This window comes from Echiichthys vipera (assembly GCF_963691815.1).
Source record: "Echiichthys vipera genome assembly, chromosome: 22".
Taxonomy (NCBI): domain Eukaryota; kingdom Metazoa; phylum Chordata; class Actinopteri; order Perciformes; family Trachinidae; genus Echiichthys; species Echiichthys vipera.
In genome coordinates this window covers 20,231,851-20,303,628 of record NC_139847.1, presented here as the reverse complement: position 1 = coordinate 20,303,628, position 71,778 = coordinate 20,231,851, and the positions used below count along the sequence as shown (strand labels likewise).

The 71,778-nt window shown below is 42.5% G+C and overlaps 3 protein-coding genes across 5 annotated transcripts; all 3 read right to left on the bottom strand.

The window, feature by feature from the left end:
• Nucleotides 1-14,606: 14,606 nt before the first annotated feature.
• LOC310964234 (protein c-ets-2-A-like) lies at nucleotides 14,607-26,086 on the bottom strand (the record flags this gene model as incomplete). The annotated part of the gene is made up of 8 exons (XM_083937292.1): nucleotides 14,607-14,822; nucleotides 16,498-16,616; nucleotides 16,707-16,931; nucleotides 19,211-19,405; nucleotides 22,335-22,538; nucleotides 22,630-22,749; nucleotides 24,491-24,546; nucleotides 26,073-26,086. The coding sequence occupies 8 exons, from the start codon at nucleotides 26,084-26,086 to the stop codon at nucleotides 14,607-14,609; spliced, it is 1,149 nt and encodes a 382-aa protein (XP_083793418.1).
• A 4,058-nt stretch (nucleotides 26,087-30,144) lies between these two features.
• On the bottom strand, nucleotides 30,145-51,690 carry LOC310964314 (glycogen phosphorylase, muscle form). The gene is made up of 20 exons (XM_083937396.1): nucleotides 51,368-51,690; nucleotides 47,824-47,925; nucleotides 45,285-45,363; nucleotides 45,080-45,183; nucleotides 44,306-44,437; nucleotides 43,741-43,852; nucleotides 42,529-42,611; nucleotides 42,198-42,341; nucleotides 41,873-41,965; nucleotides 40,948-41,094; nucleotides 40,162-40,325; nucleotides 39,867-39,981; nucleotides 38,651-38,752; nucleotides 38,419-38,566; nucleotides 37,869-37,927; nucleotides 35,884-36,025; nucleotides 35,499-35,706; nucleotides 34,611-34,745; nucleotides 32,993-33,059; nucleotides 30,145-31,400 (listed from the first exon to the last, which is right to left on the bottom strand). Exons 1-20 carry the CDS (start codon nucleotides 51,608-51,610, stop codon nucleotides 31,251-31,253), a joined length of 2,529 nt encoding a protein of 842 aa, XP_083793522.1. The 5' UTR covers nucleotides 51,611-51,690; the 3' UTR covers nucleotides 30,145-31,250.
• A 1,613-nt stretch (nucleotides 51,691-53,303) lies between these two features.
• Nucleotides 53,304-70,247, bottom strand: sf1 (splicing factor 1). Of its 3 annotated transcripts, XM_083937453.1 has the most exons (13): nucleotides 70,102-70,247; nucleotides 68,840-69,263; nucleotides 62,697-62,828; nucleotides 60,901-60,976; nucleotides 58,187-58,339; nucleotides 57,329-57,418; nucleotides 57,018-57,201; nucleotides 56,734-56,849; nucleotides 56,452-56,559; nucleotides 56,155-56,350; nucleotides 55,864-56,077; nucleotides 55,550-55,714; nucleotides 53,304-54,586 (listed from the first exon to the last, which is right to left on the bottom strand). In XM_083937453.1, the coding sequence occupies exons 2-13, from the start codon at nucleotides 69,243-69,245 to the stop codon at nucleotides 54,255-54,257; spliced, it is 2,172 nt and encodes a 723-aa protein (XP_083793579.1). In that variant the 5' UTR covers nucleotides 69,246-69,263; nucleotides 70,102-70,247; the 3' UTR covers nucleotides 53,304-54,254. The 3 variants fall into 3 exon arrangements, with proteins under 3 accessions (XP_083793579.1, XP_083793577.1, XP_083793578.1); XM_083937451.1 differs by lacking the exons at nucleotides 68,840-69,263; nucleotides 70,102-70,247 and adding an exon at nucleotides 63,389-63,761; XM_083937452.1 differs by lacking the exons at nucleotides 53,304-54,586; nucleotides 55,550-55,714; nucleotides 55,864-56,077; ... (6 more) ...; nucleotides 60,901-60,976; nucleotides 62,697-62,828 and adding an exon at nucleotides 65,158-66,895.
• Between the last annotated feature and the right edge of the window lie 1,531 nt (nucleotides 70,248-71,778).

Below are 71,778 nucleotides of genomic sequence, written 5' to 3'. Positions count from 1 at the left end.
GATATCTGGAGCTCAGAAATGTATCTACATCAAAAAGAATGATGCACAAACTTACCTGGTATCCACAGTCTGGTTTGAACCGCACTTCCTTAGATTTGTTTAGTTTAGTTGGGCTTGAATCAGCACTTTGTTGTCCGTTCAGTTGAGTGTGTCTCAGTGAAATGATCAGAGTTCCTTTGGTTCTCTTTGTGGCATCAGCTCTAGAACATCTCTATGAGATCCATTCTAAAATTCTATTTTAAGAATTCCTTTAGAACAAACACCTCACAACATCCCTTCAAACAAAAACAGCATGCAGTGAATCCTTTATGAAATATAATCAGCAATGAAAAAGGTTTATAGAAGTTTGAAAAAAGCACACATTTGGGGGGGCTGGGGCTGCACTGGGTCAACATGCAGAAACAATAGTGAGGTCCTTGCACACCAGCTAGATGTGGCTAAGTTTAAGTGTATTCATTTATGTAACTGTGAGAAGGGTGAGAAGTTCAGCCATCCGTGAGGAACTCGGAGTAGAGCCGCTGCTGAAAGGAGCCAGTTGAGGTGGTTCGGGCATCTAGTAAGGATGCCCCCTGGGCGCCTCCCTAGGGAGGTGTTCCAGGCACGTCCAGCTGGGAGGAGGCCTCGGGGAAGACCCAGGACTAGGTGGAGAGATCATATCTCCACACTGGCCTGGGAACGCCTCAGGATCCCCCAGTTAGAGCTGGTTAATGTGGCCCGGGAAAGGGAAGTTTGGGGTCCCCTGCTGGAGCTGCTGCCCCCGCGACCCGACCCCGGATAAGAGGCTGAAGATGAGATGAGATGAGATGAGATTTATGTAACTGCACACTGACTATCCAATAAAGTGACTCTTGATATCCAATTACTGATTATAAACACCATCCATTTCTCTACTAACATTTCTAATTGGAGAATCAAAAGTCCTGCTGCTGACTGGGCGTGCTGTGGTGAGCGTAGTGCGTAACTTCCAGTGCTTCTGTGTGTTGGTCACTCTTGGTTCTTTCTCTGTTTGCAGCTCGGGCTAAATTCAGCTGTTTTTGCTATAATGTTCCCCACAGCGGCTAACTACCGCTATACATTTATACATCCACTAGCTCTTCTCAAGCACTCACAGCTCTTCTTCTTTCAGCCACTTTCTTGCTATATCCTACACTTTTTTCGCTATCTGTTAGCCACTTCAACTTAGCAGTTAGCTTCACAGCTGGTGATGGCTTCCCTCGCTCTTTCTCCTGCTCTCTCTTGCCTGTAGGGGCTTATGTTTAGCCACTTCTTTAGTGTTAATGGTAAATGTAATAAGTGTAATTAATTTGTAGCGCTGGAGGCGAGTCTTGAGTTAGAGTTAAGCCCAGTTCAGACCAAAGATAGGCAAAGCAACAAGTTGAAACTTGCAACATGCAGGTCTGCAACGTTCTGAAACCTGCCCGTTCAGACCAATGAGATGAGACGAGACGATGTATATTTTCCATAGCATTCGATACTTCAGTTCTGACCTCTGACATTTCAGGCTTTTTTTCGTAGCTGGATATAATTTGTAGCATTATAAAATATACATGAGGACAGAGAAAGTGAGATACTGGCTACAGCTGCATTTCTATAGAGATGAACCAGAGAAAATACTTTTTATTTCCTTGATTCACTGCTTTGTTCTGGATTACTGCACTCACTCTCCTTATTCATTGTATTGCTCGCTCCACCATCTCTCTCTCTCTCTCTCTCTCTCTCTCTCTCTCTCTCACACACACACACACACACACACACACACACACACGTTGAGCCTCTATCCATAACAGCCTTTTCAACCAGCAGACAGTTTGTCAGTGACTTGACCAGCGGACTTTGCTCAAACTTGATTGGCTGTTGAAACAGGTGACGTGTGTTACGTTCTAAAACCTCTAGAGATTTGACAGATTTCGCTGGTGACGACATCAGCAGTAGATTCAATTCAAGATTCAAGAAGCTTTATTTATCCCGAGGGAAATTATTGTGCAACAGTTTCAATACAAAGATGGGAAAGGATCAGAGTGACAATAAGCTAACATTTTCAAATCAAATAAAGCTAATATAAAATAAATCAAACAATAACTAGATGTGACAGAGTGCAACAGACATTGTGGTTAAGCGTAGGTTTACACAATACAAAACAATATGCAGCGTGCAGTTGCAGCAGATTGAAATAAAATAAGTACAAACTAAATAAGTGAGAAGGAGCGAAAATTGAAACAGTGTTAAAAAATGTAGCAGCATTTCCTACAGAACTAAGTTACAGTAAAGTGCAGTGAAGTGTAGCAGCATTTCTGACTGAAGTAAGTTAGTTACAGTAAAGTACAGTAAAGTGTAGCAGCATTACTGACTGAAATTAGTAACAGTAAAGTACAGTAAAGTGTAGCAGCATTTCTTACTGAAGTAAGTTAGTTACAGTAAAGTACAGTGAAGTGTAGCAGCCTTTCTAACTGAAGTAAGTTACAGTAAAGTACAGTGAAGTGTAGCAGCCTTTCTTACTGGCGTAATTACAGTAAAGTACAGTGAAGGTAGCAGCCTTCCTTACTAAAGTAAGTTAGTTCTCCTCTCCTTCAGTTCCCTCTGGACCCGCCTCATCTGCTCTCTGTCCCCTTCTCTGTGATGTGGTTCACAGAGACGGGTCAATTCACACCGCTGCAACTTTCACCTGCGACGTTGGAAAACAGTTGTGTTGCGAATCTTTGACTTTAGAGGCACGGCTCCGCACCATGGAAGCTCACTCTTTGCTACTGTAGCTAGCTGGCCACCTATAACTATAGCCGGTGCGGAGCCACATAGTGTAGCGTTAGCTTCTGCGGTCCCTCCCCCGGCAACCCCTGAGCAGCCAGGGCACTCTGTAACTGTTGGCCAAGGAAAGTATTGTTCCAAATCAAAGCCCATGGTTAACCATTCACCCGTTCACGTTTCAAACAAGTTTTCTCCACTCAGTGACACAGGATGAGGAAAAAACACTGGTTATTGGCAGCTACATTTTGAGAAACATGAACTTAGCGACACCAGGAACCATAGTCAAATGCCTCCCAGGGGCCAGAGCAGGCGGCATTGAGTCCTATTTGAAACTGCTGGCTAAGGATAAACGTAAATATGGTTATTCACGTCGGAGGTAATAAAACCTGGTTACGTCAATCAGAAGTCACTCATCTGAAATCACTAAAGTTAAAGCATCCAACTTTGGATGGGGCTGCCCTCATATCTAAGAACCTGGCAGAGTTTGTTAGCGGTCTTAAACCATGACAGCAACCCAGTGTTGGGATCAGTAAGCAGAGTCGAAGTCTGAACACCTCTCTACGCTTCCCCTGGAGCATTCTCCCACTCAGCACCCTATATAAACGCTCTCTGCCACCTGATCATTGAAATGAATTAAATCAAGGAGCAGCTCATCGGGGCTTTAGAGAACCAGATGGTTGGAGACCGCGCAACTTTGAATGACTTGACCAGAGAAGTGGACTCGCTGAAAAATAGATAAACAAACTTGGAAGCTCACAGTAAAAGAAACAACATAGTTTTGGTGGGCCTTGAAGAAGGGGTAGAAGCAGTTGATTCAAAGAAGATGATCGAAGTTGAAAGACATCATCTGAGTTTCCGTCCCCGCCCTGGACCAGCCGAACCTCCTGCTCCTTATCTCATGCAGATACTCAGGTGGAATGACAGGGCTGCAGAGCTTGGGAATACAAAAGGCTTATTATTTGTTTTCGGGTTGTGAACGCCGTGACCATTCCTGTGTTTAACTATAGTTAGGACGCACCGACCTGGTTATTTAGAGCTGTCATTACTACTTTACTACTACTTGACTTTACTTTACTTTATTACATTACTACTTTCAAATAAGGTTAGGTCTGATCACTTGTTAGCTTGTTAGGTCTGATCACTTGTTAGGTCTTTCCACTTTGTGGAACCAACTCCCAAGTGTTATTCGGAATACAGACACTGTCCCCATATTTAAGCGTAAACTTTCCTTTTTGATAAAGCTTACAGCTAGGGCTTACGAGCCCTTAGCAATGTTGTTATTTTTAAGCTGATTTTGTTCTGCTTCATGATGCTGCTATAGGCCTAGTCTGCCGGGGGACAATACTTTTCCTGATACTCTGAGCTTCTCTCCTCTCTGTCTGTATCATTCATGTCTCATAAATGCATGTTACTAATTCAGCTTCTTCCCCGGAGTTGTTTGTGCTTTGTCGTCTCGCAGGTCTCTGCTGATCGTGGTGGTGCCTGCTGCCGTGGTCCTGCATGACGCTTCCTGCTGCTATTATAATCTATATCCTTAGCTGTGCTTGTTTCTACTATACTGCTGTATTAACTGCCATAACATAAAAGTCATATTCACATTACTATAGATATTATTATAGTTACTGGAAGTATGTCTGTCTCTGTCTTTGTTTCTGTCTTTGTCTCTCTCTCTGTCCATCTGTCCGTCTTGTCTCTCTTTCTCTCTCCTTTTCTTCATCCCCAACCGGTGCAGACAGATGTCCGTCCTCTACAGAGCTGGGTCTGTCCAGCGTTCCTGTCTGTTAAAGGGAAGGTTTTCGTTGCCACCGTGCTCTACGGGAGAATTGTTGGGTCTATGTAAATCATAAATAATAAAGTCATAGAGTGTGGTCTCTGAGATAATTTTTGTTATGATTTGGCACTATGAATAAAATTGAATTGAATTGAATCACTTTCACTGCAGCGGGGACATCTGTGCCTACATGTTTGTTCAAGGACAGGGGATGAACTTTGTCTCGATCTTCTTTTTGTTGTGTCTGTATTTGTGTGTACTTTTGGCAGTTTTGACGTTGTCTTTTACGTGTTATGCGTTTATTTCTCCTTTAAGTTAACGCAGATCCTTTATAGTTCCTTTATAGTTAGGCTTGCTAACGTTACTTCAGGGCGGTCTACTACGTGGCTCTGCCTAGATAAAGCAGACTCACCACGAGGCTATGTCTCTGCAGTCACAGCAGATTGTCTGCGGAAAAATGGGTTGCACTACCGAAATCTACACGAGTGTCAATGCATAAAATAGATCCATAATGTAGTAAACGCTGTAAAAACGAAATGGCGAGTAGCGTTGAGGTCAAGTGGAACGATACCGTAGATTAATTAACTAAATTTCATCAATGAACCTAATGTAGCCCTGTATAAAAATCATAAGTTATAGAGCATAAAAAATAATTCACAGTATAACAAATAAATAAAATTGGTTAAAATGTGCGCTAGTTAAAAGGATAAATACAATATGTACAGTTTGATAAATAAGACTCTTTATCATTAAATGTTAAAGTCATATAAAGGCCTTTAAGTTCATTAGGTCTGTAAAATATCCGTGTTCTGAGAGAAAAGGAGAGAGTGGAAGAAGCCGTGTTTACACGTGTAACCTAACCTATATCTGTCACATGTCAATCATTTCATTCTTGTTTTGCCTTTGGTTGCGTTAAGACCTCACGAACCAATCAGAGTAAGGTTACTGTGTAAAGGGGTGGGACGAGTGGACGAGAGTTGGTGCGAGAGTAGGCGCATGAGAAAAAGAGACGCTATCTCCTCAGATAAAACTTCTGTGTGACCTGCAAGAGGTGAATGTGATATGCAGGCCTGTGTTTTGGGCTCTATCTGTTCTAGTGAAGAGACTGGATGTGTAACATGTTAGCGACGTGCTAGCTAGCGGTTGCGTTCGGTGCTAATATATAGCTAATATATCCTAGCTTTAGCGCTGTGGTATTTCTGAAGCTAAAGCAAAGCTAATTCGACATGAGATAGCATTTGGTACTGTGGCTCAATTCTGATAATATGCTTTAAGGAGACGGACGTTGGAGAGAAAGAGACGGGTTTCCAACCGACGGCCCTGCTGTTCTGCCGTGTCCTGTTCTGCTGTGCTGGGTTTCTTCCCTAGGACTTCGCTACCGCGCCATTGCCCGCGCGTGTTTGGATTTGGACTGCCAACGCCATTGTCATTATCATCGCGAGACTCTGTCCCCTCCCCCTTCTGTCCCTACTAACAAAACCTCGGATTCGTGAGTACTAACCTACACATGCACGGGCTTTTCTTGTGTGCTCGGCTCTCAGTGAAACGGCCATTAGAGTTTTCAGGCCCCGCCGCACACAAGCTTCATTAAATGGGTTACCATCTCATTTAAGGTGATTTTTCATATGAATGTGTGTGGGCCCACAGGTAAACTGAGTTTTTTGCGTGTTGTAAGACCAATAATACGGTTTTGAAGGTAACTCAAAGGTACAGAAGGTATTTTAATTTAAAACTGAAGTTTATTTTTGAAAACTCTTTTTTTCCTACCCTGAACAATTGTGTATTTTATTTTATTCCAAAATACATTCAACTCTTTCAACTTTGTGTTAATAAACCCCTGTGAAGGGATTTCTGCATTGAAAGTACAGTTGTGGTGGTCATTATGAAAATAGTAAACCTTATTAAGGGTACACATTATAAAAACAACATAGAAAAAAAGCTGTATTTTCCTACAACGAGCCCAGGCCCAGTCTCATTGTATTAACCACTCTAGCTTTATTTTTTAACTACATGGGACCTGGGTTACACTAACACCTGCATGTCTTTGGACTGTGGGTGGAAGCCAGAGAACCCACGCAGACACGGGAAGAACATGCAAACTCCACACAGAAGGGCCCCAGCTGGGATTTGAACCAGGAACCCTCTTGCTTTGAGGAGACAGTGCTAAACCCCCTGCAAGTCGAGTTGTGTTAATATATTGGACCATTCGGCCCATTTGGAAAATCTAGAAGAGCTTCATCATTTAATAATTTAATTCCCATTCAAGTTGATAGGAGCACTAAAATGGAAGTAGCCAGCAGAAGCTTGTAGTGCACCTGATCTGTGGGCCTGAAGTAGTGGCGACCGTCCTGGTATTTTTAGACCCAACAGTTGAACTTTCATGAGAATGAACGCCCTCCACTTCTGTTGCTGTGTCCAGTTCTCTTTATACATCTGTGTGCAGCCCCTACACACTGTTTATGGTTCCAAAGTCAAGCAATAGCCATATGTATCTAGACAATCTGCCTAGCGAATCTGTCCATTGTGCTTGCATGGTTGGGATGCTGTCAATCTGAGAAAAACCCCACATGATAAAGTGATTCCTCATGTTTTCATAACATGATCTACATAGCATTATGCGCGCAGCTGAGCGTGAGTGTTGACTGTGTTTACCAGCTGAAATGAATTTGATTAGTGTATGTGAGTAAATGTATTCCAACTAAAATTGGCTATGAAAGTGGAAACCTTTCAGTGGGATTTTTCCGCTATGTTACGATGGGTATTCTTTGGAGAAGAAAATATAAGCTGTTGGTCCACTGAAAAGTGTTTTCAGGAGCTTTCAACCAAAACTCACAGTCTTAATCAATTTAAGAAGTTTGCTCAGTTTTCAAGGTGTATGGAGATTATGGAACTCAAGTGATAAGAGGTGGGCGTATGTGGGGAGATAACCCTTGTCTCTGACCAAGGATGGTCTCTGGTGTTGGATGTGAACTGTAGGAGAAAACATGTTTCACTTGTTTTACCTTTAAGTGGGTCACGTTGTACATAATGTTGTATGTTCTTGTGTATGGCACGATCAGGTGTCAACATATCATTTACATCCCCAGATTTACAGCTTGGCTGAATGCTGATTTGATTTTATCCTCCAGTGAACAGGAGACAGAAACGGAGCGAGGGCATCAAGTGTGTGAAGATTACTTCCACCACTTACCCTCCCAAGGCCAGCTAATGGAAGAGCCGACATGGGGCAGTGTGTGCCTCTATGTCTGAGTGTGTTGGGAATGAGTTTATTCTCCAGTCAGGTCAGCTTTAGTCTTTTTGCAGGGTCGGAGAATATATTACCCTTGTAATTTATACCATAGCAGTTTTCCCTTGAGACCCGTGAGTAACAAAAGGAGAAATAAAACAGAATCATGGAAAATAATCAAGGCACCTCATTCTGTTTTGTAAAGCCTGAATAAATAAATTGCAGTTGCGTGTACCATCTACAAAATACATTTAAATATCTATATATGACTTTTTGTTATAGTAAAATGTATTAAATAAATCAAAGTAATTTGAACACAGGCAAATTTAAATTCAGTGGGAACTAGAACATTTTAAGTAAACATTTGAATATTTACACATTTTATTCATGTAATGAATTCACTGAATAGGAAGAGTACATTTTATTATATTTTTACAAAAGGCTCCCATGATGCATTGAGGGATATAGTTTAGTAATAAAATTGCATTTTTCTCACCAATAACGCATCACTGTGTTGGTCTTTATATCATTCATCAGAATCATATATATATATCAATTAATTAATTAAAAAGTCCCCGCCGCGACAGATAAGTGTTGTTGTCGAGGCTGTATGAGATTGGAAGGATACAAGGCACATGTTTCTTTGTAGCATTAAAATGTGCTCCTTGGTTAAAAATACTTATCTTAAGCATCATTGCATTGGAAAAACGGGTGTGTTAGGATTAATACTAAAGTAACTGTTAATGTCAAAATTTCAATCTACTTATTAACAACAATTTCCTTTCTATGAAAAAAGTTTTAGACTTTACTTAATTTAGATCAATATAACTTCTAAGTTACATGTTACTTAACATTTACTTAATTTATTCACAAATGTTACGCTTAAAGGCGAGAACATTACACCTGATAATGTTGAGTGACTTGTACTTGATATTCAGCCGTAAAATTTACTTGAAAAAATTGAGTGCAAATTGTCACAAGGATTTTATAAATTAAATCCTTACTTTACATTATTAAGTCAAGTTATTTTTTTCGTATGCCTGCCCCCAGGTCTGAATACCTGTGAAAGACAAATTAGATTCACTGCAAGCAGAAAAGAAGAGCCTAAGTTTATATGTTCTCCAAGTTTCACAGTGAGTAGTAGGTCAGCAGGTGGAGTTTTGTCTTCAGCGAAAAGAAAAAGAATTGATCGCAGAACAAAAGGAAGCTAAAAGGGACAAGAGATCATGGGCGAAAACACAAGTCAACCTCAGTCCCTCGTTCAACAGATGGAGACAATGGAGGGATTTGAAAGAATTCAAAACCGATCCTGAAAATGTAATGTCTATTATTTATAAAGTAGACACATAGCAACAAATGGATACATTTTGAGACATCATGTCTGATTGCTATGCAACAAAAATAGTGTTTAAATTAAGTTGTGCTTGCTTTTGTCCACAGGGACTACCACAAAATGAAGGTTACGTTAACATGTAGTGTTATCAGCTAAGCTAAAATAACTATTTCATTCTCGCTCAGACACCAGATAGATATGTAAATAAATAATATATTTTTAATTTGGCTGTATTAAAACACAGTATAGGTGAATCCAGAGAGCCAGAGGGGACTGAACGGAGGCGTAACAGGCTTGCACTCGGCAGGTGGCCCAGCCACAGGCGACTGCGTGGCATTGATGCGTCTCCTGCTAAACTTTTTCAGGTTTCAGTCATTAAGACATACAGTCAATGTAGTTTTTGGGGTTTGTCCATTTACTAGGACTAGGATGCGTTTACAAAAAAAAAAGAACCATAGTATAAGAAGATAAAAAGCTTTCTTGCTACATGTCTGTTTTCTAAAAAAATGAAATCACTCTAAATTCTATCCCTGTATAACCTCAATAAACACATTTCTTCAGCACTTGTGTGTACTATTTACATGAGTATATGTTGTACACCAGCTGTGGAGGGTCAGACTGAAAGGAGTCATTCTAAAATCCACAGGAGCTGAAATAAATCCCCTGCTGTATTAGGAATTAGATGGCTATAAATCAATAAACAAGCCTTGTGTGGTCTGACATGTAAAATTAGACCACTTGACTTCTCTGCAGGAGCTGACTATTCCAGTCACCCACACACAGCCTACTTCACATATGTAGTGACGTGAAAGGCAGAAGGAGTTGGCTGAGCCACAGTGAATACATCAATTAGGTTCCATTAGTCCAACCACCAGCTGATCTCTGTTAAAACCCCTCCTGGCAGGGATTCTCTCAGACGGGGTCTCAGTCTAGTAGACAAATGTCTATTCTCTGTTTAGTTTCTCACTGGAAGGAATTATTTGGACTACACTGAAAAGCAGTGCAGTGACGCTGTGGCTTATGCAGCTGAGAGCAAAGCTACTCTCTCCATTGGAAATCATGGCCTTGCTGTGAGCAATGCCCATGACAATGCTTGTTGCTTAACATGTTAATTTTAATCAGGTATTGTTTACCAGGGAGACCATGTTAGTTAAGCATGTAATTTGCTAATTAGCACAACACAAATACAGATAAGGCTGATGGTTTTGCAGGTATTTGCTCAGAAATGTAAAGTCCACTTAACTTAGGGACTCTTCTCATGCTGCTGCAGAGGTTTGCTGTTATTTTGATCAGTATTAGTGGTTAAAAAAGACGCTTGAATGCCTTCACTGTGCTGCCCCGAGCTAATCACTGTTAGCCACGTCCGACTGTTAGCGACTGTCTTTGATATATCTGCTAGTAGTTCATACATGATGTCTTGATGGCTTATTTGACGTATGTAAGTGCTGAAAAAGACAATGGGATGATTTAGCTCCGGAATTACAATTTAAAGGGTCTATGGACTTGTACAGCTCCTTTCTAGTCTTCTGACTAAGGCACCTCCACAAGGCAAGGCAAATTTATTCATATAGCACCATTCGTACAAGCAGCAATTCATAGTGCTTTACAGAGAAAAGAAAAGAATAACATCATAAAAAGACAACGGAATGATCATACAATACAGGACAGGGAAATGGCTAATAATTAAGAATGATTGAATAAGCAATAAGACAAATGCATGAATAGTATTTTTGTTAAAAGCACATAAAGGGTTAAGATTAGAAAGTAAAGATCATCTGCATGTTGGGTTATGAGAAGGCTGCAGTAAACGGTAAAGTGTTTTTAGGCCTGATTTAAAAGAGCTGACAGTCTGTGCACACCTCAGGTGTTCAGGGACCTCATTCCACAGGCGTGGAGCATAGAAACTGAACGCTGCTTCAACTTTTTTAGTTCTGACCCTGGGAACACAGAGTTAACCTGTCCTTGAAGACCTGAGGAGTCTGGGAGCTTCAGATCAAACAAGCAGCTATTAGACTATTCAGTGCCTTGTAGGCCAGTAACAAAATTTTAAAGACTATCCTTTTACATACAGGGAGCCAGTGCAGAGATTTAAGGACAGGTGTGATGTGGTCCATTTTCTTGGTGTTGATCAGGACTCTTGCAGCAGCATTCTGGCTAAGCTGCAGCTGTCTGATTGAGGTTTTGCTAAGACCTGGAAAGATACCATTACAATAATCTAACCTACTGAAAATATATGCATAAACAAGTTTTTCTGTGACTTGTTTGCAGGATCAAGGGATTTCTGTCCAATGTTTTTTAGATGGTTGTAGGCAGATTTAGTAATGTTTTTTATATGGCTGTTAAAATTCAGATCCGAGTCCATAACTACACCAAGGGTTCTGGTTTTCTCAGTGGTTTTTAGTGCGATTGAGTCTAGTTGAGCACTAATTTCTAACCTTGTATTTTTGTGACGAAAGACAATAATATTTCTTATTTGCGTTGAGCTGGAGGAAGTTCTGGTTCATCCACTTATTGATTTGTTTGACACACTGACTTAGTGAGTGTAGGGGACTATGGTCATGTGGTGACACAGAGATATAAAGTTGTGTGTCGTCGGCATAATTTTGGTAGCATATGTTAAAATATTCCATGATCTGAGCTAAAGGGAGCATGTACATATTGAACAAAATGGGTCCAAGAATGGAGCCCTGAGGAACCCCACATGTTAGTTTTGTATGTTCTGATTTATAGTTACCAAGGGAAACAAAGTAATCTCCATCTTTCAAGTAGGATTTGAACCAGTCCAGCACAAAACCAGAGTCCAACCCACTTCTCCAGTCTGTCAAGCAGTATGTTATGGTCAACTGTATCAAAAGCAGCACTGAGATCGAGCAGTACCAAGACTGATGCTTTTGATGCATCACTGTTTCGATGTATGTCGTTTAGGACTAGTAAGTGCAGTCTCTGTGCTGTGATGTGGCCAAAATCCCGACTGGAAAACATTAAAGTAAGATTGTTTTAAATCATAAAGGAGTGTAGTTGATGGTAAACTACCCTTTCAATGATCTTTGCCAGAAATGCTAAATTTGAAATGGGCCTATAGCTGCTCATGGCATCTTGATTAGGCTTCTTCAGTAGGGGCTTGATCACTGCAGTTTTCGTCAGAGATGCACAGTCTAAAGGTTCAAAGTGTTGTAGGGTCATTAGTGAATCTGGAGGCATAAGTGACAAAGCCATGTTCCCTGAGGTGGAGCTACACATTGTTTGTCTTATCTTTAGAATTTTATCGGTGAAGAAATCTGCAAAGTCATTGCGCGACTTGCTGGACAGGAGCTCAGGAGGGACCGATGACGAGGGGTTTGCTTGTCAACAACGGTAAATAAAGTGCGGGAATTATTATTTTTGTTGATAACCTCTGAGAAAACGAACTTCCTTGCCCCTTTCAATTCCTGATTGTAGATACGGAGAGTGTCTTTGTAGATGTCGTAGTGGACTTGTAGTTTAGTTTTCCGCCACCTACGTTCGGCCTTCCTGCTCTTTGTTCTTTGAGATCTCACTGCTGTGGCATTTTTCCATGGTGACTTTTTCCTTCCAGATAAAACTTTGGTCTTTAGTGGTGCAATGGCATTCATAAGAGTCATAACATTGGAACTGAAACTATCCACAAGGTCATCGACAGAGGCTAAGGGGCAGGATTGGTGATGGTGCTAAGGCCTGCATGAACAGTATGACAGTATTTTCACTGTTACAGTGCCTTCTGATCGACTCTGGTTCTGTTCTGCTACTGCTGGCAGAGGTGGTCGTTTTAACATATATGCAGTGGTGATCGTAAAGAGCATCATACTGCTTGTCACCCATTCAAACAGACATTCTCACTGAGGGCAGTGGACATCTACATACCATCTAATCTGATCTAACCATTCACACTACATTCACATACCCGACGGGGAGCAATTCAGGGTTTAGTGTTTTACCCAAAGAACTTCGACATGCGGACCAGAGGAGCTTGGGATCGAACCACCAAACTCACAAATGGAGGGAGACCTGCTCTACCTCTGACCCACAGCCTTCTTGCGGAGCTGAAAGTATTTCCACTGCTAGGTGACACATAGACTCAGTTAAGACCCCAGCTTAAGAACGGACATTAAACATCATTTTTTTCAGTCTGCCACAGTGGCCGTGTTTATACTGTGGTGACATGACTTGAACCCAGTTTCAAGCTCAAATGTAGGAAAATGCATTTACCCCTCTATGAAGGAAGGGATGAATGTAGACAGCCCCGAGTCTGATTGCCCGCCGGTTCAGTAAACGGGGTCCCCCCTCTATTTTCCCCCAGTCTTAAGTTCCCAGGTTGCATAAGCCTCTGCCTTCGCTGATTTAATTCAGCATTTTGTGAGGGTTAGGGGTTACTTTTAGGGTCAGGAGGTAGTGTTAGGGTCTATGTAGGCCTATTTGCAGGGGAATTCAGCACTGATCAAACAAAGGGAACAAAGGACCCTTTCTGTGAAAAGCAGGGAACATCGGCCCTTTTCTTAAAAAAGGATCTGATGTTCCCCGGTCACATACAAAGTGGAGAACATAGGACCCAGGGAACATAGGTACGCTCCCCAGTAAACTAGTTGCTTTCATTCATTACAGGACAGCCACCAACTTTAGGTCCATCTCAGGGCTACCGCTGCAGAATGTATAATGGAAAAAATAGCATGCATGGACTTTGTTGGTCATTTGTTGATGTTAGCAGACTCCATTTCTAAGCTAACATTAGCTAATGTTGCACACTGTTGACTAAAGAGAGACAACTGACTAGGGAGCATGCAAAACATAACATCCTTTTGATTTTCCTGGAAAATGTGTCCTTAGCACCCCTTAACATAAATGTCCACAGGCTGTTACAGCCAACTGGGAAAGCTGGGGAAAATCACATTTTTTAAGGTACGTTACAAGCCGTTGGTCATTGGGGTCAATTAATACTAGCCTGGAAATCCCAACCCACATCTATCTTGACGTAGGGTCTGGGCACAATAAATGGACCTTCCCAACTCAAGGGGCGGCACCAACGCATGCACTACCTTTAAGTTTACATGTTTACCTTCACTACTGTAAATGGGCTAACACATAAAAAACAATAGTCTTTTAGGAGCACTCATGCAAACGTGTAGGTCTGTTCATGGATTCTGCAGGTTACTTTTTGAAATAAAAGGTTACCATATGTATAGTATATTGATAAACCAAACTATTCAATCTATTCACAGAGTAATAAATAATGGAAATGACTTTGCTGTGAGTTTTATTGTTGCACAGTCATTACAGTCAAGATAAAGTGCTACATTTCTCCCATTAATGCTCAGAACCTTTATTAGCAGACAACCGCAGCACACACACACACACACACACACACACACACACACACACACACACACACACACACACACACACACACACACACACACACACACACACACACACACACACACACACACACACTACCCTCTGAGCTTCTGAGTTCAGTTTTAATAGATAGGAAACGTAATGGACTGAAGTATAGTTTGTTGAGGTCATGAGTGAGTCTTGTTACTGATATCCAACATGGCATGCAGCTCCCCAGGCTCATATCCCAGCAGGCCTTGCAGGTTGCAGACAAAGCGGTAGACGTAGCGTTTGCCGGCCGTCTTGCGGATGATGTTTTTGTCGTAGTAGTATCGTAGACCGCGACTTAGCTTTTCATAGTTCATCTTGGGTTTGTTCTTCCTCTTACCCCACAGCAGGGCCACCTGGAGACAGAGCTACACCTTAACTCCAGAGCTCATAAGCAGACCTCATTACTTTGACGGCAAATAATAATGATGATGAACAATATAACGTGGCAATTTTAATGTTTGAGCATTGTTAAATGATAACACAAGTCACTAGAGTCACAGAGAATTAGATGGATTTATTGATTTTACAACATTAAAAACCACAAACTTGTAAAGCTAGCCCATTAACTAATTAGGCTTGATCATAGATTAAAAAAAATGGAGGGGCAGCAGGACTTTTAAACAGCACTAAAGTTCCTCACTAAAGTGTCTTTTAAAACCTCTTCACAAAGCTGCTGAGACCAACTTTTGCTAAAGAACTGGGAGAAGACTGAAGCTCAGAGAAAGGGTGGAGTTGACCCCGTTGCCTGTTCACTTTGCAGATAGCACTTATTTTTTTTCTAAGTTCTATGTAGTATTCACCTTTTGGTTCACCTCATGCATAGAGAAATTTAAAATAGATGAGTATGGTGTGAAAAAAGAGTTAAGTCATGCACACATCTGTTGCCCATGTAGCAGCTTCTTTTCCTAGTATGGCCTTTTTTCTTACTCTGCCTCTATTTTTCCCTACCCTGTTTCTGATTGGCTTACCCAGATATTCTTGCCCTAACCTTAAACAATTCTACTCCTCATGCCTAAACCTAACCAATTAAACCAATGAAGGCACCAAGTCATGCCTTCCTCCTAAAAATTAAAAGACAATTTTGTATGGTCGTCACTGTTGGGTGACAAGAAAGTGGCTCTTTGCTGCTGTTTCCTGTCTGTTGTGTATAATAAAAAACTTGAAAAACAGGCAAAAAAAATAATTTTGATTTAATAAAAAAAAGTCACACTACGTCATAGGTTTGTCATAGTACGACCTTTGTTGTGTGAAAGCACTCAGCTAACTCTACATCTCGTCTCTCACAATATACATCACCAGCGATTCTTTTTATCAACCAGCAAGCGAAAGAACGAGCAAAACCCTTTGTTTGAATAACAATACAAAATACACACACACATCACTTACGGATCTTTGGGGTGAGTAGTCCTTCTAACTAGTCTACAAATTTTTACACCCTAATGCCTTGACTTTCTTTTCTTGCAAAAAAAATGTGTAACTCATGGCACAATTCACACAGGTAAACATCAGCTGCAGACCAGTCCAGTGTCTGTGCAGATAATTATCAGCCTCTCACATGTCTGACAGCTCGTTAACAATTAGCAGGTATCCATGTTGGAAGAGCCGTACTGATCAGACTACAATAACCACGGTGATAGAGAGAGGTGCAAACAACTAATGAAAGGAAGGACAGAATAGGGGGGATAACTTCAAAATACAAAAAAAGAAGTGATACTTTTTTAAAAGCTCACGATCATTAAAGTTTTCTAACCTGTTGAGGTGATTACGAGGCAGATTACTGACAGCAGACATTTAAGGATCGTTTGTGATTGTTTGATTTGACTCTCTTGACAACTAACTTTTTTACTGATTTCGGAGCTTCTTTTAATGCTAAAACATTTTGTTATACTATTGGACCTAAATGGAGGACACTATTTTTTAAAAGTTACTTCTAACATGGCAAGTTAGGAGATACTTTTAATATTAAGATGTTTGTGAATATGGTACCTGGTGTTTAATGTCCCCTTTGCTGAAACCTACAGGCCTTACCTCATCAGGGTCCGTCAACTTGAACTCCCACCCATCTCCTGTCCAGCTTATACATGACTGACAGCTGCGGTCTGTGAGAAGCTCCAGCAGAAACTGCCACAGCTGAATGGGACCACTTCCTATTGAAACATAGTGGGAAGAATAGATTGAGACCTGCTGCACAGATTTACAACTGATGAATCCATATGAGCTACAAAAACTTCACTCACCAGTGTAACCAGCGAGGATAGCTGCTGGTATCACAGCTCTGCCCAGATCTGTTTTGTTGCCTACATACTCTTTAAAGCTCCTGTGTGTGTGTGGTAAAGTGAAGACATCTTCAGACATGGTCTCTTCCATCACTGGCTCTATGTTCTGGAGTGGAGCAGTCCAAGACAAAGAGGCCACAATGTCAGAGTCATCACTGTGAGTGACCTCCACTTCCGAATCTGTCTCTGCAAGTCCAGGGCAGGAGAAGCACAGGAGAAAAGGCAGCTTAATTAGGATGGAGGATGGAGGACTCTCAGGTGATGATGCAAAACCCCTTCTGGTGGTCATATTGGTGGCAACAGCATAACCTGACTCTGCCAGATGGATTGATTCGCATGATTGTCATTTTCTCAGCATATCCATCTGGGAACTCTGGTGCGAAAATACTGAGTGCTGTAAGATAAACCATCTGTCTATCACCAACCTATGGTTCAAATCAACCAGTGGTGATTGCTCTAAGACTGCAAGCTCAGCTTCCCCAAAAATGTCACAAAAGAAAATGGTGAAATATGTACTGCTGTGTGTACATCTCATTGACTAAATACGCAAGAAAGCCTTCATCTTTAGTTCAGAATCAGCTCCTTATCACAGGTAACTGGAGCAACTTCCTTCTCATTCATCCCCACAGCTCCACAGCTCCTTACACAGTCGGACGCTCAGCTGGGAAGTGTAGAGCGGGTTGTTCCACTGCAGCCAAACTAGACGCTCATTGGATAAATGCTGGGCGTTGTCCCGCCCATCAGACGCTCAGCGTCTCTGGGGGTCTATGGGGCAGTGGGCTGGTCCGGATGCTCGGCTTCTGCATGATGATTGGATCAGCTGATTGGTAGCTAAATGAGCAAATCAGCGTTCTTGAAGAATAAACATCCAGCGGAGCATTTTCATTCAAGTTTTTCATTCCATTGTTCTGAACTGATTCGGAGACTGTACCGATCCCCAGAGACTTTGTCTTTGTTAAAAACAACTAGCGTTGTGTTTGGAGACTCTGTTCTGTCACTCTGAGGTTTCTTCTCCCAATGAGCAGTGGCAGCTGTGGAGCTTCTCCCCCCGTCACGATCACTCACACTCACACTCACAGGCGGTCACACTTCACAGTAGCCTGGCGCAGCAGCTCCAGCTGGGCCAAGGCCGTTTAAGCAGCCTAGCTCTGCTGCCCATTGAGAGAACACTGGTCAAGTCCCTGGAAAAGACGCCTAGTTGGTACGACAAGGTCACAGATCATTTTCTTGAGAAGGAACGAAGGGAAGAATTTACAAATAAATAAACAAACACATTTATGATGATGGCCGGAAAAATGAGCTTCCCCTCCTCGAAAGCCCAGCAGCTGCCACTGAAATCAACCAATTGGATCAACGAAGCGTATGACGTACTAACAGCGTGGAGGCAAAGCTCAGAAGGTAAACATGTGGGTAAAGGATATTATTCGTTTGTGTAACGTGAATTTACAGATCAAAGGCCCAATTTCAGGAGCCCGGTCCATATTCAACAGAAGGATCCAGAGAACAAAGAGTTAGTGAGCAGATTGCTCCATAGCTGCTCATCTCATCTGTGGAAGCCTCCATGTTGTTTACACTGAACAGTCTCTTCTCGTTTCATCACTCAAAACCACCTCAAAACCAACGCTGATTGATTCGGTCGCTTGGCAAAGTTTGCTCCAAATTTTCTCCGTTGTACGTTACCAGACTGATCTGAGAGTAAAATACAATGGAGCTCAGAGATCAGGATGGACTCACAGGACTATGCCATTCCTGCCATAGACCAAATTTGAGGAATTATACAACTTTCAGGGCTAAAAAAAAACCCACACCTGATAGGGCTAATATTATATCATATTATATATATTTTTTCTTTTAGCTCTGTGCTGGTCTCTACCAACTCAAACTATGTCTCTTTAGCTGCTAACGTTGTTCACCAGCAGGTCTCTATCTACTGTATTTCTGTTTGATGCTGAGCAGGTAGAGGACAGAATTATTGGAGGTTTTTCCGCCGAAAACAGCTGCCTACTGCTGGAAATGGGGACAGAAATGTGTGGGCCAAAACAATGAGCTAAAAGAGGCTTCAAACAACTCACTTGTTTCACATTACACATTGACATTTGATCCATTGTTGACATTATTGATTAAAGCATCTTCAAACATTAATGGGGATTATTTAGAATCATTTTAAGGCAGAATTGTTTTGGTAGGAAGTAGTTCCAATAAAACTGCTGTGGCTGAGGTAAATGCAATTTTGCTTTTGACCAGCACACACAGGGAGGAACATCTTAAACTATCTGCATGGCAAATATGACAGGAGGTAATTGAGTTCTGATTCAGGTGACCACAGAAAGAACATTTTTTTTAAAGGCTCATCGTTAAACATGAGTCCAGACAGGTTCAGGACTAGAGTAGTAGAACATACAGTAAGCACCACTGTATTAACTTGCTGTCATACATAAGGTTAAAAGTCTAAAGTTAGTTTTCACCTCTGCTCCCTTCTCTTTCACGTAGCAGAGCAGCAGAGCCCATGTTCCTGCTGGGATCTTCAGTTTTGATGTGATAGTAGTCCTGATGCTGTACAGTCACAGGGTGCAGGGTGTGAAGGTCTGTCCTCTCAACGGGATGATACTGAACGTGGTAATGTTTGTCTGAATGCTCTTGAACACAGGTGGAGTAGTTTTCTGAGGAAAGAGATCATTGTAACTAAACAGAATGTTATTATAACAAGTAACAGTGTTTTGATAGTTTCATGTAATGATTGTGGTGGTAAATATGGCAATTACAATAGCCCAATGTTGAAGGAGACATTATTACCTCTGTTGTTTGGAAACTGGCAGTAAGATGGTATTGTGCATGTGGATAATGAAGAACTGCAGTCATATTCATTTTCTGGAGAATCAAGTTTAAACACCAGAAAAATATTGTGTTATTATTCAATGATCACTGTCAAAGAAAGAGGAAGTCAACACACATGTAGGCCTATATACGGTATCTACATTACTGTTAACATATATACTGGGCATAGGGATAGACTATGTCACATATTGAACAGGGCCTACAATAATGGTGCATACAATACTAAACTATACAAGTTATAGATTTTTACAAATTCAAATATTTATTCATCATGTTTAATGTTAAATATACATGTGGAAGGCACAGTGGACCCGTGAGATAGTACCTTACCTACTGTATAGGCCAGTTAGTCTATCATCAATGTTGTGTAAATTAAAATGTTGTTTTTTGTTTTTTTTCCAAAATTGCCAATTTATCTTGGTTACTAATATGTTCGATTCATATTAATGTATAATTTCTGACACGTTTTAATATAAATATATGAATGTGACATGTTTCTTATATATAAGTACACATCATCTTTTGATCGTGCCAAACAAACATGTCATACAGTGCATCCGGAAATTCACAGTGTTTCACTTCTTCCACATTTTATTGCGTAACAGCCTTATTCCAAATTGTATTAAATTAATCTCTGTCTGCAAAATTCTACACATAATGCCCCATTATGACCACGTGAAATAAGTTTTCTTGAGAGTTTTGAAAATGTATTCAAATTAAAAAAACAAAGAAATCACATTTACATAAGTATTCACAGCCTTTGCTTAATACTTTGTAGAACCACCTTTGGCAGCCTCAAGTCTTTTTGAATATGATGCCACAAGCTTGGTACACCTCTCTATAGGCAGTTTTGCCCACTCTTCTTTGCAGTACCTCTCAAGCTCTATCAGGTTGGATGGGAGACGTCTGTGCACAGCCATTTTCAGATCTCTCCAGAGATGTTCAATGGGATTCAAGTCTGGGCTCTGGCTGGGCCACTCCAGGACATTCACAGAGTGGTCCTGAAGCCACTTCTTTGAGATCTTGGCTGTGTGCTTGGGGTCGTTGTCCTGGTGAAAAATGAACCGTCGCCCTAGTCTGAGGTCAAGAGCACTCTGGAGCAGGTTTTCATCCAGGATGTCTCTGTACATTGCTGCATTCATCTCTCCCTCTATCCTTACTAGTCTGCCAGTTCCTGCTGCTGAAAAACCTCCCCAAAGCATGATGCTGCCACCCCCATGCTTGACTGTAGGGATGGTATTGGCCTCGTGATGAGCAGTGCCTGGTTTCCTCCAAACATGACGCCTGGCATTCACACCCAAGAGTTCAATCTTTGTCTCATCAGACCAGATCATTTTGTTTCTCATGGTATGAGAGTCCTTCAGGTGCCTTTTGGCAAATTCCAGATGAACTGCCTTGTGCCTTTTACTAAGGTGTGGCTTTCGCCTGGCCACTCTGCCATACAGGCCTGATTGGTGGATTGCTGCAGAGATGGTTGTTCTTCTGTAAGGTTCTCCTCTCTCCACGGAGGAACGCTGGAGCTCTGACAGAGTGACCATCGGGTTCTTGGTCACTTCCCTGACCAACGCCCTTCTCCCCCGATTGCTCAATTTAGACGGCTGGCCAGCTCTAGGAAGAGTCCTGGTGGTTCCAAACTTCTTCCATTTACGAATGATGGAGGCCACTGTGCTCATTGGGACATTCAAAGCAGCAGATATTTTTCTGTATCCTTCCCCAGATTTGTACCTCGAGACAATTTTGTCTCTGAGGTCTACAGACAATTCCTTTGACTTCATGCTTGGTGTTTGCGCTCTGACATGCAGTCAACTGTGGGACCTTATATAGACAGGTGTGTGCCTTTCCAAATCATGATCATGAAGGATGATCAGTGGAAACAGGATGCACCTGAGCTCAATTTTGAGCTTCATGTTAAAGACTGTGAATACTCACGTAAATGTGATTTCTTTGTTTTTTAATTTGAATACATTTTCAAAACTCTCAAGAAAACTTATTTCACGTGGTCATAATGGGGCATTATGTGTAGAATTTTGAGGACAGAGATTAATTTAATACAATTTGGAATAAGGCTGTAACGTAATAAAAAGTGGAAAAACTGAAACACTGTGAATACTTTCCGGATGCACTCTATGTACAATGAAATGTTTTAATGTTTAACATTTTAACATAAGCCCCATCATTAGAAAGATCTGTATGGGAGCTCCAGATGGACTGAAAACTATAGATTTCCTGTCTCCAGGGTTGAGGTTCCCTGTGCTGCTGTCCATCATTGTTTAAATGCACACAGTAAACTCTTCTAAGACTGCATTTGAATATGGCTGTTTTTAAATTAAGTATAACTGAAAGAAAACTATGAGCAGTATGGACTATAGCTCAGTGGAATTGTGGCTCAAAATCATTCCATGGTCATTTTTTGCACTTGCATACATCAAATAAGCCATCGAGACATTTTTTTTGTGTTAACTGAGAAATCCAGGAGAGTTGCTAACAGCCGGACGTGGCTAACACGGATTAGCTCGGGGCAGTACTGTGAATCAAATAAAATAAAATCAGCAAAGTGCTTTACATTAAAATAAAATAAACCAAACCCCCTTGACATCCTAACTCCTTCAATCGTGTAGCACACACACACACACTACACGGATACAAAAAGTCTTGATGGCTTATTTGATGTATATAAGTGCCAAAAAAGACCCTGGGGTGATTTTTAAGGTGCAAAGCTATTGCAGGGCATTTCTGTTTGAAAACTGCCTTTACCTCTCCTCATGGTCTCCAGATGCTCCCACAGGATCTCTCCTGCGATGCAGTCAGACATGAGGCCTAGGAAAGCCTCTCTTTCCAGGCCACACAGTTCACTGCCCTGCAGGCCTCTCAGGTCTGAACCCAGGCAGTGGAGACCAAACTCAGCCTGGCACCAGTCCAGCCAGTAGTTCACCTCCCATTCAGACCACAAGGTAGGATCTGCACATACGCAAATATGGATCAATCTACAGCTCTGAATGTACTGCAGAAGCTCCTGTACTGAGATGTTGACCTGTGACTCAGGCTGTACCCTGTGGGAAGAGATGGTTGATTCTCTCCTGGGCAAATCCAGTGAAACTGGCCTTCACCGCCTGGCTGAGGACCTCCTTACTGGTCGGGGTAAGAGGAGGGACCTCCAGGGTATCCAGCTCTGGGACAACGATACAACAGAAGGACCCAACATGGAACAGCTCATTTCATTTCCACACCATAAACTAATTAGACCAAAATAAGACAATATTTTTCATATGTTTACAACTATAACTCCTGTTTTCTCATCGAGTGTTATTCTTTTTGATTTGATATTTCTCAGTGATCAGCAGGCTCACAATGATGGCATGAATAGTTTCTTATTTACTATGTATTACATAAACCGATGGAGATCCATTCACGCCCATTGTATTTCTAAGTCATCAATATCATTTTATAGAACCAGACAAATATAGAAATGTTCACAATTATACACTGATTAACTCTGCATTCATAATGATGACATATACAGTTTGAGTTATACAGTATACCATAATAGTCACAAGGGCTATATGTGGTGAATTTTCAAAATGAAGCATATTTTGTCGACATTATAGATTCAGAAGTCGTACTGAACAGATAAATGCAACTAAATAGGAAAGAAAAAATGAAATAAGGATTCAATGATTTTCTAAACATGCTCTGCCAAACGGTTGAATTGTCCTTTTTATGGTGAAAGTTTCATTAAAATTGACATTTATGACAAATATTTGTCATAAGGAATTTTAAGAAACTTCTTATCATTCATTGTTGATAATGTCATTAAGTTATATATATGATGAAATAATTTAAGTATGAATGTATTATTTTTTTGTCTAAAAACAAGCGTGACCAGAATGTTGAATTATCATTTATTCACTGGTGTTAATCATTTATATATAAATATTTATCAGCATGATTTATCCCCATTACGGAAATGTTAACTGTAATTGCAGCCATAGAATAATAATATGTGGAAATAATACTAGTACTGGTAATACTAATTCCATGGTGACAAATTGACATTTTTTAGGGGGGTAAATTGAAGTGACAATAAGAGTGTGAGATATAAACATAGTGTATATAGAAGTTAGATAAGAGAATTGAAATATTTCAAATTGAAATATGTTGACATACTTGCATACAGTATCACTACAGGCATAACAGTACATATACCATCTCAACCATTTAATAAAGGGCCTATATTTTAAAAAACACTGGGTTCTCATTCAAGAAGAGAGAACTGTTGATTGTGTTATTACTGCCCAAAGGAAATGACAAAAATGCAAAGGAAAAAATACATTGCTTTTTTTTTTTCTTTTGTCGGAGGACATTAAAGAGTTAAAGTCAAGCCAATTTATTTATTTAGAAATATATCTTCACTCTTCAGGACAACTGACCCAATTACATCCAATGATGAAGGCCAGGAAATGAGGCTGAAAGCTCTGGAGAGATTTAGTCATTTCCAAAGTCAGGAATGATCGGTAGTGAGTTTGGAACATATTTATATAGAGCTTTATGTGCATAAACAGGTAATAAAAGGCTACTAACACAATATAAAGATGTGGCTGTGTAGAATCACATATCAATACATATGATTAAAGCCATAAACCATTATCTGTTTATACAACACATGCTTCAGAGCAGAAGCTATTTGTTCTCCAATCCATGAATAAACTCTTAACATATCCTTCAAACTCATCGTGTTCAAAGAGCATCAAGTGTTTACAGTTCATATTGTAAATACTCAAACAGGTGGTTATGGTAAGTTGTCATAGTATCCAGGTCCACATTTAGCAGAGAATATGACAAATCACAACAATCAAGACTGAATTTGAACTCCTCCTGATGCTGACTGAAGAGCGATGAAATCATTGTCTTACCGTAGGTACTGCACTCCATCCCAGTGGGTAAGGAAGTGGGGATCATGTGGGGGTAACTGAGAGCACAAAGGGGGAATGGGGCTTTAATATGATGGACAGGAGAGGAGGAGGGGACGTGTTGTGATGGACAACTGTCACTCATGGATGTGGGAGGGGCAGGAGGAACAGGTCTGAGGCCAGGTCACAAACTACCATTTTACACACGGGGGAGTAGCAAAATAGTATGCTAGGACACTGAAACAGTTATTTTAGAAAAGATTAACTCCAGGTCTACATAATATACTTTTGGAGCTTTCAGCTACATCTCATGACCTTCATCAGCGGGTTTGTAAGTTGTCATTATGTAAAGGTTGAATCTGTAGAATGAGAAGAACACTGCCATCTAGTGTCTCAAGATCGTAGTTGCAACAACAGAAAATAACTCCAGCAGTGGGGTTGCTAGGTTGGTCAGACCCGGCCCAGTAGCTACAGGAGCTCAGTCTGTTTGAACCCATCCCCTCCAGCAAATCACACCATAAAAAACAGTATGGCAGAGGATTTTGACAGTTAGTGTTAGCATTAGCCGTTCCAGCTAAGTAAAGATGAAACTGATGTTAGCGATCAAGGAGAAGCGTAGCCATGTGGGCGTGCGTTTGAATGGCGTTTCTCTCCTTTCTCTCAGTCCATGGAGTGAATGCTCGGCCTATATTGACTCTGGTTGTTGCCCGTCTCCGCTCACTCAGCTGCTGGGACAAATAACACCCCCTTCACTGAGGCTCTGAAGCAGCTGCAGGATTGGCAAACTCCATTTAAACCCAGTGCCAGCCTACAGTAGCTGCACCCAACAACAGGCAACCAGCAACAGAAGAAAGTCACTGTCAAACATTTTAAAATATCAATTCAGTCTAAATATATATTTTTATGGATAAGCAATACTTTCATTCTGTACCCCTCAAAACGCCCCGTGGATGCATTATTTATTTTTTTATATATAGCTTTTTTAAGGATTCTACATATTCAACTTTGAATGCTCTTGAAGAAATGTGGCCCTTGAGTTAAGACGTTTTTGTCAAAACAGTAAAGAAGATGGAAAGTTAAATAACATTAACTTTCCATAGGCCTTCATTTACTAACTTTTTCTTGGTTTACATAACATAGTGTTGTTCTATTCACAAGTAGATCCAGACTGTATGATACACCTGTCACAGACAGTGACAGTATCTAACAGTATCTGCATATATGTTTTCCATTACGCGCCCATATGAAAACCCTTTTTACAGAATGCATAAAGAAGAAAACCATGCTTGGGTTGATTTAGAAATGATCCCACATCGCTAATTCATTTATTCTTTCTTTAAATTGTCAGCAATTGACTGAGAAATGGTTATGTTTTCAATTTTTTCTTTATTTGCTCTGTTCATTTCTAAAAATGGTTGAAAACGTACAGGGCTCCTCGAGCACTAGTCCTGATTTCAGGAATATCCACTGGAAAAATTTCCTCCCTCACAAATCATTTCTTGCTTTAACCTCTGAATACATTGTATGCATGATAATGTTAAATATTCTTTATTAAAGTTATTCAAGAAAGCAGCCTTCTGAGTACCTTTGCAGAGTCATGTCGGTGCAAAAGTTGTGCACAATCCACAGAGAAAAGGTCTATTTTCATTCCAGGTAAGAAATTCACTACATCGGCTGCTACATGGTAATGAGTGAATGAACTCAAAAGTCTCACAATAATCACAGGCCCTGAGAATAGCCTCACTGTTTCCTCTCACCCTCTGATGTAAAACCAACTGAACTGAACTCAGACGTGCCTGTTTGGTGGCTTTAAAAAGAGCAAGTTTGACCAGATTTATCAGCTTGCCTTTGCACTATATGTCAATTAGCTAAATCAGAAAACATAACGTTTCCTTTTATGCATTCTGGGCCTTAGAAGAGAGACAGTATGCTATATGCCTTTGATCTGAGGCAATGATTGCAAAATGAGCTCTGTATATTTCCATTAGGCTATAAAAAACACAATCTAGGACCTGTATCGCCCTCTGCTGGCAGTCAGGAGAAAGTGGTGCAGTACACATTTACTGTTACATTCATGTTCAGTGCTCTCAGGTTACTTTTCCTGGACCTCATCTCTCAGCCAACAATGATATTTACCTGAGCATGCGCTTCATGGGCCAGTACCATCAGTCTGAATGTCTCCCGGACGTCTTGAGGAGAGTGTGAAGAAGCTTTGTAAAGTTTAGAGCAGTGATTCCCAAACAGGGGTACTTGTAAGGCAGGGGGTAGGCTACTTCTGTCACCAAAGGGTACATGGAAAGAGTCCCTCAACATATGTGTAAAAAGGATATAATGATTTGGATTTGATTAAAATAATGTAGACTGGCGATCTACACAACATTTCGACATTAAGTCAACTGTAACAACTGAACACTAGGGCTGTGCTCAGAATATCAATATAGCGCGACATACGTCTTGCTGATAAACGTATTGAGACCGATGCTACTGTCTCAAGTATTGCGATACCTATCGTATCATGAGGTCATAGGTAATACCCAGCCCTACTGAACACTACATTTCGCAGTTTTTAAAGTGTATAGTTTAAATGGCTGACGTTAGCTAAAAGTAATGAATAAATGGCTATTACCGTTAGCTTAAAGTATAAACCGTTTAAATTAGCTTAAAGTACTGGATAAGAGAGCTTAGCTATGTTCCCCGGGTCCTATGTTCCCTGCTTTTCCTAAAACAGGGTCCTATGTTCCCTGCTTTTCCTAAAAAAAAGGGTCCTATGTTCCCCGCTTTAACTAAAACAAGGTCCTATGTTCCCTGCTTTTCCTAAAACAGGGTCCTATGTTCCCTGCTTTTCCTAAAACAGGGTCCTATGTTCCCTGCTTTAACTAAAACAGGATCCTATGTTCCCTGCTTTAACTAAAACAGGGTCCTATGTTCCCCGCTTTTCCTAAAAAAGGGTCCTATGTTCCCTGCTTTAACTAAAACAGGGTCCTATGTTCCCTGCTTTTCCTAAAACAGGGTCCTATGTTCCCTGCTTTTCCTAAAACAGGGTCCTATGTTCCCTGCTTTAACTAAAACAGGGTCCTATGTTCCCCGCTTTTCCTAAAAAAGGGTCCTATGTTCCCTGCTTTAACTAAAACAGGGTCCTATGTTCCCTGCTTTAACTAAAACAGGGTCCTATGTTCCCTGCTTTTCCTAAAACAGGGTCCTATGTTCCCCGCTTTAACTAAAACAGGGTCCTATGTTCCCCGCTTTTCCTAAAAAAGGGTCCTATGTTCCCTGCTTTAACTAAAGCAGGATCCTATGTTCCCCGCTTTAACTAAAACAGGGTCCTATGTTCCCTGCTTTTCCTAAAAAAGTCCTATGTTCCCTGCTTTTCCTAAAACAGGGTCCTATGTTCCCTGCTTTTCCTAAAACAGGGTCCTATGTTCCCTGCTTTAACTAAAACAGGGTCCTATGTTCCCTGCTTTAACTAAAACAGGGTCCTATGTTCCCTGCTTTTCCTAAAAAAGGTCCTATGTTCCCTGCTTTAACTAAAAAAGGGTCCTATGTTCCCCGCTTTAACTAAAACAGGGTCCTATGTTCCCCGCTTTTCCTAAAACAGGGTCCTATGTTCCCTGCTTTTCCTAAAAAAAGGTCCTATGTTCCCTGCTTTTCCTAAAACAGGGTCCTATGTTCCCTGCTTTAACTAAAACAGGGTCCTATGTTCCCTGCTTTTCCTAAAACAGGGTCCTATGTTCCCTGCTTTTCCTAAAACAGGGTCCTATGTTCCCTGCTTTAACTAAAACAGGGTCCTATGTTCCCCGCTTTTCCTAAAAAAGGGTCCTATGTTCCCTGCTTTAACTAAAACAGGGTCCTATGTTCCCTGCTTTAACTAAAACAGGGTCCTATGTTCCCTGCTTTTCCTAAAACAGGGTCCTATGTTCCCTGCTTTTCCTAAAAAAGGGTCCTATGTTCCCTGCTTTAACTAAAGCAGGATCCTATGTTCCCCGCTTTAACTAAAACAGGGTCCTATGTTCCCTGCTTTTCCTAAAAAAGTCCTATGTTCCCTGCTTTTCCTAAAACAGGGTCCTATGTTCCCTGCTTTTCCTAAAACAGGGTCCTATGTTCCCTGCTTTAACTAAAACAGGGTCCTATGTTCCCTGCTTTAACTAAAACAGGGTCCTATGTTCCCTGCTTTTCCTAAAAAAGGTCCTATGTTCCCTGCTTTAACTAAAAAAGGGTCCTATGTTCCCCGCTTTAACTAAAACAGGGTCCTATGTTCCCCGCTTTTCCTAAAACAGGGTCCTATGTTCCCTGCTTTTCCTAAAAAAAGGTCCTATGTTCCCTGCTTTTCCTAAAACAGGGTCCTATGTTCCCTGCTTTAACTAAAACAGGGTCCTATGTTCCCTGCTTTTCCTAAAACAGGGTCCTATGTTCCCCGCTTTAACTAAAACAGGGTCCTATGTTCCCCGCTTTTCCTAAAAAAGGGTCCTATGTTCCCTGCTTTTCCTAAAAAAGGTCCTATGTTCCCTGCTTTTCCTAAAACAGGGTCCTATGTTCCCTGCTTTAACTAAAACAGGGTCCTATGTTCCCTGCTTTAACTAAAACAGGGTCCTATGTTCCCTGCTTTAACTAAAACAGGGTCCTATGTTCCCTGCTTTAACTAAAACAGGATCCTATGTTCCCTGCTTTAACTAAAACAGGGTACTATGTTCCCTGCTTTTCCTAAAACAGGGTCCTATGTTCCCTGCTTTAACTAAAACAGGGTCCTATGTTCCCTGCTTTAACTAAAACAGGATCCTATGTTCCCTGCTTTAACTAAAACAGGGTCCTATGTTCCCTGCTTTTCCTAAAACAGGGTCCTATGTTCCCTGCTTTAACTAAAACAGGGTCCTATGTTCCCTGCTTTTCCTAAAACAGGGTCCTATGTTCCCTGCTTTTCCTAAAAAAGGGTCCTATGTTCCCTGCTTTTCCTAAAAAAAGGTCCTATGTTCCCTGCTTTAACTAAAACAGGGTCCTATGTTCCCTGCTTTAACTAAAACAGGGTCCTATGTTCCCTGCTTTTCCTAAAACAGGGTCCTATGTTCCCTGCTTTAACTAAAACAGGGTCCTATGTTCCCTGCTTTAACTAAAACAGGGTCCTATGTTCCCCGCTTTTTATGTGACCAGGGAACATAGGACCCTTCTTTAAGAAAATGCCCCCACTTTTCCCAAAAGAAGGTCCGATATTCCCCGGTCTGTTATTTTCTCTACAATCAGCTCCCAATTCCACGCCGAATAGGCCTTTGTAGACCCTAACACTACCCTCTAACCCTGACAAAATGCAGACTAAATCAGTAATGAATAAATGGTTATTATAGTTGGCTTTAAGAATAAACAGTTTAATTTATATTAAAGTAGTTTGTAAGATTTTTGAATTTTTAACGCTAGCAGCTGTGGTAAAAGTAACATGAATTGATAATTGGTTGAAATAGTTGAAAGTATTGGGAGACTGTTGAAACATTCAGCCTCACTCTACAGTAAGTAGTAGGAGTAGCACAACTGGTGACCAAACCACTGTGGAGGAATAGTTTGAAAATAGAGCCCGGTGTCTCGCATCTTCCCTGAAACCCTGCTCTCATCCATGTAAAATTCACATTGTTTTCATGTCAGAGGTGCAAAAGTGGACTGAAGCGTGTGAGAAGTTGATGCAGGTTTGTCATTTATTGACTAAAAAAAAGAAAAGCACTAGCTGAGAGGGAAATGTACGGTTCAGCGTAGTGGGCAGTTCTTTTTGCAGCCTCTGCAGGCAGCACCACAGCAGTCAGACAGTCATATGCAGTAGCTGAAGCAGCACACTATGTCGTTACAGTACATCAATCAAGCTGATATCCACAGTGTCATGGACTACACACACGTACACAACTACACCACAAATACACACAGGCAGAGAAGGCTTTGCTCTTATCGAACACCGTCAGCAGAACGAGACAGAAGGAAACATGCTAAGGTGGTCACAGGTAGACTGATGGGCCGACACATCTGCATCATTGATATTACACACACAAATGGATATATTCAACAAACGCCATGAAACACTGACCGGGCACTCTTTAAATACATTGATATGGTTGTAAGTCTGCGATGAATATGGAGACAAGGATCCTTCCAACACTAATCAGTATCAGGGCTGCTGTGGTGCACATGGACTCTCTCTTCTCTCCTGGGAAGACACGGGTGGGATTATAACCCTAACAGTGCTGAGGTTTACTGGCATATCTGCTGGGTTTTGTAGCCATATTAGCTCAGAAGTAGAAGGGGAATGTAGTAAGAATTGTGGGTTAAAGCACTGTTGGGTGAAAACTGGAGGTTTGGTTAAAGTCATTGATGATGTTATAGCACTCAAGAGGTTTTTCAGCTTCTGGTTGATGCTGTCTAGAACTTCCTAACATCAGTGCTGGGGAAACGTTAGAAAATAGCATTACTACTGGGCACTATAACACAATAAGGAAGGATATCTTTAATCTCACGCCAACTGAATGATTCCAAGGTGACACCTAGGCTGTTCCCTAACACCCAACAGTGAGAATAAACATCGCTGGTACACAGAGGCAGGGTATAGAATACAGATTCTGAATAATCCCACTTGAAAACATGTCACTGCAAGATGAACTGGAAGTCATAACGGTTGTTCAGGGTCAATGTAATGTAAAGAAATAATGCCACGGTACACAGTGAAGAAGCTACAGGGTTTCTTTCAGTGGCTGAACCGCGTGGTGAGCTACAGTAAGGCGGAGGAGGCCGCTGTGGTTTAGCGAGGGTCGTCGGGAGCGGCGATCTTCTCCAAACTGGGCTCCATGCCCCAGATCTCCCTGGCATACTGGGAAATGGTGCGGTCACTGGAGAATTTACCACAGCCGGCGATGTTATGGATCACCATCTTGGTCCACTCTTTAGGGTCCTGTTAATACAGCGGGAGAGGAAAATAACTGAGATCATTACAATAATACCTGAGAATTATATAAGACTGTACAGTACAGTTTTGTATATCACAGTGCAACTCAACTCTGTAAAATATTTGGATCATAGACCGGATATGAAGAGGGACCACCAGATGTTTGACTTCACTTTTGAGGAGCTGTCAAATGTCCACCGTTTTATACGGTCTATGAGGTTTGGATGAAACTAGGCTACAGTATTCAGCCGTTCAGTCTGACGTAACACCCTTTCAAAATAAGATCTCCAGCTCCGTTGAAACAAAACGGACACAACGGCCGAACGTGAACATTTCGATCACCTCTTTCTTCAGTTAGACGCCTTTTTCACCGATAAGAGGTAAAATGACAATTACATTTCTTTTAAAACCTCAGATCTTTTCAAACAACGCTGAACACGACACTGCGGTATTGTAGAAATACGAGGCTTGGACCTGAAATCATATTTGGAAGGGCGTTACGTCACAACTTAACAGACGGATAGTAATTAACCGATTAGTTGTCAACTATTTAATTAATTGCCATCTATTTTGATAATTAATGAAACGCTGTGAGTCATTTTTTTAAAGAAAATAAAGTCAAAGTTCTCTGTTTGCAGATTCTTAAATGTGAATATTTTCTGGTTTCAGTAAAGTGAATATCTTTGAGACAATGGCAGGCATAATGTTGCTATGGACACTGATCAATAAGAAATATTAAAACGTTTTGCCAACCTCTGGTCTGAAATATAAATTCAGTAAAGTAAAAGCAAGATTGTTTTTTCCTTCCTTGTCTGATGACGCTTGTTTGTTCTCTCTGTTGGTAAAGCGGATTATTATTGCTGGTGCGACTGTATTGTTTTTACTGTGGAGTATGACAGGCCTCCACGTCTCTGCTGTCAACAGAAATGTCCTTGCTTCCCAAAAAGCAAAGCACCCGTTGCTCCAGCGACCTAGTCGTCCTCAGAAGTGTCCGCCCCTTGCCCCCCGGGTGTCTTCGGGGCTGCAGCAGCCCTGGTGTAGGTCCGGTGTTTAGTCCTCAGACCACTGATGATATAAAATCATTCCTGCAGGAAGTATTTTATTGCTCGAGGTCGTCCACTCGGTTTTCAGTTTTCCAACGTACTTTTCCATGTTTTGGTTCTTGAGTGTATGGATTTCCCCCATCAGAACCATGATTTTCTTGTGTTGTGCTTAGATTTTCGTCATCTCAGCTGACAAGAAGTCAAGAGATCTTTTTATCTCCTCCACCTCATCAGGCTGGCTGGCAGTTTTCTTTGGTGGCATTTTGTTTGTCATAAAAGTTACAGCATAAAAGAAACGTAGTGTTTTGGTATCCTTCATGCAGCGCAAACATTTCAAAGCACGAGCGAAACTGAGAGTGTGTTGACAGCTCACAGCATGTATAGTACTGCATATCTAATATATATAATATGGAAGTGAAGCAGGAATTCAACATCATTTCAGACATAATGTATGCAGTTATGACCACAAGAAGAACCCACTGTGCTGTATTAGACTGGTTGACAACTTGATTGGGATTTGAGCCCGTTTTGATTTCCTCCTGCTGACATACTGACCTTGTAGAGCGCGCTCACTTTCTCTTGACACTTGATGTAGTCCTCATAGTCTGCAAACACCTTGAATCTGCAGCACACACACACACACACACACAGCTCAAATGAAGCATTCAACTAGAAATCAATACCACATTTTACTTGTGTCATGATATGAGACTATTATCACAGGAAATATCACAGTTATTAATGAGAGAATTTATTATTGGTGACTATGGAACGAAAAGACACAAGCATTTTTTCGGTCCTGAACATAAAACATGTTCGCCTACTTTCTATTGAACACAGAGGGTTCACCACCTGCTCATAGAACTGGAGTTACATCCAGGTAACTACATACCCCCACACCATTCAGACAGTAACAGGAAGACGTTGGGAACTCCTCCAGCCCACTTTAAACTGGTTTGGTCTAGGGATGGGCACAACTACTCGAGTACCCGAGTAGTCACTGACGTCACTATTCGAGTAACGGTTCACTATTCATGCTGCATAGGCTATAACAGAGTGAGGCCCCATATGCATGATACGTGGGTAAAACATCGTTCCATTGTTTGAATCCATTCTCTCCACAGCGGTGAGAAGCTGCTGCTGCCTTTTCCCATACCACTCTGTCATGATACATTTTCTCCACCCTTGTTGGTGTTGTTTGCCTTGATGTCCGCTCGTACTCAGGCTCGATAAAAGCAATCAGCTCGCCGAAGTCTTCGCCTTCCACAAAACTTAACAGTGGCAAAAAAAAGGGGGGTTGATTTGTGGCCGTAGAGACAGACAGTTTTCTCTCTCTCATCTCTGTGCACCGATGTGCTGTGAGAGACCGTGTTGCTCCTCTCCACTCGCTCCCCGCAACGCTCTTGAAATCACTTTATAAGCACAAAACTGAATCAATGCATCAGCGCTGTGAGTCGCACGAGTAAGAAAACAAACCGACTTCCCGTTCCTTTTGTTTTTTTCTACTTACTTTACTCCAGTACTCGTACGTCAGGTAATGTGAGTATTCAAATATTGAAATGACTTAAAACGCCCATCCCTGGTTTGGTCCAGCTCAGTAACATTACATTAGCAAGTTTTTTCCCTTGACTTGAGCATAAAGGGCTGGATGATTATCTCCAAGATGTTGAAACATATTCACAGTATCGGACCTTTAGCACTCACTTTTAGATGCCACTTTGCAAACTGGATATCCATCTTCTTCAACAACACCCCGCTCATTTTATAGATATCTAAGATGTTTCCACGCTGCAGATTTAAGGTGAGTGGCACAATTCTCTCACACCCAAAAAACACCCCACACTCAAACAACATGACTCGCCAGATTCTTTTTCACACTTCAGGAATCAGGACACCATAGACTACAATTATTCCATTAATGACACTGTGACGTTATGGTGAAGCCATTTTATCCCCACATCCGTGCTACATTCTAATGATCCAAGACAACAAGGCAGTTTTACGTGGACTTTACTGAGTGCCACCAGTTTGACTTTAGGTGGGGATGTTGATGATGATGATGATGATGATGATGAAGGCTCACTGACATTCATGTGACAGTGGACGACAGTGACACACTGGGCAGACTGTATGTCAGCATGCTGGTTCCTCAGTGTCAGCAGTGTGTTCTAACCTGTCGTGGTGCATCAGCATGTTGACCAGGTCTTTGAAGAGGTCGGGCTGGCTGGGGCTGAACAAGCCTCCGGAGATCTGGTCCATTGCCTGCTTCAGCTCAGGGATACGGTTATAGTAGGACGCAGCGTCGTAGCTGAGGACAAAAGAAATTCAACAACCATTAGAACAGGTGTTACATAACCCCATGGCCCCAGCGCAGCTTTAAAGTCTAATTCCGACGCAAAATCATCCCATGGTTCCATTCGGCACTTACATCCATCAAATAAGCCATAGAGACAGTTTTTTTCGTGTAACAACTATTAACAGAGAAATGCAGACATGGCTAACAGTGATTAGCCCGGGGCAGTATGGTGAAGGCATTCAAACGTCTTTTTTAACCACTAATACTGTTCAAAAAAAAAGCAAACCTCTGCAACAGCATGAGAAAAGTCTCTACACAGAAAACAAAGCACCAACAACGTAGTTAGGGAACCCAGAGTTTATTAAAAGAGTGTTTTAAAGACTTACCTACTGGCCCCTGTACCAGCTCCTCTCATAGTAAAGTCCATTCAAGTGGATTACCAAAGTCAATCCCAAAGGAAGAAGCCCATTGGTGCTTTGTTTTCTGTGTAGAGACTCTTCTTATGCTGCTGCAGAGGTTTGCTGTTATTTTCAGCAGTATTAGTGGTTAAAAAAGACGTTTGAATGCCTTCACCGTGCTGCCCCGAGCTAATCACTGTTAGCCACGTCCAGCTGTTAGTGACTCTACAGGCTTTCTACGTTAATAGTTGTTACACCAAAAAAACTGTCTCGATGGCTTATTTGATGTATGTAAGTGCAAAAAAAGACCATGGGATGATTTTGCACCGGAATTACACTTTAAGCACTTCTTAGTAATGAGGCCCACCCCTTCTTGTCCAGAGCTTCCACATCGGGCACCCTCATGCCGAAGATGAAGAGGTTCTCCTCTCCTGCTTCCTCTGCCATCTCCACGTTGGCTCCATCCATGGTGCCGATGGTGAGGGCTCCGTTCAGCATGAACTTCATGTTCCCAGTGCCGGAGGCCTCAGTGCCTGCTGTGGAGATCTGCTCCGACAGGTCAGACGCAGGGATGACTGCAGACAAGACATTCAGAGGTCCAGTTTCTCTCTATCCAAGTTTCACTACACACATACACAAACACACACACGAGTACAGAGCATCCAAGCTCTTCATATGTTACCAACAGAAAGTTTCCAAATGCTAAACGACTTTCGTGTGAATAAAGATTATAAACGAACAGTATCCGTTACCCTTTTCAGCCAGAGTGACCCGATAGTTCTCCAGGTAGATGACTTTGAGGCGATCTCCCACCACAGAGTCATTGTTGACAATGTCTCCAATTGATGTGATCAGCTTGATGATCATCTTGGCTGTGTGATAACCTGGAGCCGCCTGAAAACACAGAGGAGCCGCCCAGTTCATGTGGAATTCATGTTTTCAGGATGTGGGAGGAGGAACTACTTATTTTGTTGTTGTTTAGCTGAAAACAGTTTAAACTCTCATTAGTAGATGAGAGTCCCACCAAAACAAGTGAATCAAAATGAGTCAGCATTTTTACACTTCCTGTTCTCTCGTCTCAAAGTCAGTGGGTTTTTGGTTAGATGTCTTAAATAAGCTCTGTGGTTAACACAGGCTGTAGAGCTTTTACGGTTGTGTTCCTATGACATCAAATCTGTCAGTAAATTCCCCACTGGTGAATTTTGAAGCTTGTACGTGTCTTTAAAAAGGTGTTTGCTAACAAGTGGCTACATGAGACAAACATCATCACACTGCAGCTGAAGCTGGAGGGTGGTGGAGCTGGTTCATAGTCTGATGTTAGCGCCGTACTTCTGGAGTTTGTGTTTACGCTTCAAAACTCATACGGTGGAGTTCATTTGTGAAGATTATCTTTCTGAACCAAACATGTAAGTATCATAAACTTGTTGTCTGCAATAAATCCTGTAAGCTTTTTGTCGAGGGAACCAGGACGATGCTAACTTCAGGGTCATCCTACAAAAATACATCGTCCCTACAGATTGCAGATTGAACACTTCTCTCTAACAATTAAGTCTACATTTATGGCTGGAATCATAGAGACTAACTTTAAGTGGAGGTTTTAAAAGTGCAGTCCTACATGATCATGTACTAATACAATTATAGACTTGTATATTAATGTGTCAGCCTCTCCTCCTCTTGTCCAACATTTTTAAAATATTGGAGTTGCTTCTTTAAAAATATTTTTTTGGGACAAAAAATGTGTTGTATTCTAATCAAGCTGCAGTTTCAGGAAAACATCCCTCAGCCAAACAACAATAATCTACTCTATAATTCATTATACATGAAGCCGTGACTCGCCTTACAAGTGACAAGATGCAACCTACTCTTGTCTTAAACCCTTACCCTAACCTTAAAGCAACACCACTGCATTGTCTTTTTCATAATATATTTCCAGGACTCTTGTGATGGTTCATCAACTTGCAATAAGTTTAATGACACATCTGAGTGTCATCTGTATCACTTTCACTGGCACAATGCAACAAAAGCATTTGGACAGACTGTGTTGTGTGTATCCTTGGCTTTTCAACAAATGCTTGTGTATCCCCTGATCATGTGACCACGACAACTTTTACGATAGTAGTTGAAGAAAATACTGTTTCCCAACTATAGGGGGAGCCCGAGAGCAAATCCTTAAGTCATGATCCGTAACTTTTTAGATACGCTGTTTCTAGCGGTCTCTGTGGCAGTAAGATGTAACTGCAGGTGAGCCTGTTCTTTCAGAGCCTCCATCTTGTCACGGTCATGGTCACTATGTGTGTTTTTTTTTTTCTTCTTTTGTAAACTTTATTGAAACACATTGTCCTCTCTACTTCCATCCGTCCCCCATATTTCCCCTCCTAAATCCACACACACATGTTCTGTCTTATTTGGCAACTACATCGTGGAAATGCGCTCCTGTGAAGAACTGCGGTCATGGCACAGCAGCTTCCTTTAGTGCAGAAACATAGTATGGCTACTCTAACGCACCACTTGGGCTTAATGCAATAACCTGCAGACACAACACTGGAAAACAGAGTGATAAAGATGTATAACTAACATTCAGTAAAAAAAGAATATCTCTTGATGAAGCTAGGCAAGCAGTTTTCTTTCACTGTATGAAACATATACAGGTCATCTCTGTACTGGACACACACAGAAACGTTCTCTGGATAAGACAAGCTCATTTTACAACATAGGAAACACCTTCAGTGCCTCTCACCTTCCCTCCAATCATGATGGTCCTGGGGGTCCATGACTTGTTGGGTTCCTTCTTGATGCCTGGTCAAAAACAAAAACATTAGATTGAAGCCATGTTTATTTTCTAATAAAGATGGCAGTAATCAAAATATATCCGGATGTCAGTGATGCCTGCAATCGGTGCAAACAATCCCCTGCCAATCTCATCCACATGTTCTTGCCCTCCAGTAAATGATCTTCTGGTCAAACAGATTTGAAACTATAAGCCGGGTTTATGATGTAGTCACTGCCCCTAATTCTTAATCCTTCATCTTTGGCACTCCACCTGACACTGACCTCTCTGCTTCTACAGTCAACCCTGGCTCTCACATCTTGACTGGCCAGTCGTTTGACTCTTCCCCTGCACATGATCGATGGATTATAAATATTTAAACTCCACAAACTTAGACTCTCTCTCATGGGCTCAATAAAAAGATTCCTGGAAGCCTTTTTTGGAATATATTACCCTTGTCACCATCTCTCCAGACACAGAAGAGGACTGAACAGCTACCAGTAAAAGAAAAAGCACCCACGGTTGTACAGCGTGATGATGTGCAGGCAGTTGAGCAGCTGTCTTTTGTACTCGTGGATCCTCTTCACCTGGACATCAAACATGGAGTTGGGGTTGATCTTCACCTTGTAGTGCTCCTCGAGATGGGCAGCAAACTTCATTTTGTTCTCCTAAACGTGGAGGTCACACAGAGGAAAGTGATCAGAAACCTACAGAAAAAGAATCCCGTTTCTTTAAGCCTTTTAAGCTCTCACTTGTTTGACTTTGGCAACGTCCCGAATGAAGGTGTCATCGTCCACAAAGTCTAGGAGCTTCTTCAACTGGTCCAGGTCACGCATGTAGTCCTCACCAATCCTCTGGATAAAATGAGAACCGCATGAGAACCAGAACATTTGGCATGCAGTGGATCTGCAGTATAAATCATTTCCTTCTGAACTTGTTTTATGTCATACAAATTTATATTATATAAATATTTATATTTAAGGATTCATGAATTCATTCCAAGCATGTGTTTTATATAATATAAATATGTTGTATAAATACACTTTACACATTAGAGAATAAAGTATTTATTCTGAAATATTGTTATTTTTGAATGTTCATAATTTAATAAAATATCCTCTGTGTCTATACCACTGCTGTCCTAGCATGTTTTTAAATAACCAAGGCACTTCAACAAAAAACTTTATTTTGTGAAAAAAAAAAAAAAATTGGTTATTGGTGTTAATATGGCAGCTGGTGAAAATGTACTTGATTGTTGGACACACCCTATTCATCTACAGCTCTCCTAGAGATCTAAACCCCATAGAGAACCTCTGGAAAATCCTCAGAATCAAAGTATTGAGTAAGACACCCACTCCAGTTAGTGAACTGTGGAAGAGACTGAATCAGAATGGACGCAGATCAAACCAGAGCAGTGTGAGAAACTAGTGATGTCCTGTGGGTGCAGATGTGCTGAAGTGTGGCCTCTACACTTCCTGTTCAGTTTTGAATCCTAGAGAAGAAAACATTGTTGAAATCTTCTCTTCTGACACAATCAACACTGTTCTCTCATTTAGATCCCTGCTTCTTTCTCCAAAGAAAGCTTTTTGTTGAAGTGCCTTGGTTATTTAAAAAATCATGCTAGGACAGCAGTGGGATAGCCACAGAGGATATTCTATCAGATTATGAACACTCACAAATATTTCAGATAAATCCAGAATTATTTCTTTGTTCTCTAATTTTGATCTCCAGTGTTTATGTTAAAAAAGTTTTCATCTTTAGTATAAATAATTGAATTCTGAGCTTGTGTTTCATATAATAGAACTATACTTTATATAAATATTTATCCTAAATCACTTCATTCTGAGCTTTGAACGTGCTCCCACTGTCAGTCAGCTAATATCACGTATGCAGGACATAAACAGGGCTTAGGAGCCTGGATGCCCGTGATGATCTGTAGTGAGTCTGTATGAAGCAGAAGAAACACACCTCTGCGATGACCTCAGCCAGGCCAGGGTTGCACATGACCAGCCAGCGCCTGGGTGTGATGCCATTGGTCTTGTTCTGGAACTTGTCAGGGTCTACCTCATAGAAATCCTTGAACCTGAGGAGGAGAGAGAGCAGTTAGCACAGGGAAACCCACGTTCTTCCACCTTTAGGCTCATGACGACTAAGTGGGATTTTCTTTGCTCTTGAAAAGCTGAGTCAGGAGGCATATTTACAGTAATGTTAATAGCACACAGAAGCCAAAGGAGAGATGGTGAGGGTGAACCGGTTTCCTTACACGGTGTCTTTGATGATTTCAGAGTGGATGCGTGCCACTCCATTGACAGCATGAGATCCCACGATGCACAGGTGAGCCATGTTGATTTTCTTGACGTCCCCTTCCTCAATCAGGGACATTCTGCGCATGCGGTCAGCATCTCCAGGGTAGAGCTTGCTGATGCGCTGGAGGGGTGAAGTAAAGAGACACCTCAGTAATTATGATTTGCTTTATTTGTCAATCATGACACAAGCCTGTGTGTCCCTCCGTCTAAAGTCATATTTGTGGTGTTAAAAAGTATTGTCTAAAAAGTCTGAGTCTAATGTTTTCATTTATTCATCTTCCTCCGCTTGACCCTGTCGGGGTCGCGGGGGGCTGGAGCCGTGCCCAGCTGACATCGGGCGTGAGGCGGGGTACACCCTGGACAGGACGCATAGAGGCACAGCTACGGTAGAGCTATTTTAGAGTCATCAATTAACCTAACACGTGCATGTCTTTTGGGTTGTGGGAGGAGACCACTACACTACCATGAAGTCTAATGTTGCTTTATGTCAAACTATAATTCAAGGAATCTCTGTCTGTCTACAGCCTGATCATGACAGATCCCAGGTAATATTTGGTGTCAGTTCAGGCAGTTTTATTTTGTGTCAACTTTGGCAGGACTTAGAGCAGTGCAGAACTCTCACACAGAGGTGCCCGGAGATGGAATAAGTCAATCTAAATAGGGGTAATTGATGGCAAAAACACAATTCAGTTTGTGCAGATAAGGGTATCATGCTCAGAAATGTTGTTCGGCTCCTCTCGTACCTCCAGGTGCCTGCTGTTGATCTCGTAGATTATCTCCAGGTGACGAGGGAGCAGGTTTTGGAAGAGGTCCACAGGCCAGCGCTCCAGGGCTTCAGGCAGGACAGTGTGGTTGGTGTAGGCGCAGGTACGAACCACGATGTCCCAAGCCTGGACACAGAGAGGACAGGACCTGACACATCTGACATTATCAAACATGCTCACATGTATCTCAGACAACAGCTAAAAATGCTTTAAAATATGTATGTTGCTTTTTGACAAATACAGTAAACACTATTTTGTGCAGAAACTGAAAGTGTTGTCTTGTTTTTGGAAAAGATGATCCTACATTATCAAGTTTATCTGCTTACATTCTGTCACAGTGTATGACTGATGTGTCATTCTGCTGCTGCGTCATTGTTATTGCAGTGTTGAAGGATGCAAAGAGACAAAATAGCTACACAGGTGACCACAGAGCAACACAGTTAAACTGCAGTAGTTTTTGCAGAGTAGGCCTAAGTTCACAAGCATGTGCTGTCATTAGAGGTTTCTATATTGAAAATGCATCACATTGGTGTGCAGGCAAAGGCTGCAATTTGATGTCCTGTCTGTCAAACCGAGGCGTAATATTCCTCTTTTCCAAAAATAACTCAGAGGTTGCTGATGTAAGGGGAGGGAGACAGAGTGGAGTTGTAGATGGCGAGGCAGGCGTAATGATGAATGACCAATGATGATCATGGCTGATTAGAGTGAGAAACATTGGCTTGCATCCATGATTTCATCTTGTCGAGGCAGTTGGAGAGCATGTAGAGGATGAACAGGAGAGGACCAAGCACCGAACCCTGGGGGACGCCATGGGACAGGGGGCTGAACTTAACTCGATTGCTTGGTGGAAAAAAGGGCTTTAGACGACCCGAGAAGCTGTGTGTGTTACTGGATTGCCACATACCTTCTCCCAAGAGAGTTTCTCAATGTCGACCAGGATCCTCATCAGTTCAGGGATGGCCATAGCAGGATGGGTGTCATTCAGCTGGATGGCCACCTGCAGACCACAGGTAGATATAGTGCAAACTTAAGAGAGGGAACTGGCAGACTGCAGAGCACAAACATCTGCACCCAGGTTGCAATGCTGCAGGACACTAATATGGATACTGATATGGATGTGTGTTGGCAATGAACATAGAAACTCACTTAAAATCACACCTGACTTAATACATCCCTAGCTTAATAGTTTTGGTTAAGAGTTTCATATGGCGATATGTCGTATCTCTCACCTTGTCTGGCAGCGTAGAAAGGTCCAGTCGTACAAACTCTGTGGAGCCAAACTTGGAGGCTTTGAATCGACGGACGATGTCTTGAAGAGTTGCTGCTACAACAAAGTACTCCTGCTTTAGACGCAGCTCCTTCCCCTCAAAGAACTGAAGAACAAACATTTTGCAACCTTGGTTATGGCAAAACCGGTAATCGTGACATCCCTAAATTAAAGTGGTGAGTACAATGTTATCATAATTACAGTTATAAACACTGAAATAAAGTGGAATGAGCCCCTACAGTAAAATGTAGACAGAAATTGATGGTTGGTATATAAACAGTAGATCCACTCACATTGTCGTTTGGGTAGAGAACCCTGGAAATGTTCTCAGCCAGGTTTCTGTCAAGTACGGCTTGAATGTAGCCACCAACATTAACTGTGGGAAAACATTTGGAGTGGTATTTAGTCATAAATATATACACACTGAAGTCACATCAGGCCTTGTGAGATGTGTCTCAGCCGGTAGATCATAATCCTTCTTTAAAGCCAACATCCTGATGCTAAATGAAGCTAAAGCTAGCTTATGTCAGGTATTTAGTATTAGTAATATATCAGTAAGAAGCTGAAAACTGTATGTTATTCAAGAGACAACCTCAAGAACTGAACTGCTGTTCCTCCAACAGCCACTTGAGGAATTTTCCAAGAGAGTCAATCCCCATAGACCCCCATGTTAAAATGGGTCAATCCCCATTAACCCCCATGTTAAAATGGGTAAATCCCCATAGACCCCCATGTTAAAATGGGTCAATCCCCATAGACCGCCCTGTTAAAATGGGTCAATCCCCATAGACCCACATGTTAAAATGGGTCAGTCCCCATAGACCCCCATGTTAAAATGGGTCAATCCCCATAGACCCACATGTTAAAATGGGTCAATCCCCATAGACCCCCATGTTAAAATGGGTCAGTCCCCATAGACCCCCATGTTAAAATGGGTCAGTCCCCATAGACCCCCATGTTAAAATGAGTCAGTCCCCATAGACCCCCATGTTAAAATGAGTCAGTCCCCATAGACCCCCATGTTAAAATGGGTCAGTCCCCATAGACCCCCATGTTAAAATGGGTCAATCCCCATAGACCCCCATGTTAAAATGGGTCAGGCCCCATAGACCCCCATGTTAAAATGACCAACTTTAATAAATAAACATGTTTACAGCAGCTACAAAGACACTTCAGGTTTTCCGTTCATGATAACTGTAGTGGGTAGTGTCCTGTATCATAAATAAATAACTTTCTGGCATTTGTAACAAACCAAACCCATTGAAAATCTGTTAAACATTCAGTGAGAAATGATGATTAATAGTGGATAGACCTCCTGCATTAAGAGACAAACATGCATTAAGAGACTCCCCCAAGATGGCGGCCGTGTTGATGTATCACTCCAATGGACAGCAGCGGACAATGCAGCATCCACGTATACAGTATCTCTGGGGTGTGTAGCAGCTGCAGGTATGTTTACAGTCTGTCAGTGATGGCTATTTAACAGTACTGATAACAATACTTACAGTCCTTGAGGTTAAAGTCACAGGGGGCCTTAGCAGACCACAGTCTCATGGTGTTGACGATGTTGTTTCTGTAGCCAGGGACTGGGGTGTCATAGGGCAGAGCCAGAACCACCTGAGTACAAATACATAAGGGTCCATTATTTTCTGTGTCATCTGTGACATTAGACCACTTCACAGTTTGTCCACCACTTTTACACTGTAAACTATTGCTCTCAACATATCTTGGCCTCAACAACCATAGTCAAATTCATTTTTAATTGTTTTTTAAAACCCTCAAATATTAATATCATCTATAAAAAAAATCCAGCATTGGTCGGACTTGTATTTAAACTAAGGACACTTCTGATAATGATACAACAATGATCATTTATCATTATATAGATGAATACTTGTTTTAAATCAGACCAGAGTAGCTCATTAGAAACTGTTGTAACAGTGTTGTTTGTTCATCAGTCCTATAGTGAATCAGACAGCATTATATCCACTATATGACATGTGTATGGCACTGGCTGAAGCCTTCAGATTGTTTTAGAGAAGCTCAGTAGTGGTGTGTGTTCCTCCTCACCTGTGTGTCCACCCACTTCACTCCTTCATCTGTGTGTTCCACTCGTCCGTAGAAGTGGACCGGGCGCATGTACTCAGGGCGAGCCTTCTCCCAGGGGTTACCGTAACGCAGCCAGTCGTCGGCTTCTTCCACCTGAGGAAACACGACGGCACTGTGGTGTGTGTTTGTGCAGCTTAAGATCACACAGCACACAACAGGCCCTCACTGGATACGCTTCACACACTTTCCTTCCAACAAAACGTCTGTGGTGCACTTGATGGAAGAGTCCTGTGCACTTTGGTCACTTGTTCCCACTTCATTAGCTACACTTCCAATTTTAATAGACTGATAATCAGACTCAATCTTTTTAATGGAGGCTGATTTTATTGTCCCTTAATCAATTAGTAGTGACAAAAGAACTGTGTCACTCCTGTCGCCATCTGTTTCAACCAACATGGAAGCTGTGGCTGTGTTTGCAGTTATCATCAGGGGTGAAAGTAAGCCGGTACAGGCTTGAAGAATCAAAGAACGCATGGAGTGATTCGCTGCGAGTAAAACCACAGTAAAAGTCATTGTTTTCATGATCTGAAAACACAGCAGTACTGAACATGTCATGTTGTATGCTTTCACAGCCCACTCAAAACACGTGAGACTGGCCTCCTGATGAAAAGCTCTGCTCGAAACAGAAGTAGTGAGGATGCACTGGACTATACATTCGCCTGTTTTTCATCCAATCACAACCTGAAGCAGCAAAGATTTTAATCACACAGAGTGCAGCGTCAGAAGCGAACCAACCTGCCAGCCGTCGACAATTTTCTGATTGAAGATGCCGAACTCGTAGCGGATGCCGTATCCATAAGCAGCCAGACCCAGAGAGGCCATGGAGTCCAGGAAACAAGCTGAGGAAACAATGGGGGGGGGGGGGGGGGGTGCTTGAGACAAGGCTGTCCACAGTGCTACACATCACTGTCTGTCCAAGCAGGTGGAGGAAGGAACTCACCAGCCAGACGACCCAGCCCACCGTTGCCTAGACCAGCATCTTCCTCGATGTCCTGCAGCTCCTCCATGTCCAGACCCAGCTGACACACACATCAGCATATTCTTACAATGGGACAAGTCAACGTGTTGTACTGAACCATGAACCATGCACTCTAACGGGTCACTTCATTATTTATTCCACTGATGACATCATGAGGGTTATTTATTTCATCTTGGGCTGGACACATTTATAACAGAGCACTAATTCACCCCTTTAAAAGTACCACTTTAATGCACTTTGGCTCAGCCCCTTTACTCTCATACATCCTCCCCACCTCGGTTTGCCCTGTTGCCATGATGACTGTGCAGAACCTGTTAGTGTGGAGCATAGACTGTATAAATGAAGGACAGCCTTTAACCCATCCAATAGCAAGGCTGAGATGTCATTCAGCACTACCCCCAACTGGAAGCACATGCTGGATAATGGGGGAAATGTTATATCGGTATGTTCCATCTTTCTACTTTGTAAACATGATCTTGCACATAAACCTAGAGCTTCATTTTGCTGCCAGTTCAAGTTGGATTAAAAAGAAGAATCATCACTTTGTCCCTGACTAAGTTCAGATGTCTCGTCTAGCCATGGATTAATGGATTAATGGATTCATCAATTACAGGTGAGTAGGATAGCATTTTTAACCTGCTGATTACTTACATTAAGACTATTCTATTTTGGATTACAAGTTTCCTGAAATCTTTTGCTAAAATATGCAAATGAGACATGATCTAATGCTAACGTGGGGAATTTAAGAGAAATCTACAGACACAAATAGACAAAGTGTAGTCATATAAACACCTAAATGTGTGTATTTTGGATTTTTTGTTGACATGAGTCTGAAAGCAGAGTAGTTCAGGATCTCAAAAGGGAAAAAATGTACACAGTGCATGAAAAAATGATGTTCTTGTCTGTAGTGTCTCTCCTTAAAAGTCCCATATTATGCTCATTTTTAGGTTCATTCTTGTATTTTGGCTTTTTACTAGAACATGTTTACAAGCTTTAATGTTCAAAAACACTTTTTTTCATTATACTGTGTGTCTGAATATAGCTCTATTCACTAGTGATGTCCAAATGAAGCTTCATGAAGCATCAGTTGTATTGGTTGAGTCCACTAGATGGAGCTCTGTGTTTAAAGGAAAGGGCTCAATGAATGCTAATTCAGTGGGGTTTTAACCCTTTGTTGAACAGAGAGCTCCATTTAGAGGACTCAGAAAATAAAGAAAATGCTTCATGAAGCTTCATTTGGACATCACTAGTATTCACCCTCTGCCTGAAATGTTGTCTCTTTAAACCCCCCTCCTTAAAAAGCCCAGTCTGCTCTGATTGGTCGGTGTTTCTGGGTGTACCTCATCTGAGCTCTCTGTGTCTCTGCACAGCCACGGCACTGGAGCATTTTCTACTTAGTATTCATATAGCAGAGTTGTGACATCACAACTAGGGCTGGGCGATATGACCAGAGTCTCATATCACAATATATCTAATTTCATATGCCGATAACCATATATATAACAATATAGACCTTTTTTATATATACTATAAAATAAAATGTGCTATATCGGGATATAACTCATATTTATATATATATATATATATATATATATATATATATATATATATATATTCTGCTTAATGTAGACTATCAATAAAGGCGAACTGCAAAAAAGTTTTCCCAGTATATTCTTGGATTATTTATTTATTTATTTCATTACTAGTCTATGGCCGCATTTATACGCTCAGAGCGACTCTTTTCAGATTCAGGCTTTGGCTCACTTCATCTTCACACATATGTACATGTATGTGTATATATGCATACATACACACACACACACCCACACACACACACAGTCATAGCGCACAGCCCTGATCACAGCCGTACAGAAGTCCTGATGGCTCATTTATAGACACAGCTGGTGTGTGCATTTCTCTGTAGATTGAATTGTATACTTTCACAGTCTTTATATGGCACCTCCACCTGCTTTATAATCAAATAAGTCATGGAAATCTTTTTGGAATATAGGACCTTTAAGGAAAAATCTGCCATCTCTGTTTAAGGTCATTTTTGTCATGTTGATTGTTTCTGGTTTGTTCTACAGTCACAGCAGCTACATACACTTTATAGCCAAAACAAGTATGAGGACACTCCCGCACACAGAACTGCTTAGGGCCTCTTACTTCCAGTTCAGGTTCATATCAATGCTGCAGGTTACAAGATTTCAGACAACAGTCTTTTTCAACTTAGTGTCAACAGTTGCTTTTCCCACTCTGGTGTGGAGGAGCTTGCGTGGCCTGCCCACTGTGACCTCATCATCATCAGAGTTGGACCTCACTAATGATCTTGTGTCTGAATGGGAACAAATTCCTACAGCCAGGTTCAACATCTGGTGGAAACTGGAACCAGAAATGTGGAGGTGCCCAATTACTTTTAGATGTCTTCTTTACTATTATGTATACCTCTTCCCTCTATGTGGAGTGTGCGAACTGATAATCCCATGATCATGTGTCTCACCTGGTATGTGGCTTCATCACAGGCGTTCTCCAAGGCCAGGTTAACCATGGTGTTCTGCAAAGTCCGCCCCATGTAGAACTCCAGGGAGAGGTAGTAGACACGCTGCAGAAACACAGAGAAAGGACAGCCTGTGAATGCTGGGCTCCAGTACTGTTTTACTTGATATACTTCTTATTCTTTCAATCATCTAGATCCTTACATGTCCATGGCAAAATCTTACAAATATCTTTAATTTGACAGGATGGGGAAGAAAAAAATAAATCACAAATTCCTGCACTAACGAGTCTTTTCAAATTCTCTGGAGGTTACTAAGAATAAAACACATGCCTGTAGAGTCCCTGATGGCCCTGCAACATTATCTCTGGCAGAGAACAACAGCTGCTGTCAGAGGCAACAACAGCAGGGCTATTACTGGCAGCTCCTCCAACAATATCCCTTACACTTTACAGAGAATTGAATTAAACAGCGAGCCCACGGTTATGCAACATCAAGTCTTCTCACAGCTCTGTGAGTGTGTGAAAGTTAACACACGCTTCTTCAAAACCGATGGTGGCCTAACAAATGAAATATAATGCTTCAAACATGTGAAGCATTTGGGCAGCCTCTCTGACATTGTGCCATGTGACACTGACAATCGGATCATGCTGCTGACTGAAGGTGGGGGTGGAATGAACCAGGCAGGCATGGTGCCAACGTGACAAAGGCATCCAGGGTCACAGGTGGGCAGGGTCTGTGCTCCAAAGGGAACTCTGACTTCACATGGATGGCAGAAAGCTGTGTATTGAACAGTAAGTATGAAGGTTTGGTGTGTGGTGTAATTATTAAAGTCACGGTCGGCAACATTTGTTTGATCATATTCACTGAAGCCGACACTATGCTCCGATAGAACAACATAAATCATCTGGTTTAAGAAAAAAAAAAACACCCCTCTACGTGCACGTAGAGCCTGTTGTTTGTTTTGTAAAAATCCACCGCGCCCGTATCATGCTGTCCAATCAGCACAGTTCACAGTTCGTGCACACGCCACAGATCCCCCCTCCCCGCTCACGCATGTCACAATATCACAGGCACTCGCCTCAAGCTAGGCATACGCTAAATGACGTTAGCAGTTGCTATCTATGAGTGAGTTTGTACCCCATGCTGTTTAACAATGAGAGAAGACACGGAGTGTTCACAGGAATCTGGTGCCCGCTCACTGACGAGCACTCGATGGGAGAGTGGAGGAGCTCGGTGCTACAGGGGGAGAGGCGTGAGAGTTGTAAACTTTCGTAATTTGGCCGAGTCAAATCGATCTGCCAGACTTGCCGACTGCAGTTTTAAGATTTTGATGTCATCACTACAGCATGTACCCAGAGTCAAAACAGTGTACATTCACTGACAGAGAGCAAAGCCCTTCTAATGCCTAATCAACTGTTACTTTCTGCTGTAAAACTCAGACTTCACCAGTTCTGGAGGAGATGTTTAACCTCTTATAGGGTAATGCTGCATTATTCTATTTTCACTACTTCAAATCTTATGAAAATAAAAACTACCCAAAATGATAAAAACTATCTTTAGGGGAAAATATCTTGCCATTTGCACTTTATGTTTTTCTTTGGCCCATGTCCCATGGAGGGGGACGGGGGTTCTGACCTATACTGCAGCCGGCCACCAGGGGGCAAGCCAGACATTTGGCTTCACTTCCGGGGATCTGTCAGGCCGTCCATCTTTACTATACAGTTTATGATCAACCCACCAGGTATAGAGTGGTGCTACCGTGCTTTTACAGCCATTCCCCGGCTGCAATGACGGTGCAGACTCTGAGAGCACAAATGTGGAAGAACCACAACCAGTGTCTCAGACAGAAGGTGAACACAGGTATATTCATAGCAGCATACTTACAGCATACTAATGTGTTTTTGGAACATTAAAGCATGTGAACATGCACCCACACAGGTGTTTCAGTTATTCAGGCTGATTAGACCTTGGCTTGGGTTGAAGGTGGGCAGAGCTTGGATGGGAATTTTTTTATGAAGTCACAAATCTCCATCTACCACCTAGAATTATAAGGTGTCATTTGTCGTGCCTTAGGATGTAATACAGCGTGAAATCATTGCAGGGTCTCTTTTGGCACTTACATACATCAAGTCAGCCACCGAAACAGTTCACTAACAGCCGGACGTGGCTAACACTGATTAGCTCAGGCCAGTACGGTGAAGGCATTCAAAGGTCTTTTTTAACCACTAATACTGCTGAAAATAACAGCAAACCTCTGCAGCAGCATGAGAAGAGTCCCTACACAGAAAACAAAGCACAAATGGGCTCCTTCCTTTGGGATTGACTTTGCTAATCAACTTGAATGGACTTGACTATGAGAGGAGCTGGTACAGGGGCCAGTAGGTAAGTATTTCAAACACTCTTCTAATAAACTCTGGGTTCACTAACTACGTTGTTGGTGCTTTGTTTTCTGTGTAGGGACTCTGTCTTGATGGCTTATTTGATGTATGCAAGTGCTGAAAAAGACCATTGGGTGATTTTGTGCAAGAATGACCCTTTAACAGGTGCAACAAAGCTAAGAGGAGACTCAACCACAGCATACACCCACAGAGTCCTGAGAAGGTTTGTTGACAAGCTTATCCATACAGTGAGTTTTTCCGATCAAACCCCTCTTGACTTCCTGTTTCCATCTGTCATTAAAGCTTTCTGATGTTCATGCTGCGTGAAAGATTCAAAGCCAAGACCCAAAGTTTTGGATGCAAGTGTGATAAATGCCTCGTGCGTCCTTTCCCCTGACATTTACAGAACATTAGTCATCAGAAACAACTCTGCAGTTTGAGCAGCGGACCTCAGATCAGTGTGCAGCGGACTGAAGGCCAGTGCAGTCTTGCATAATTTATCACAGGGGTGATGGCAGTTTGCGTTCCCGATGCAGCAGACACAAGAAGCGGACTGCTTTGACCGGGGTTGCCTAGTCTGTGTGAAAGAGTATACAGAGTAGCTTCATGTGCCTTTGTGAACAGTGTGGGGCCATTTTGTGATGCGCAGTGCATGTTGGTGGGGATGGATGGGGGCGTTACGTAATACTGTAGCTTCACATCCTCCAACAACCAGTTGAGTGTCCTAACGCCACAGCGGAGGGGAAGATCCCACCGGCACCGGACCCAAATGAAGCACCGAGGCCGCGTCCTGAGTCCCGAGTCCCGATTAGATCAGAGAAGACCACACCAAGGTCACTGAGGCGGACGTGATGCGCGAGCAGCACATTATGTAACACGCAGCTTTGATACAGAGGGGATGTCAGTGTGCACGGGACTCCACACACTCTGCTCACACAACCCACCGCCGGTGCAACACACAATGTGGCCACACAATGCAACCGGAACATTACTATAAATGGGTATAAAGGAGCAGTAATGAGCGTACACGCGCGCGCGCACACACACACACACGCACGCGCGGCCATCAGTCTTGATACTGCAGCGCAGAGCATCCCCTCCCCTCCCCTCCCACTGCTCCCCGGTCAGCTGTGTGTACGTGCAGGACTGCGGCATCAGCTCGCGCTTACTTTGGGGTCTTTCTCGTAATAATGCTGCTGCGTCCGGATCCAGCGGCCCACCAGGTAGTCCCGGACTGTGTTGGCCAGGGCAAAGTAGTAGTCCCGTTTGGTGGCCACATTCCTGTCCTTCACCAGGGTGAAGTGGAGGTGCCTGTTGAAATTAGTTTTCAGGTCCGCAACGTTCTCCACCCCGGCCAGCCCCCGGACCGAGATCTGCTTCCTCTTGTCCTGGTCTGTCAGCGGCTTGGCCATGCTTCCTGTCCGTTAGTGTCGAGGTTTATTACGGAATATCAAGTTCAATTTCCCCCGGCAGCCTCTCACTCTGCTTCCGACTCTTCTGAACACAGACAGCCGGTGGGACGCGACGGTCCAGCCCACTTTATGTCACGTACGCCGTGTGAAGTTAGCACGAAGAAAACGAGCTCTTCCGGTCCACAGTTTCAAAATAAAACCAGAATTTTGATCAGCCAACGAGCCCAAGTGAACTGCGGTTGCGACGCAAGCTTCATTGTAACCCCACGTTGTTGCTACATTTCAGCGTAAACTAAAATACCTAAGGAGAAAGGACTGCAGTGTTTTCCCGATATTATTTGGTCAATGAGAAAGTGTGCGGTTACACGTTAGTTTTATTTTTACGTCAGACTTGGTTCCTTTCCGGTGTTAAACTAGTGAACTTGCCATAGCTCAGCATCCCTGAGACGTGAGCAGGAATCCTGCAGATCCACGCACAGCTGCTCTTCACCTCTCAGCCCGGGCTCAGGGGGAGCGCTCCGCACGTTGCGTGGTCCATTTAAAGGGTTCGGACCAGGGACGGTCCTGAACGAGCCTTCTGCAGGGGCGGTTATGGTTCCTACAGGTGGCCTGGGCTACATCAGTAAGAGAGCTGCTGGAGCGACTTCAAAGTCTGTGTAAATAGTCCAGTCATTTTATAAAAATGGGTTGAACAAATTGCTACAGAAGCAAACTCAACTAATTTTGTATCCTCAATATTTCCTGAGTAAGGAAAAAAAAAAAGAAGAATCCAAAAAGAGGAAAGTTTCAAAAATACCCCAATATTCCCTGTGCATTCACCTATTCATTATTTTTCCCACAGGAGTAGGAAAAATAAATATAACCTTCGCATATAACCATGAAAATGACTGAGTTGATTATTTACATCAAGACAAACGAAAAATGTATTATATTTTTGAATGGTTTGTAAAAATGTGCAAACGGGGCATAATCTAATCACGCATGTGCTCATGTTCATAAACACCACAACAGATGTTAACATTGGGTATAAACAGGTGAGAATGTCTGGTGGAGACTTGTTGACATACAACAGTAAAAGACTTAAAGTTAAGGTCTGAATGGAATCTATTTAAGCTACCCATGTATTAAATTGTGTCAAATTTGAATGAATAAAAAACAGTGAGAAGTACAGTATGAAATATACGTTTAAATTCAAAAACACTGCAGTACTCTCAACTGTCCCTTAGGATCTGAGAAATGGATGCTTCAACCCTCTGCAGGAAGAGAACGTTATTAAGCCGTTAACGGCAGCACAGGAAGAAACTAATGTTCAACGCTGATGCCATTCATTCATTCTCAAAACAAGTGACTAAAAACAACTGTATTGAGCTTTAATATTGAGAAATGGGGAGTGATTCTGTTCTTTCATCAAAGCCTCAAAAAGTCTGAAATGCACAAAATATTCTGCCATTAATGTCAGCAGTAGGGAACATGAGGAGAAATCCCGTTTCTGAAAACTATGTGGAGACTTCCTGGAGAGTTTGTGAAGCAGCGGTCACCCATAACAAAACCCAGTTATGCAACATTTGAAAGGAGGCAGCCAACAGGGCTTTGCCTGGAAAAAAACAACAACAAAGAGACTCTTGGCAAGCACTCTGACAAAAGGCTCTCAGCCATGAAAGGAGAAAGCAGTCTGCACTCGACGACAAAAAGGTGAAATGGATCAGTTTAATACTAAACCAAGCAAGATTTGAACAGCTTTTCATTCGGGCTAGCGCCATAACAGAGTGATTCCAGAAACAGAGTCAAACTAACAGTTTTCTTGTCTAATAACTCAATGGACAAAGCTGATATTTTTGTCCTGGCAGAGACAACACAAACACTGCACACAGCGCCTTATCAGAGCAGAAAGATGCAGAAAAACAAGGAGTATCTCAGCATTCAAATAGTGCAGGGGGTCAGACGCTGGCAGCTCGCAGCGTTGCATTCCCCCTTTGAAACTCAATGTCAAAACTGAAACGCAGGCAAGTAACAAAACAAACAAAAACAATTAAAACCCTGGGTATTTCTGGAAAACAATCTGAGACAGTACTACAAAAAAGGTTTTCTGACAGAACAAAGATACACTTCACATCTCATTACAAAAATATTCATCTTATTCAACTCAAAGCCAACATAGGGGACATGACAGCAGTAGAAACTTGTGAGAGAGGTGTTTGCAATGAATCATGCAAGTTGAGCTTTAATATATTAAATCCAATAAAAGCTAAGTGTTATGGTCAGAACTGAATATTTGAAACGGAGAGACTTTTGAGCAAAAATTTACCTTCCGACCTTGAATATTTGAGCAGTTTATTTGGTATACAAGTAATGTGACTAACAACGGGAGCGATGCAGAGCGAGTGCCTGGGAGCACCTGTTTGCATGCACACTCGGAGCTTTGTGTTAACACAAACTTTAAAAACAGGAAAAATGACCGAGTTACTAAAGTTACGCAACTTTACAAATTTAACTAACACAACCTTTCATTGTTTCAGAGATTTCTTCACAATATCAAGGATCAATAAAAAATAAAGCACTGGTTATATTTTTTTCTGTAAGCACACATTCACAATGTGCTGTAGGGTGGAAACTCTTGTGAGAGGACGACTCTTCGGTGGCAGGGTTAATTCTGGGGAGGAGGGGGTGGGGGGGCAGGGGGCATGCCGAACGGGGGCATGCCGGGTACCCCCATCCCCATCATGGTGACAAAGTTGGAAGGGTCCATAGGTGGTGGGGGCGGCGGTGGGGCATACATCATGCCAGTTGAGCCTGGAGGTGGTGGAGGGGGAGGAGGAGGGGCACCTGGGGGCAACGGGGGCTGGACGCCCGGGGGTGGCGGCACCATGGATGGGGTACCCATGGGTGGTGGGGGCTGGGTTCCAGAGGCCGCAGGCTGCTGGGGCTGCTGCCATGGAGGCAGGGTGCCGGTGCCAGGGCTGGACGTGGTGGTGGTATCTGCAGGGGAAGAGGCTGGAGGTTAACCCTTTACTGTCATCGTTCACTGTCACCAGCACACATTAAATTATCACTTGGATAAATCACTATTGTGATGTGAGGCTCCACAGGTCATCAGTCATATCTGCAATCATGACACAGAAACACCTAAAAACCCGATTATATCTGGGTTAAGGGCATACTCTGGTTTCTCAGACGCCACGTAAACACCGTACAAAATCAGATATCTCATACCCCAGTTAACAGACAGAGATCACTCCTTCAGTACCTGATTATTCCTGCATGTAAACAGCCTTCCCAGGTTACTGTCGGGTTTCCTGTCTGCGTTGGTTATAACCCCCCCCCCCCCCCCCCCCCGCCCCACTCCACCGCAGTGGAAATAGAATAAATGACTTTGCCATGGGGAGTAACATCACTACCAAGAAGACCCGTTTCGGTTGTAATTCTGTCCAAAAGTCAGTCGTTTGTGATTTTGACAAAGGTGAAGCAAAAATGGAGCTGTATACCTTTCAGCTGTATATTGGCGGAGTGCCACCTACTGTACCTGAGGTCGAGTTACTCCGCCATTTTCCCATTCAACCCCCTTTCATGTGTGTGTGGAACTTCAATAATACGACTATTCCCTTAACCGGGGAAAGAGCATTTTCAGGTTACTGAATTACTTTGTATTTCAATGGGATTTATTGCAAAAAGCTGGTCTTAATCTCAAAGCAGTGGCCTACATAACCATATGTAGGCAACTGCATTTCATTGGACAGAATTATGGCAACAAACTAAATGCGCTGATGTTATCTAACTGGAGCAGATGATTATGAGTTTTAATGTGTGCAAATACACATCAGTGAAGATTTCTAGTTACCATAACCAGATATAGGAAAACCAGCGGACTGTGTCATCAACTCAGAACTGAGTGTATTGAGTAGAGAATGAGGGGAGGGTTTCAGAAACAGTTTGTGGTCTTACTCTGTTGCCAGGGCAGCGGTGTACTGGTTGCCATGCTGCTGGTTGGAGGGGGAGGTGGAGCCTGCTGTTGCCATGGTGGCAGGGGTCCAGAAGGGGGAGGAGGTGGCTGACTGCTGGGGGGAGGAGGTGGAGGTGGCATCATGCCCATTGGAGGTGGCAGCAGACCTACAAGGAAAGAAAACATTTTTGGCTCCTGTGGAACATTCATAACCCTGGCACTTCCCTGGTTTCCCAAATTACTGAGGAGCACAGTGAATATTTTATTTCCCATCATGTCCAAACAGGAAATCCCACAAATCCATGTCAGCTCTTACCCATGGGGTGTCCGTGAGGTCCTGGACCCTGGCCAATAGGAGGAGGAGGGGGCTGCATCCATGGGGGAGGCAGGCCATTGGGGTTGGGGGGCATAGGTGGGCCTCCCATGCTGGGCATGGGGGGAGGGAAGTTGTGAGGTCCTCCATGCCCTCCATGCATGCCATGGAAGTTCCTGTTCTCATTTGGACCAGAGCTCATCCAAGGAGGCCGGTTCTGTTGCACAAACAGTCACCAGTTAAACAAATGTCTTTACACTAATGGGAGGATGGGATTATGTGTTGCCAACTTACCTGGGGTTGCTGGTTATTGCTGGGTCCTGAGGACCGAGGGCCTCCTCCCTGGTTATTGGAGTGTCCTCCTCCAGATCCGGCAACAGGAGCCTCCCCGAGCTCAGCCATCAGGGACAGATACTCTTTGTCCATACGTGCCTTGTCCTGAGCTGACTGAGGAGGCTCGCCACCTGTCGCTCTGTGGGCAGCAAAGGAGCTACACAAAGCAAACATTGTTACAAAAAGATGTAGAACACTACATTAACAAACTGGACTCATTCATCGTTTATACTTTGTGACTGATCAACGGGTCATCACCTGGTGTACTTGCAGTCAGAGGAGATGTGGCCTGCTCCACCACACTTGGTACAGAGGGTGGTGTTGGTGATGCTGCGAGGCTCAGAGTTCTGCCAAGGACGAAGGATCCTACAGAGACACACAGGCACATTCTGTCTTCAGTGGTGCTCTGTAGCTTAAACTGAGCTTCATAGATCTGTACCTTAATGTCCCTTCTCCGTGCCCATACATTCATTACCAATGATGTCCCAGCACTGAACTAAGCAGAAAGCTCTACCACTATCACCGACTTGTTCCACTGACCTGTTGTCGTCTTCCCTCAGTGTGCCATTGAGTCTGGCCAGCTCCCTCAGCTGCATCTTACGTAGGTCATTCTGATCCTCAGGCGTCTCAATGCCTTGCTTCAGAATGTTGCGGATCTGTGGGCCCATTTTTCGGCATTTAGATACTGTACACGATGCACAGTCCCGAAGGCACATTGAATACAGCAATAAACACATATCAAGCTCACTTGAGCATAAAGCACTGAGCAAAGATGCAACGTCCAATAAGAGTATGAAGCAACTGAGGCGTTGAGGTGATCTAACCTGCTCCACAGCTTTCTTCACATTCTCCATTGTGTTGGCAGTGACAAGGGCATGCAGAGGCTCATCTTCCCCTGGCAGCATCTGTCCATCCTTTCGGCCCACCTTCCCCTCCTTCACAGAACCTTTACCTCGGATCATGATCTTGGCGCAGCACTCCTTTTCAATGTTCTTCAGCGTATTACCGCTGGTAAAACAGAAAGGGAAGAAAGCAAGAAGCTAAGCTGAATTTCAATTGTACTGGCTGTAACTAACAATTGCTTTGAAAAGTATGTAAATAATGCAACATGATAGTAACATTTAGTCTAATTTACCGTGGCCCGATGAGCAGACCAACAAAGTTGATTTCAGGGTATTCATCTTGGGGGATCATAACTTTGTCGTTGACTCTGGTGGCTGGAGGTCTGCAGGAAAGAAATCAGAGATAAACATTTACGTGGAACGATTAACAGCTAACTACCACTGCTGCTACTACTTTTACTGCCCATCAGCCTATTTCCACTGCAGCAACTCCACCAGTAGCCTGGTCATTCCCATAATGTGAACGGTTTTCATTCAAAAGCAAACGCAGGGCGGATTAGCATTTTTTGTGCTGTTTGGTAGACAAGCAATTAAATGTTGTTATTTGTTTCTATCCAATTTTGCTGAATCACCACTGGGGCCGGCACAAGCTACAAGTCTGCCAGTCAAACTACTTTGTACTTTGCTGTGTGCGCTGCGATGCTCCTTTTTAAATTTTCCCCTGTAATATTTGGCAGTTCCCTCTGATAGCCTTCAGTCCCCCAGTACTAGCGAGGCCGTGAACAGCTTTGCCTGCCGGACTGCTATTGTCCACTGTTTTTCTGAGTATCGGTTACTTAGCTCCATATACTGTAGATATACTAGTAAAATGGTGGTTAGTGCTGTGGCATTTGTCAACTGTCTACCTAATATTGCCACTGACCCCTTAAAGTACCTGGAACCTGCACTTAGCGCTTGTTAAAAATGACATATCCAACCAACTTTAAGAATTTCACATCATTACCATAATCGTTTTCTAACTTGGATGGACAAATTGGTTGCCTGGTAAACTAGAAACAGCCTCCGGTTTAAGTGTGCCTTTAACACAGACTGTGTCGATAGCAAAAATAAATAAATAAATACAGGTAGTCAAACAGAGAAACAAATCGTACTTATAGTCGGCAGGAGGCTTGAAGTCGGGGTTGAGTCCAACCATTTCGGTGATGAGGGAGTGCCGCTCCTCCTCGATCTTCTTACGTGTGCGATACTCGCGAGTGTTTAACCTCTTGCCCTCGCTGTTGTAGATGGGCTCTGGAGAGGGAGACCTGAAAATGGCAGACAAAAGACAGGAAAGACATCATCAATACCTTTCAGGAAGTGGAGCTCTGCCACAGCAATCACACAGGCTCCCTACAGCTAACTTGGACTGTAAAAAATTCAAATCCTCATTGGGAATTTCTAATCAATGGGTACTGACATGTCTTAGAAACAATATTCTTTCAAAACAAAAACAGTTTGGAGAATTTTGATCTACTGAGAAAATTCTCAGACTCATGGCCAGTGCAAGAGCAAACTCAAAACGAAAAGAAAAGTATGTAGGAACTCTGCACTGACACTACAAAGGCTAGAGTCCATTCTTTTAGACAATTCAGGGTAAAAAGGGGGCAACCAAAGATGGACAGTGGTAATTAACCCAATACACTGGAAGGGCATCAACCACAAAGAAATAACAATTACATGGCCATAACTAAACCTGCATACAGGAGTGTTGGCCTACAAGAGAGGAAAGTTTGGAGGTAAGAAAAAGGAACCAAAGCAAAATTCGCAAATCCTAAGCAGAAACGCTGGCTTTGAGAGTTGCTTGGTGTTGGCGTGGCGGAAGAGGTCCGTGCCTCCCCTTGGATGCTGAAAACCTGTGTTGCTGCGTTAAGGAGGCTCTGTGCTTGAAAAAGGGTTAGGTTGATGTGGGGTAATTTGGGTTAGAGAAAAGGAATTAAGATTAGATATCCACCTTTTCTATGCTCTCCCATCAGAGAGCAACATTTGTGTCCATGTGATGTGAAGAGTGAGAAAAAAAAAATAGGGTTTTCCTTTTATGCTTCAAACTTCCAACGGTGACAACCTGAAACACCCCCAGTTGGTTGTGTCACGTTAGACTGGGGAGTGTTTATAAGAGTGCTGCAGCTCTGCAATCAACTTTCAACTGGTTGCTGTGGAAATGTCTGATTATGAAGAGAAACTCTATACAGTGTTCAGGCGACGGGGGGGCTAGCTAGCATAAGGTCAAATTCACATACTCTTGAGAGCAAGCCACGTCCCGGGGGAACAGATCCTTATGGAAACTACGTTATAAGCTGGCCACTGCTTTTCCACAACACATACAATTCTGCCCGTTTTCTTCCAGATCTCATGAGTCCAGAGGGAAAACTGGAACATGCCCCCCTTCCCCCTGGGTGGAAATATTTAAAGCCACATTACGGGAAAACCAGAGATGACTAGCGACAAATCATTTGTTAAGCCTAGACCAAAACGTATTATCATCATGTAGGCTACAGGCCGTGAGCAAAACGTTATAGAATATCAAGTTAGTAAAAAAAAAGTCAGGCAATGTAATATCAATTGACGGGACCTGTGTGAACCTTTGGGTACCAACCAACTTTTTTAAAAGTGCCAATTCATCTGAACAGTTTCAGCTTTAAAGCTAACGAGATCTGAAATGATCAACGCTAAAAAAAATTTTTTTTTACAGAGTAAGGTGTTCTGACCCAAACCTGTTTCAGAGGAAAATCTTCATACATTATGCATCATATACGTATTCATATATTCACACAGCACTCTACATCAGACACATAAAAGGCAGAGAGTTAAATCATGATGCAGAAATACTAGAGGGCTAAATCAACAACTCCACTTAACAGTCAAGTCAAATGTTAAATGATCCAATAAGAAGGTTGCAAATACTCAACACAGTTATCTTTGTTCTGGCAGTGATTTCCTAAATTGTCTACGCTGAAATACACCTCAACCTACATTGACCTATTTACAGTGGGCTGCCCACGTATTCATACCCCTGCTCCCTTCCACTTTTTACACTATCGCTTAAAAAACTTCAATTGTTTTGTTTTGTTTTTTTAAGCCAAGACTGAAAATTACGTCATAAATAAATGAAACTAAATCATAAAGAATTAGTCTGAGTAAAAATAAATGAAAATAGAAAGAGAAAAACACTTTGGCTCTGAGTTCACTTCCTCCTTGACAATGAAATTTGATTGAAAGCTCAGAAAAACCATCCAAAGTGAATAATGAGGTTTTTTAGGGTCAAAATGTTTCCACAGTCAAGAAGAAACTAACACTTAATTGTGCACATTTGTTTTCACTGAACTATTTGTTAAAAAGCTTCAGTTCATACACGTTTGCGCTTTGGCCAATTGTCTGCCTCCAATAGTTATTTGAAAAGTTTTTAAAATGAATAAGTGCAAAAACTATTTTCTGGATTATGTTATAGACCTACGTATAAAATGTACCATTACCAATCCCATATAATTCCACACCATTTATGGAAAAATTGAAAATCCACTAAAGCTACCAGTAAACACACAATCATGTATGATTATTGGGGGAGAGGTTAGCAGTCTTTTATAAATATATCAATAAAGATATATTTTCCTCTGGAAAATATATCTTTATTGTCCACTAGAAAATCCACTAGAATAATGTTGCCCCTCCTTCACAAGATAGCTAACTAAACTCTACATCTGCCAGCTAACACTACTATGAAATCTGAGTTTAAGACTGACACCACATATACTGAAAATCAACATTTGTCTTCCAAAAGTCAAAAAGGTAGAGAAAATGTTACTGTTCATGGATTTAATCTTTTTCCGACCTGTCCTCAGGGTTAACAGGGATTCCCAGGTCTCCTGTACGCAGTTTACGAGTCAGGTCTTCAATCTGCAGTTGGACTGGAAGAATTCAGGTTAGGAAAGAAAAACAAGGATGGAGAGAAATGTGGTTACCACAACAACATCAGAGAGACAAGGCTCTGCACATTAGAGCACTGTCTCGTACATTACTGAGGTAAAGACAAATGGTGAATCTGTTAAATAAAACATTAAGGGAGATCAAACATCTGGTAAGACTCTAAAGCATGAACCCCTTACTCATATCTAAGGTCATCAGAGAAGCACAATACGAATATGTTCTAGTTCCATTTATATTAGCATAAACCAGACTAACCTTTACTCAGACGATGACTGAAAATGGCAACATATCAGTATACATCTAGACCATGATTCATAAAAATTCCTGCCAAACCATTAATATTTCAAACCTACGCTTGGATTCACATACTGCAGCAAATTGAGTGAAACCGTTTAGTATTTAAAAGGACAGATTGGGTCTAAAAATCACTGACTGGTTTGTTTGTTTTGCAAGTTTCAATAACAAAAAGGGTGATCGGGGTCACCCTTTGCACTCCACAGATGTAACACTGAGGGGCAGCAGTGACAGGCACCAGTCTTACAGTTACAAGGCAATGGAAAAAATTGAAATCAATCAGTCATCCCATGCACATTATGAAAGCTGTAATGAAACACCCCCCAAACACAGAGATTCACTGGTCACTGAAACATTTACTCTGGATAATAGAGATGATTAAAGGCCCTGTGAATAATTGTGGTTCGCAGCCATTTCCTCTTAAACGCTTCCCTTGGACTGTTTTAGGGGATCTATTGAATGAGCAAAGGAAACGATAAGTGTGACCAACAGAAGGTGGGCACAAATGAATAGACCAACCATTACCAATGAGTGAACAGAATCAATAACAATGTCGGTTATTGACAAAACTTATCTGCTTCAGAACACCCCGTTGAGGGCCTGTGAAGACAGTATGTAGGTGCTACACTGCTGCTGGAAGGCATTTGTGGTTAAAAATTGTTTCATATGTTTGTTTTTTTTGTTACAGGTGTTACAAGTGTTTCCCAATTTGCATACCCACTAAATCCACTGTTTTAGTAATGAAATATGTTGGATTGATTTGCCATTGAAGCAGCATTGCTCACACGTTGACCAATAGAAACAGAAGCACACTTTGGCATGTTAGGACATTATGAGTAATGCCTCCATGCACAGGTATAATACTGATGATGTGTAGGGGATCAAGCAAGACAGTGAGTAGTGACCTGCAGCTCAGGACAGATATCAGCAAGCAGTGGTGTTTAATCGGCTACCTTAAACTCTTCTTGCTAATGGGTGCCAAATGGTATGCAAACCAGAAGACAACAGAAACACTTGCCACAGTTGAACCACTTTACTTCCATTAAAAAGAAATAAGCTTAATTAACATTTTTACAACATCAAGTTATAATCATTTGAAATGATTGCTTTGTCTCAACAGTTGGAGCAAAATTAGACATTTCCCATTTTGCCTAACATAGAATGGCCAAATACATTGAAAATGCGATAGGAAGTTTAGAGTTAGAAGTAGCATCTTATGGGTGCCTTTAAACAGCTCTAACTGTTGGGATAGGAGCAAACAGGATACATAAGTAATAAGGTAAATGTAACTTTAATACTGGTGTGCACCATGTGAGAAAACTACAACCTCCAACAAATGGAATTGATATGACATTATGCTACAACATTGTATTTATTTACAACAACGTGACAACATTAACTATTTACCTATATAGGCTCTCTCTTGATCCCGGGTCAGTCCAGGAGGGATAACAGTGGGCATGCCCGGTATGACAGTCTTCTGATCGGGCGTCTCGCTGCTCCAACGACTCCTCTTTCTTGATTTCTTCTGACCGAAATCTAGCGAGAAACGACATGTAACCATGCTGGCTGTAGGTCGGTGAGCGCCGTTACGGGCAGTGCATGAACTCAACATGACGCAGCTTAGCGACAGACGTTAAGGTAACCGTCCCACTGAAGCTACAGCAAACACAGGAAGACCCGGATTTAGACGAGATAAACGTGCCCATTTGGTCAACTACCGCTTTCTTCACATGATTTACACAGAAACACTGGTTAATGTCCAACGTTACAGCTGCATGTCTCTAATAACATTGACGTTCATGAGCGGTTTAACATTCGAGGTTAGCCGTTTTTCTTCAACACTAGGGACGGATAAACCCGTTTGGTGCAGACTAACGTGAACTAACTAACGGCTGCTAACGTAACGTACTCCCTAAACGTTAAACCTCTTAGCTGACTAACGTTAGCATGGCTGTCTCCATTTTGCTGAAGGCCGGGGCTTGATGTGGGGCCTTTAAGCCCTGGTGCTTTCAGCCGCATTCACGTCCCCGGCCTGAGTTAACGGTTAACTCGTGCCGCAGTGGCGCTTAACGTTAGCGGACATTTGGTTCACTTACCTGGTTTGGACAGCACGACCCCGGTAGCGGGCTGTTGGGGAGGCTGGGGCGAAAAGCTTGCCACAGGATTGAACTGATGCGGTTGCGGAAAAGCTGCGCTTGGTATCGGGGGTTGGAAACCTTGTAGAGTAGGAAAGGATGCGGGCGGCCCCGGTGTTGGCATCAACCCGTTCCCCGCACCAGGCCCGGCGTCAAATCCTCGTTTAGCGCCAATACTGGGGTGCAACTTCCCTAACGGAGTTGCGTTTGCGCCCGTGGCCATTTTCGGTGCACTCAGATGACTTCGTCTTCCTCAAACGTCAGTCGACTCCGGTTTAAATGCGTTTCAATTGAAAAAAGTATCAAACAGTATCGCCAGCAGCCTACTCTCACATTACTTTAATCAAAATGGCGCCCAACGGAAAACCACAAAGGATGATCCCATGGACGCGGAAGAGGGGGGGGGGGGGGGTGATCCGCCATAGTATACAGCATTCCTATTGGTCAAGCCCCTCCCCATATGCCATGTTTGATTGGGCAAGGTTTTTATCTTTATCATCATTCTGAAACCTGATTGGCTGCTATGACTCTCTCTAACAGGCCCTGTTATAGCATTGGATACCAACTATAAATGATTAATAAACATATAGTGACTCGTATGAAAGCATTGTTTAATTTTACATGGAAAAACCCTCTGGAAAACCCTCAGCAACAAAGTAATGTGTAAGAAACCCACTCCAGTCAGTGAACTGTGTTAGAGACCGAGTCAGAATGGACCCAGAACAAACCAGAGCAGTGTGAGAAACTAGTGATGTCCTGTGGGTGCAGATGTGCTGAAGTCATTCAAAGCTGTGGCCTCTACACTTCCTGTTCAGTTTTGAATATAATAAACAAATAAAATAAAGGTTTTTGTTGTGGAAAAAACATGCTAGTACAGCAGTGGTAAAGACAGAGGATATTCTATCAGATTATGAACAATCAAAAATATTATAGAATAAATCAAGAATACTTTGTTCTCTAATTTTGATCCTCAATGTTAGTGTGATCGAAAATTAATTCATGACAAAGTATTTTTCAATTCAAAGAACTTGGTATTTTAAGTAAATTGCTAAAATTAAATATTGAACTTTAGATGAATGCATTGTTTAATCATTCCAAGGACAGTATTTATTGAACATATATAATTAATGTGACAATAAGGTCATGTTAAAGGATTTGTGTCTGCAAAAGTCAATGACAGCACTTCCACCATTTTTTGTAGAATGACCCAGATTCTCTGCCTTCGCAGATTCAATTTAAAGGCATTTTATTTGCTTAATGTGTAAATAAAATCCAAGCACAAGAACTGTATTTACAACAGTGGGTAAGCATTCAGTACAATGATCAAAATGAATCATTGGAACTCTGTGTCCTAGGGCAAAACATCTCCAACAAGTATCTTGGCTATCCTGATTATATATTGGACAATATGAATGCTGTAATAGATATTCAGCCAGGTGTGGCTAGTGTTACACAAATGTGCATGGAATGTTATAGTTTCTGCACACAAACCAACATCCTGTCACTATTTTATCATGACATGATGCCCTCTTAGACTTCAGAGTTGATATGGTCCAGGATTTATGTCAGTGTAGGTATGTGGGATCATGAGTGCCATTTCTTTTCATTCCTTTGTCACCATGTGGTCTACCTCCAACTTACATTTGACGCAGCACAAACGCACAAATTACAGTAGTCAGACTTCAGACAAAGATTTTAATTTTCAACCATTGTGATAAATCAAAACAGCATATGCAATTAAGGTCATTTCCATTATGAAACTCCAACATACAGTATATTCAAGATGTGAAGCATCATACCACAATGAAAATCAACTTGAATGCAACTAACTAAAAAACAAACAATCATAATGCAGACTGATAAAAAGCTCTTCAACTTAATTTCACAAAAAGGTTTGATTTAACCCAAATACAAGTGTAACCATTTCTAACCTTGCAGGTCCATATTTGGTGCAGGTAACATTTAAGCACACAGGTAAAACAATGTAGGTGATAGAGCATACAGTATTCAAATTAGTTTTTACCATGGGAACTTACACAAACACAAATATACTAAGATGCACATACTAAGCGACTCTGCTAAAAAGTAAAAAAAAGATAAACTATGTTACTAAGACTCACCTTAACAACATACACCATGCACTAACTTAATCAGTTTCTATTATCTCAGTCTAAATAGTGTATAAACATATAGATACTTTCAGAGGAGCAAAAATTCTGTTTTTACAGTCTCCTGAAAAGAGGTCAACCAGACTGTAGATAAACCCAGTATCTGCACTTGGAGTAAGCCATCTCAGAACCGCACCAATACCAAAACATGTTATAGGACAATGAAAGGTGGGGAACTGAGCATCAGTTGTAATGCGTTCTGACGTACCTGGAATGAGATCATAGCATGTGAGGGCATTTAACTATCGAGACTGAAATCGACTCTTAAGCTTTATTGTAAACTTGTTCTTCCTACCCAAACGCCTCGCACACATACAGAGGACTGACCTTGCCTTTGATTTTACCATTGAGATATAATGTTTACCGTTTCATTTTCCGTGATTCCAATGGCACTTGGGCTATCCTATCCACAAAATGCCAGAAAGCTCTCAACTGGGTGTATGGGACAAGGATTAGTATGTATATCGTGGTCGATCAGCGCCGGGATCCCGCGGGTGGTCAAAGGTAGAACTTCTTGGGTGGGAGGGCCCTGAGGAAAGGCGCGAACGCTCATATGCGTATCCATCTGCCTCAGCAGGGACCCTCCGAATCGGACTCCGGTCTCGTGCGTAGTATGAGGAGACTGGGGCTGGTTGAGGAGGAGGGGGGGGGCACTCATATGGATCGTGGCTAGAGGGGGGCACACGTTCCCTCATTATAGCTGTGGAGGAGGATGTTGATGGAGCAGGCATGGGGACAGCGCGACGTTCCTCGAAATAATTGCCTCCGAAAGAATTGGCCCTGTACTTCTCGTAGTAGTCCACGACCCCGAACGGATCCCGTTCCTCGTAAGGCGACCGTCGCATCGGGAAGGCTGGTACCGCGCCATAGAGTGAGCCGTTGCCCCTGTATGCCGCCTCACTGCCATACATGCGACCCATGCTATGTTCGGCAACAGCGCTCATGCCATAACCTGGGTGCGGCCCGTATCTCATTGCACCCTCGTAGCCTGAACCCCTTCTGTACCCTGCCATGCTGCTGCTTTGACCAGAACCACGTACAGAAGCAAAGCCGCCACCATAATCAGGATCGCCACTGAAGTCCGGCTGATAACCGCTGTTGCAAGCACGCTCGTCAAATCTCGGTGCGTCGTATCCATCGGACTGTGGCTCTGAACCGTTTCTGTGGAAGCCATTTTGGTCTAGAGGGCATTCTTTGGACCAGTGGCCTTCCTGCCCGCAACGATAACAACCCGATCGGTCTCCCATTCCCGGCGCAGTACGCAGGCGGCTAGTCGAAAGCTTCACACTCATCAGTTTGCCTTAAAAAGAAGAGACTCAATAAGGATTTATGCCTGCATTTTTTCTAAATATATTTGACATTTCCTACCTGGTATACAAAAGTCTCCTAATCCATCAATCTGGTGAAAAGAATTTGCATTGAAGGCTGTCCACACCAAGAACGATAACTATAACAACAACTCTAAGTCATAGAGTGGTCGATACCTACTCTGTAAAGTGCTTTGAGATAACTTTTTGTTATGATTTGGCACTGTAAAATGTAATTGAATTGAACGACGACATGCGCATCCATACTGATGAACAATAATGTTCTGTAAACGGTGACGCCAAGCACGTTCTCCAGCGTGTAGTAACATCCTACATACCGTTGGCAATAATCCCAATGATCTTTTTCGCCACTATCGCTGTCGATGTGGACTCTGCCATCCACTTGATTTTTAAAACTATATGTCCATAGTCATTTAAGTTATCGTTCTCGGTGTGTCTGTGTGTGTGTGTGTGTGCGTGAGTGTGGACCCGCCTCCCCCATATACTCAAATTAGCAAGAAGACATGGCTTATGATTCGAGCATTAAACAAACTTGTTAAAGCTGAAATCCGTAACTTCAGGTTTATACTAAAGATGTCAGAGTTGTCATGAAAGGTTGCACATTATATTGCCATTTGAATCTGCTCAGAGTCAGCAAAGTTTGGCAGCTCAGATTATTCTTTCCATGTCCATGTTGCAGAGAGTCCGCACAGACATCGGTCCGCACATCTGTTGCATTAATGCCTTATCTTATGAAGCATACATGGCTTAGGTTTAACGTTAGCCTGGACCTCGTAGTAATGCAGCCTTGGCTAATCAGTTAGCCCACCTCTTTACATCAGCTGGTCTTATCAACTACAGACTTTTGCAAACATTTTTATGTTAATGTTTTAACATTAACTACCTGCCACAACCATGACTGTAAAAATGACTGCGTCTACTGTAAGTTATTAGGCGTGTGTGCGTGCGTGCATACGAAACTTAAGTTGTTGTACTACGATCACCATTTGAACCGTATTCTGTTATGGTATATTCTGTATGTCTGCTATAGAAGTGCCATTTTAACATTTTGTAAATTTGCTAATAACAGAAGTTCATCTTTAAGTAAATGGGATCTTAGAAAATCCTTCTAACCGCGGTATCGAAATGGCATCAAGAGTCACGTAATGTCACTGGTATTGGCATCGACTTCTTCATTTGTGGTATCGTGACATCTCTACTTGCATTAACAACCAGAACCAGAAGTGTGAACTGACAATTCAATCAGAAACCCCATTCCCCATGTTGTGGGGCTTTATTACGCCCCGCCATCTATGTGAAATGCACGGAGACAAAATTGGCGGACAGATCTGTTGCATCTCCGAGTATGCAACAGAGGTAGTTACAGTGATGCAACAGCGCATCCATAAAGCAGTCTCTCTCTCCCTACCTCCCTCCCTCCCTCAAACCCATGCAGGCCCGTTGCTGCAGTACGTCTCTTCCGACAGTTATGCTACTATAAGGGCTACAGTTGGTGATTTCGGGGTACGGTTCGAGTGGTCAATTACCGGTGCAGATCAGCTCACACACACAAACACACGAAAGATGGCGACGCCTCTTGTTTTTGTGGAATACCGGCGCTGTGTGTGAATGACCAAAAAGCAGGCATTCCTTCATTGCAGTGCCCAGGTTCCGCAACAGTGTGAAAAGCCCTATAAATTGCAGCGGGTGCCCATTTGTGTTTGCAAAATTCCCCCATAATAATGACTAGGCCATTACTAACGGCATTACGGATACCAGCTTTAAAATGAGGGCTGTCTTACTTTCTTCAGATACCATTATCCCTCCACCTCTGTCTTTTTACTTACCTGCAGTGCGTCCGTAACTTACCCATCAATTCACAAGTCAGAATTAAATAATAAGGTCAACTACCCATTAATCCCAGCCCGAGAGATCACCTTTAAAAGCTGTGTTGTCTAACTGATTAATAGCCTCCAAGGCATCCTCCATTCGATCCATGTGAACAAAAGCATAGTTTTTGACTATGTCACACTCCAACACAGAGCCATACTCTTCGAATTTGGCCCTCAGCTCCTGGTTGGTACACGCAATGTTTCCAACGTGTAGCTTGGTGGATCCTTTTGACTTGCCACGGCTCAACTCTACATTCATAGGCTGGCCATTTAGCTCATAATGGTGGAGGTTGCTGATGGCTTCTTCCGCCTCCGCTTTGTCATCCATGTGCACAAAGCCAAAGTTCTTGACGATGGAGCATTCTCCAATCTTGCCATATTGGGAGAAGAGGGAGCGAAGTTCATCTGATGTAGTGTCCGGTGACAAGTTCCCGATGAATATTTTCACCATTTTGGAGCTTCCACGTCACTACAGGAGGAGAAGAAGTCAAGCACATTGGTACCACAATTCTGTTAACTCAACCCAAACCGTGACCAGTTGATTGAACCCAACTCCACATGACAATTATTCTCATTTTGGAAACACAAACTTTATGCACACAAGAAGATAAAGTCTGCTAACAATGAATGTGCCAATATCCAGATTATTTAGATTAGCCGTGATTGCGGTGCAGTTGCTCAACACAACTGTGGCACAAAACAACAGTTTGCAAGGAAATGTCATCACTGGGACATCTACACTTCACTACGGGGAATAAGAGACAATCCACTTTAAGCGTTAGCATTGATTGTACCAGTGCAGTAGCACACATTCATCCAAAGAAAAGTCGACCAAAAGTGCACCAGCACCGGGGCATTAACGTCCAGTTAGATGGTAGATATAGGCCTACGGCACCAATAACTATGACATTACATTACAAAGACACAAACCAATCACTCCTATTTCTTCCGATTAAAGATACGCTGCAGAGTCAACGTGCTGCTTGTGCTCACGTTAGCCCTGCAGCAGTTAAGCTACGTGTGCTAATTAAGCTGCTGAGTTTAAAGCTACATCATTGTGATGGATTTTAGTCGATAGCGAAGTTATTTAACACATTTCTCCTCGCGTCAAGGCCTTAACCAGACACGGTGCACGCTCCTAGCTATGTGAAGTCACGTTAGCTTAGCGCATCCATACAATCTACAGCACCGCTAACGTAGCTGTTTGTCGTAGGCCCGGTAGCGTTAGTAGGTACGTTGACAGAGTACTTTAGCCCATTTCTGATGTCAAACATGCGGTTTAGTTTGTGTGGTGCTGGAATTCTTACATTCTTAAAGCTGCGATACGCGTCTCGCCTCTCGGAGATTGAAATGAAGACAGCTACCGCTTCACCGACTGGCATTAGCAGCTCGTGTCCGGCCCAGAGCAACACATCCAGCCGTCAGCAAAAGCTAAAGCGAACATGGAGCTAACTCTTCGACACCGTGTGGGAGGGGCTAACACAAGCGGCCAGTGTAGCGGCGTCACCTTCCGCTCCTTTAGGTCGGGACTGGAGCACACGGTAAACCAAGATTTACCAGAGTTCCGCGAGATGCTCGAGGTTAACAGGCATTACATAGTTAAGGTTAAGCGTCGAAATCTAACGATGTAGGTTGGTAAAGGTTGTCGGGAAGCGAGTCTCGCGAGTGTTCGTCAATCTAGGGTTACCATTTACACGACCACGGGTTTTGGCGTCAGTTGGTTTAATTCCAATCAGTAAAGCCTTTAAGTAGTATGGTTGCATTTAAAAGGCTAAATATCGGGCTTCTCTCCCCTGGTCCCAGCCTCATAGCCTTTCCTTTCACACTTCATCAGCTGCATCAGTGCCATCAGGGCATGCGCATGTTTTTTTGGACAGAAATGCCCAGTTAGATGTTCCCATGGGACAGGGTACTGTTCAGGCCCGGAGTGGCTAATCGGGAGGACCGGGACAATTCCCGGTGGGCCGGTCTGACTTTTGGGCCGCGAGGGCCGGTGTTCAATTATTATTTTTATTTATTTTGTGCCGGTGTTCAGTCATGGCACTGAGTGGAGTGGGGATCACGTGTATGCTGTTACCGCTGTCGCTGGTCATATCAGGGAGCTGGCGGTCTGTTATCATGCCAATGAAACTGGGACGCGGACGCAGGTTAAGGGCACGGCCACCAACAAGGCACTGACGCAGACGCAGCCTGATGTAACGTACGTGTCGTGCACTAGTCCGCACACTTCAGTGGTGTTTGCCTAGCTCCAACCACAGATGTACAAGGAAAATAATAAACCAAAATGGAAAATCAAAAGAGCAAGGGTGGCGCAGAAAAAGCGAGGATTAAAAAGAGAAAAGCCCTGGAGACAGATGCAGCCAAATGTGCAAAAATCGGCAACTCTCCTCTCACACTCGGTGACAGCGTCTGGCAGCGCGCAAATTCTCGGTGACAGCGTCTTATAACGATCATATAATAGTATAATATAATTTTATATATAATATCACGGCCAAAAGCTCTGTGCGCCTCCGGATGGCCGTAGCACGGGGAGCTCTCGTAGGGATTGGGCTTCGCGGGGTTTGTTTACCGGCGTTGCTGTGTGGAACCGGTCTTCCGCGTTCCACACAAGACCGGATTTTTTTTTTTATTACTGGAAAAAAATAATACAAAATAACTCGGTGTTGGCCTCAACCACTGGTAATACCGCATACCGTGGCAACCCTGAATGTTACTAATAATTGGCATAATAATTTCTTATGGCCTGTCCAACCTAACGTTACATAATTTAAATAATATTATGATGCAACGCCACATAACTGGCCACAAACTTTAGGGGATTTGTAGCCCCTCAGATACAAGATGCATCACCAAGCACCAGCCATCAGCCCACAGGTCCAGAGTGTGCAGGTAGGATTGCTCATTAAGTGAATATTGAGGTGGTTCAGGATCATCTGGTCTGGATGAACCCTGGGCGCCTCCCTAGGGAGGTGTTCCAGGCACGT

What these genes read in the sequence shown, in the direction of transcription:
- LOC310964314 (XM_083937396.1), bottom strand. Translation starts at nt 51,610, where the DNA reads ATGGCCAAGCCGCTGACAGACCAGGACAAGAGGAAGCAGATCTCGGTC. An exon ending in AAATTGTCGACGGCTGGCAG is followed by an intron (nt 44,438 to 45,079) that starts GTTGGTTCGCTT and finishes GTGTTTCCTCAG; the next exon opens with GTGGAAGAAGCCGACGACTG. An exon ending in TGACTTTAACCTCAAGGACT is followed by an intron (nt 42,612 to 43,740) that starts GTAAGTATTGTT and finishes GTTTTCCCACAG; the next exon opens with TTAATGTTGGTGGCTACATT.
- sf1 (XM_083937453.1), bottom strand. Translation starts at nt 69,245, where the DNA reads ATGGTGAAAATATTCATCGGGAACTTGTCACCGGACACTACATCAGAT. An exon ending in GGTCTGCTCATCGGGCCACG is followed by an intron (nt 57,202 to 57,328) that starts GTAAATTAGACT and finishes CTGTTTTACCAG; the next exon opens with CGGTAATACGCTGAAGAACA. An exon ending in TCTGACTGCAAGTACACCAG is followed by an intron (nt 56,351 to 56,451) that starts GTGATGACCCGT and finishes TGCTTTGTGTAG; the next exon opens with CTCCTTTGCTGCCCACAGAG.